The 71686-nt window shown below is 47.7% G+C and overlaps 3 protein-coding genes and 1 pseudogene across 3 annotated transcripts; all 4 read right to left on the bottom strand.

The window, feature by feature from the left end:
* Positions 1–14804: 14804 nt before the first annotated feature.
* On the bottom strand, positions 14805–22340 carry EMB2730 (Ribonuclease II/R family protein). Its single transcript, XM_048709201.2, has 14 exons — positions 22042–22340; positions 20924–21083; positions 20283–20396; positions 20131–20208; positions 19924–20052; positions 19028–19246; positions 18698–18880; positions 18564–18626; positions 18352–18458; positions 18111–18260; positions 17833–17992; positions 17174–17569; positions 16178–16402; positions 14805–15402 (listed from the first exon to the last, which is right to left on the bottom strand). The coding sequence occupies exons 1-14, from the start codon at positions 22248–22250 to the stop codon at positions 15271–15273; spliced, it is 2325 nt and encodes a 774-aa protein (XP_048565158.1). The 5' UTR covers positions 22251–22340; the 3' UTR covers positions 14805–15270.
* Positions 22341–40191: 17851 nt separating this feature from the next.
* Positions 40192–43166, bottom strand: LOC125550249 (uncharacterized). The gene is made up of 2 exons (XM_048713239.2): positions 42963–43166; positions 40192–42878 (listed from the first exon to the last, which is right to left on the bottom strand). Exons 1-2 carry the CDS (start codon positions 43067–43069, stop codon positions 42065–42067), a joined length of 921 nt encoding a protein of 306 aa, XP_048569196.1. The 5' UTR covers positions 43070–43166; the 3' UTR covers positions 40192–42064.
* A 4654-nt stretch (positions 43167–47820) lies between these two features.
* On the bottom strand, positions 47821–50261 carry LOC147989860 (uncharacterized). The gene has a single exon (XM_087536348.1). The coding sequence runs from the start codon at positions 50259–50261 to the stop codon at positions 48210–48212; it is 2052 nt and encodes a 683-aa protein (XP_087392474.1). The 3' UTR covers positions 47821–48209.
* A 16600-nt stretch (positions 50262–66861) lies between these two features.
* LOC147989859 (uncharacterized) lies at positions 66862–67815 on the bottom strand (annotated as a pseudogene).
* Between the last annotated feature and the right edge of the window lie 3871 nt (positions 67816–71686).

Below are 71686 nucleotides of genomic sequence, written 5' to 3'. Positions count from 1 at the left end.
TTGTTGTTTTTGCCTATTTCAGTGTTTCGAAGAAACGGAATATCAAATGGAGTCCAAACAGAATAAAACCTTCGGGAACGTGATTTTCTCACCGAACATGATCTAGGAGACTTGGACCCTGCTCCAAGGAACAAAAGAGGCGGTCACGAGGGTGGGGGCCCCCCTAGGGCGCGCCCCCTGCCTCGTGGGACCCTCGGAGCTCCACCGACGTACTCCTTCCTCCTATATATACCCACGTACCCCAAACGAACAGATACGGAGCCAAAAACCTAATTCCACCGCCGCAACTTTCTGTATCCACGAGATCCTATCTTGGGGCCTGTTCCGGAGCTCCGTCGAAAGAGGGTCGTCATCACGGAGGGCTTCTACATCATCATAGCCTCTCCGATGAAGTGTGAGTAGTTTACCTCACACCTTCGGGTTCATAGTTAGTAGCTGGATGGCTTCTTCTCTCTCTTTGAATCTCAATACAAAGTTCTCACCCTCTCTTGTGGAGATCTATTCGATGGAATCTTCTTTTTGCGGTGTGTTTGTTGAGACCGATGAATTGTGGGTTTATGATCAAGTCTATCTATGAATAATATTTGAATCTTTTCTGAATTCTTTTATGTATGATTGGTTATCTTTGCAAGTCTCTTCGAATTATCCGTTTGGTTTGGCCGGCTAGATTGGTAGTTCTTGCCATGGGAGAAGTGCTTAGCTTTGGGTTCGATCTTGCGGTGTCCTTTCCCAGTGACAGAAGGGGCAGGAAGGCACGTATTGCATCGTTGCCATCGAGGATAACAAGATGGGGTTTATTTCATATTGCATGAATTTATCTCTCTACATCATGTCATCTTGCTTAAAGCGTTACTCTGTTTTAACTTAATACTCTAGATGCATGCTGGATAGCGGTCGATGAGTGGAGTAATAGTAGTAGATGCAGAATCGTTTCAGTCTACTTGTCACGGACGTGATGCCTATATACATGATCATGCCTAGATATTCTCATAACTATGCTCAATTCTGTCAATTGCTCAACAGTAATTTGTTCACCCACCGTAGAATACTTATGCTCTTGAGAGAAGCCACTAGTGAAACCTATGGCCCCCGGGTCTATTCTCATCATATTAATCTCCATCACTTTAATCTTGCTTTGCTTTTTTACTTTGCCTTTTACTTTTACTTTGCATATTTATACCAAAAATATCAAAAATATTATATCTATCAGATCTCACTCTCGTAAGTGACCGTGAAGGGATTGACAACCCCTAATCGCGTTGGTTGCAAGTAGCTATCGTTTTGTGCAGGAACGAGGGACTTGAGCGTGGCCTCCTACTAGATTGATACCTTGGTTCTCAAAAACTGAGGGAAATACTTACGCTACTCTGCTGCATCATCCCTTCCTCTTCGGGGAAAACCAACGCAAGCTCAAGACGTAGCAGGACTCAACCTTACGTCCATCTGACAAGAGTCACATCACATTTGCTGATACTGGTAAAAGCAAGGTATTGGGTCTAGGTAGAGTTGCAATCTCAAGGGATCAGCACATGGATAAAGTGATGCTTGTTGAATCCCTTGGTTTTAACTTAATATCTGTCTCAATGCTTTGCGATTTGAATATGATTGTGATGTTTGGAAAATATCGTTGCCTTGTTCTAATGGAATCTGACAAGTCTCTAGTCTTTGAAGGGTATCGGAAAGATGATTTGTACATGGTAGATTTCTCAGCAGGACCACAGCTCGCCGTATGTCTTCTTGCAAAAGGTTCAGAATGCTGGCTCTGGCATCGGAGGCTAGGGCATGCTAGCATGAGGAACTTGCATACTCTTGCAAAGAAGAAGCACGTCATAGGCATCGAGGGCGTCAAGTTCAAGAAGGATCATTTATGCGGTGCCTGCGAAGCAGGAAAGATGACGAGGGCCAAGCATCCCTCGAAGACAATCATGACAACGACTCAACCCTTCGAACTGCTACACATGGACCTCTTCGGTCCCACTCACTACTCAACTCTTACTACTACTGCTTGTCTCTATGGCTTCGTCATTGTTGATGATTATTCAAGATATACATGGGTGCATATAATCCTCTCCAAGACTGAATTGCAGGATGTCTTCAGACGCTTCGCCAATCGAGCCATGAACAACTATGGTGTCAAGATCAAGCACATCAGAAGTGACAATGGCACTAAATTCAAGAACATCGGCCTCGACACTTATCTTGATACTTTGGGCATCACTCATGAGTTCTCAGCTCCGTACACGTTGCAGTAGAATGGCATCGTGGAACGCAAGAACAGAACACTCATTGAGATGGCCCGGACGATGCTCGATGAATACAAGACTCCAAGAAAGTTCTGGCCTGAAGCCATTGATACTGCATGCCATGTCATCAACCGTGTTTATCTTCACAAGCTTCTGAACCAAACATCCTATGAGCTCCTCACTGGTAAGAAGCCAAATGTCAGTTACTTCAGAGTATTTGGTGCCAGGTGCTGGATCAAGGATCCATATCACACTTCAAAATTTGCACCGAAAGCACATGAAGGTTTTATACTTGGTTACGGAAAGGATTCACACTCCTACAGAGTCTTCAACCTCTTTCACTATAAAGTGGTTGAAACTGTGGATGTGCGGTTCGATGAGACTAACGGCTCGCAAAGAGAGCACCCGTCAAATGTGCTAGATGAAGTTCCATCCAGTGAATCCATCAAGCTTATGGGAACTGGAGAAATCATACCGTCTGAAACACAGCCTGAAGAGGAACTTATCATCTTTGCACCTGATCAACCTGAAGACAATGCTCAGCCTGAAGACAATCCTTCAAATGATGACAATGATCAGCAAGAGCAAAATCTTTGTCCTGTTCATCCTCGTGTTGCAAATGAAGTACAGATTGAGAAAATAATTGATAGCATCAATGCACCTGGTCCACTCACTCGTTCAAGGGCAACACAACTAGCAAATTTCTGTGGGCACTTTGCATTCATCTCAATATCTGAACCCAAGAAAGTTGATGAAGCCTTCATGGAATCTGAATGGATTCAAGCTATGCAAAAAGAGCTTCAACAGTTTGAGATGAATAATGTATGGGAACTGGTCAAGCGTCCTGATCCTCGTAAACACAATATCATAGGCACTAAATGGATATATCGCAACAAGCAAGATGAGCATGGTCAAGTTGTCAGAAACAAGGCTCGTCTCATTTCTCAAGGATATACTCAAGTTGAAGGAATTGACTTCGATGAAACATTTGCTCCTGTGGCTAGGCTTGAAGCCATACGCATACTGCTAGCCTATGCAAATCATCATAACATCCTTTTGTATCAAATGGATGTGAAGAGTGCTTTTCTCAATGGCAAGATTGAAGAAGAAGTGTATGTTGCACAACCGCCTGGCTTTGAAGATCCAAAACATCCTGACATGGTTTACAAGCTCAACAAGGCACTGTATGGCCTCAAACAAGCCCCTCGTGCTTGGTATGACACACTCAAGGACTTTCTGAAGAGCAAAGGCTTCAAACCTGGTTCCCTGGATCCCACGCTCTTCACGAAGACATATGATGGTGAACTGTTTGTGTGCCAAATATATGTGGATGACATTATCTTCGGCTGCACTAATCAGAAATATAGTGATGAGTTTGGATACATGATGCAAGAGCAATATCAGATGTCCATGATGGGTGAGCTGAAGTTCTTCCTTGGTCTTCAAATATGACAGCAACGCAACGACATCTTCATATCTCAAGAGAAATACCTCAAGGATTGCCCGGAGAAGTTTGGAATGCAAGACTGCAAAGGTTACACGATGCCAATGCCTACCAAGAGTCATCTAGATTCTGACGCCAATGATAAAGAGTTCGATCAAAAGGTATACCACTCCATGGTTGGTTCCTTGCTTTACTTATGTGCATCTAGGCCAGATATCATGCTTAGTGTTTGCATGTGTGCCCGATTCCAAGCGGCACCAAAGGAATCGCATCACTTAACTATGAAGCGAATTCTTTGATATTTGGCTCACACCCCAACACTAGGATTATGGTATCCAAAGGGCTCAGAGTTTGATCTAGTTGGATTCTCGGATGCTGATTATGCTGGTGACAAGGTGGATCGCAAGTCTAAATCAGGCACATGTCACTTTCTGGGACGATCACTTGTGTGTTGGTCTTCAAAGAAGCAGAACTGTGTATATCTCTCCACTGCTGAATCTGAATACATTGTTGCTGGATCTTGCTGTGCTCAACTTCTATGGATGAAGCAAACACTCAAAGACTATGGCATTTATCTGAAGCAAGTGCCACTCTATAGCGACAATGAAAGCGCCATCAAGATCGCCAACAACCCAGTTCAGCACTCAAAGACAAAGCACATTCAGATCCGTCATCACTTTCTCAGAGATCATGTAATGAAGGAAGATATTGATATCATTCACGTCAGCACTGAAGAGCAACTGGCAGATATCTTCACAAAGCCATTGGATGAGAAAAGGTTTGCAAGTTGCCGTGTGAGCTAAATATCTTGGAATCCTCAAATGTCCTGTGATCATGCACACATCCTAACACTTATGCATGTTGATGACTTAGATGTGCAAACACACGAAGTAACGTATATCTTCAATAAATGAAGACTTACACTCTAAGTGTGAATACATTAACGCGGAATTTGACTTCGGAGCGCCATGATAATTGTGCGCCGTGTCTGGGTCTAATACTTCCTATACGGTGGGTAACGCCACCATCAAACTTTTGTTTGCAATAATTTCTGTTGGCGTTGCATTTGCAAAGTCTTCACATTTGGTTTGTCTTCATTGTTAACATGGCTTCATGTTTATCTTCAATATACTGATTTGGTTTCTGTCCTCTACAACATTCACTTGTAGCTATGTCTTCTAGTTGAATCTTTTGAACTAAGTGAATGTGATCGGACCCTGACCTTTCTATGCTCCCATCTTAAGTCTATCTATCCAAATCATATGCATTCTATTGAAACTGTCGAATGTCTTCGCCGCGTCCTTGTCAGCAGAAGATACAGAGACAAACATTAAATCTGTTTTAAATGCTCAATCCTTTTTACCTGAAACCTGGAGAAGCGGGAACGACCACCCGACAATCCAGGCATGCGTGGGAACGTGGAACAACCTCCAATGTGTTGCATGATCGCCACGTGTCCTTCAGATGTGAACCGCCAGGGGCACCTGTGTAATAACATTGTGCCGTCCCTGTCCCTATAAATACACGCCTCACCCCAGTCATTATCTCTTCTTCCACTCTCGCACAAACCCTAGCACCACCGCTAGCCCTCGACGACGCCGGCGACGAAGCGCTTAGCTGTCGTGACCTCACCGACGCCGTCATCACGCCGGCCGCGGACATCTTCTTCTCCGACGTCGCTGTAGGTGTCCTCCGTCACCAAGTTAGGGCACGAAAGATCGAACTGCTCGGCCTCCTCTCCCGCTCCATCTAGTAGTTCCTCGTGTGGTAAATAAAACCTCTTTTTACAGTCTTTTTGATCCGATAGATTCATCCTTTCCAACCACAAGTGGTTTCTGTTGCTACAAAATTGGATCTATCCTGTTCTGCATCTCATAGCATGCCTAGTATGTTCACTTATGCTTCACAAAGTAGTTAGATTCCTCACTTGTACTTATTTGTGGGTTCGTACAAATCTGGAACCAACTCACTACATATGAGTGAATGTCTTCGCACTATGAGGTCAATGTCTTCTAAACTGATTTATCTTTAAAATCTTCTAAGAGTGCATATGACCTCTTCCCCTTCCCTCGCATCTCTAATGTTGTCATAGGTACATGTCCGTGGGAGAATCCATTGGTTCTCATAGTCTGCATTCATTTGCAGAGTTCTTATAGCATCACATAAATTCTCCTGAAGCCAGTTCCTGTTTGACCAGTAGACGGAAGACTTCGACAGTGTTGAAGCCTTTCAGTCTAAACTTCATGACAACTCAAAAATCAGTCAGGAAGGGCGGCAGACAACGCCGTGGAAACACTGCTAAGGACCTGCCACCGGATCTCTATGAGTTATACAAGTCAGATCCAGAAGAAACCTATGGAGAACGCAAGAACCGAATCCAATGGATTCAAAGACATTGGGCAGAGGAATGGTTCAAGTACAGATTCGTCACCAAGGAGTATGCTGAGAAGAATGCCTTAAAGGGCCCCTGGGGAGATATAATATACAAAGGTCTTCAGCCCAAGTCAAAGTCCGAAGCTATTGCTCAAGGCTTTTACCCCTACATGATTCGTGGACCTCAGCCTGCTAATGCCGACCCATCCTCTCTGTTATGGTGTCGTGAAGATAATCTGTTCAAGCGCAACTATCAGGCTGCAAAGAACTCGGCCAAGGAAAACAAGAAGTCTTTGGGATTAGACTTCAACCCAGGCCCCTCTGCACCACGAGCTGACGGCACACGCGAAGCTAAACCCAATCTTATTGGGCCCTTCTACAACTTAGAAGGTCTCATCACTCACATTCAGGTTCAAGGAGCAGCCGTGGACCACTCTGCAGATGACACTGATTCTGACGAAGCACCTGCACCACCGAAGCCTGTGAAGCAAAAAAAACCAAAGGCTTCAAAGCCCTCTTCTGCACCAAAGGTCTCACGGGCGAAGCCTCTGGCCACTGCACCTCCTGAGGTCAGTGTGCAGTCTGAAGATCTCTCACGCATCTCCAAGTCTGACAAGTTGAAAAAGCCCATGCAACCCACTGGTCAAGCACCGACTCCTGCTGCTGTTTTGAGAAACGAGAATGACTCCATTGATCTGTCAAGCGATGACGATCTTGGCGATGATGCTCTAGAGCAATTGATAAAGAGCAAGCAAGAGGCGGAAATCTTCAATGATCTTCCTCTCTTTGATGTGGAGATCCTGTACAAGTTTATTGATGAGTGGTTTGACATCCCAGATGTTAGTTTTGATGATCTTTAGCTTCCAATTGGCCTCAGCGTCTCCTTCCACGGAGCCATTGCTCCTGAGTTGGCTCTTGCTCAGAAAATTGTTGAGCTGAAGCATAAGATCGATTATGAAAAGGCTCAGTTCAAGAAGCACATGGCCAAGCTCAATGTTGAAGACATTCAGAACTTCAAGGTCATGATGCATGAGCTCAAGGAGGCATTCCACAAGAAACGAGAAGAAGCAAAAGGTTCTCATGACCGCATGAAGAATCTTACTGCCAAATGTGTTCAAGACTACAATGAAGCTGAAAAGCGCAAGGCTTTGGGGCGACCAGACATCGACCCCAGAATGGTTGCCAAGAAGAAGAAGAAGCCAGCTGTGGCCGAACCAGAAGCATCAAGGCCGGAAGAACCTCGCATTGTCTTCCAGCCAGTATGACAGGCTCGAAGCCTAAGGTCCCCATAGTGGCTTCAGAATTCAAGAAAACTAGAGCAGCTGAAGCCGAAGCCAGAAAGCGCAAGACCAAAGCCACCACTGATGATGCTCCCCAACCAAGAAAAGAAAAACAAAGAAGAGAGACCGGGCTGCTTCCACAGAGCCCCTTGTTGTCGAGCCAATTTATGTTGCTCATCCTTCCTCTGCACATCGAGAACGTCGTTTGGTAGTTCAAGAGCCTGCTTTCACAGAGGCTCCTGAAGCTGAAGAGAATCCAGCTGTTGACCCCACCAAAGCTGAAGACATTGGTCCTCACGACAATGTTGAAGATGATGAAGTCCTTTCTCAGATCGAGCACAATTTGATATCATCGCCTGTTCTCACAAATAGCGAACTCATCAGCATTGGTCGTCCATTGACGCCAATTGCTCAGGATGACTCATGGGCTGATCACCCTCAAGAATCCCCTCGTGCTGAAGAAACATCAACCACTCCCCCACCACAGGTCACCACTCCTGTGATTGACAGTGAAGACTTTGAGGCCCAACCAACTCCATCTCCACAGGCGTCGTCAGCATTTCGCAGGCTTCGCAAAGGACCTAGGCCACAGGTCACATTGTCAAGTGTTCCCGAAGGAGAAGAGCGCCAATCCATCTCACGCGAAGTCTTTCCTGAAGCCTCTCCTACTGTGAACATTCCTGAATCTAAAGCCAAAGCGGCTGAAGATATTCCGGCTGCATCAGCCGATGAAGAAGAAGAACCACGTGATGAAGAAAGAGTTGCTACACCCCCGCCCAACCCTGAAGTTGTTCTCGAGGAGAACGTGTCTGACCCTCCAGCTCCTGAAGTGGAGGTTACCAATACTGAGGCGGGCACCAACATCAACACTGAAGCCAATGACGTTGTCATGGCTGAAGCTAATGTGGCGCCTGAAGCTAATGTGGTGCCAGATGATGCTGCACCTGAAGCCAATGCAGCACCAGAAGCAAATCCGCTGCCTGAAGCCAATGCCTCTGCTCCTGTACCTCCTCCAAGGCCACACACCATCGAGCAAGCATATGATCATGGACAGCTTGTTACCGTCCGCTGGCCAATCCTGGTTCCTCCGCCTGCTCCCGGACCTCAGTTTGCCTATCATGTGGAGCACAGGCCTCGGGTCCAGAAGCCAAAGCCAAGGCTACCATGGTTTCCAGGTACTGTAACTTCACCAGGATCATTTAATCTGAATGGATTCAAGGCACACAACACATTCTTCAACAATGTCAAGAACCCCTACACAAGGCCAAGAATCTCTTCGGGCCGATTCTGGAGTTATCAGCAGCGAAGCTATTATTCATGCATCTTGTACAATCAGGGACGCATCTTCCCTCACATGCATCTTGACTGTGAAGCCATTGCTGGACTGCCATGCCTTAAAGAAGCCCTTGACTGCTTCCGTGATGCAGGTCTGCTTAATTTTATTACTGCAAAGGAACACTAGAATGAAGAACTTCTAATTCAATTCTATGCTACCCTCCACATTCATGGATACAACAGGGATCCGAAGACTTGGATCCTTGAGTGGATGACAGGAGATGTTCATCATGAAGCTAAAGCTCAAGACATCATTGAGCTCACAGCCCTGCCCACTCCTGGTGAATACTATGAACCAGGTTGTCAACAACATCAGAATGCTTTGGAGAGCATTTTCCAGAAGCCAGAACCTAGCATGAGTCAAATGCTGAGCATGATGAAGCCTTTGCCACGCGACACTGAATACCCAACCGAATTCTTTGTTGAAGACCTAGAGTATCTGCCCTACACCATTTATCATATCATCAGAAAGACTCTATGGCATGTCAAAGGACATTCATCTACAGCAAAGCTTGAAGGAGCAATGAAGACTTTGGTTTTCTATATCTTCAATGGCATAAGCTTCAATGCTCAAGACTTCTTCATCAGGCAGTTGGCTGCATCTGGCTCCTACATTTTTGGTCTGAAGTTCTATGCTCCGTGGGTAATGCGCCTTATCAAGCTTCACTTTGCTTTCAACTATCAGCCATCTGCGCGTAATCATCTTGTATTCTTGCCAGAGGTTGATCTATCTATTGAAGCTATTTACCCAGAGCCTGCTAAGGATCCAATCTATCTTCACAATGTTGATCGTCAAAGCTTCACACAGCCCATTGAAGGAGTTCAGGCAGTCTCTCGTGTTTATCCCTTGGCTGGTAACACACGTGCCCCTCGCGCCCAAACTGACGCCACTGGAAGCACCATTGCCCAAAGGCCTCGGAAGCGATCTCATTTTCTCAATGACCGAGAGCTTCTCGTCGCGCTACATCAGAAACAGGATAAGCATCATGACTGGCTTAAGCGTCAGATGCAAAGCCTCTTGGTGGACGTCAATCGCATTCGCAATCTTGCCACCAAGAATGCCTTTGTTACACATGAAACCTATCGAAGGTCCTGGAAGAGTTTGACTTTGCTCACTGCTGAAGAAGATCTTCAAGATGATGGCTTCACAGAAAGATTCAAGTTTGACTCCACTCCTCCAAGGAATGCTCACTTGCGTCGGACTCCCTCCCTTGAAGACTCTGACTATTCTTTCTCAGCTGTCACGGTGAATGCCAGAGTTATCGATGATCAAGATGATGCCACTTCACCACCTCCACCTTCAGCGCGTCTCGACACTGCACCAAGTTCTTCTGCACCACCGGACCTCAACGAAGACCCAGCTGCTTCGCCTGCACCTCATGGGAACGAGTAGAAGCTCTATGTCTTTAAACCTTTTTGGTCATTACTGACAAAAGGGGGAGAAGCATATGAGTTGATAGTCTTCAAGCGGGTCCATATGGGTGGTTGCTTTACTTTTTGCTACTTTTGCCAAGTGCTTACAACTCTCGCTTTTGAAACATTTGGTTCATTTTGAGTTGTAACACTTAAACTTGATGGTCGTCTGCTACCTTTTTCGACACTATGTGATGCGATGATAAATTCCACATGTGCGACGATAAATTCCGCACGAAGTCATTTTGCAGATGTCCATTTTTCATTATGCATGTCATTATCTTCATTATATCATTTCATGCATGATGAATTGTCTTCATAAGTAGAAGAGGAGTTCCGCAAGTACAACCTGCCATGTGCATTTGCATTCAAAAGCAAAATACTTATATGCACATCTTCAGGGGGAGCCTATCTGCTACTTACGAAGACAATACTTAAAACCTTTACAATTTCACATATTTCTATCCCCGTTGAAAACTTCAACCAGTTTGTCATCAATCACCAAAAAGGGGGAGATTGTAAGTGCATCTAGTGCCACCCCTAGTTGGTTTTGGAGTATTGACGACAAACCTGATTGAGGGACTAATGTGTTTGTGAGAATTGCAGGATAACACAGGTAGAAGTCCCTCATTGATTCGGTTTTCCTACCGGAGATGACCCCTAAAAATGTATGAAGACATTGAAGTCAAAGGTGGTATGTGAAGACATTCACATTGAAGACTATGACAAGAGAAGATATCGTGTGAAGACTATGGAGCGCGAAGACTTAGTTGTTTCGTCGTTCTTTTTCTTCTTTGTTGAGTCATAGGAACCACCGTACTGTTAAGTGGGGTCCAAGTGAACCAGTCAGAATGACTGAAGTGATGCTTAACCAAAATCCTATGTCTTCGAGCGAAGACAATGAGAGCAAATCTTATCCAAAGCTGGATAAGTCAGCTTTGCTTGTAGCTCAAGTAAAGTTGTCGTGTGTATTTGAAATTTGACCGTTGAAACATGTGTCAGTTCCTTAGTGACTCAGGGTCATTTCGAACAAATCAGATCGGGTTGTCTAGTGGCTATAAATAGCACACCCCCTACACCATAAATTGGTTGGCTGCTCAGAGTCAGTGCACGGCTTTTGTCGTTTGAGAACAACCCACCTCGAAGCCTTTGAGAGAGAAATCCTTACGAGGGCAAAGCTCTAAACACTCAGAGCCAAAGAGTGTTAGGCATCACTTAAGTCTTCTTGTCTGTGTGATCTGAAGACTTATTACACTTGAGGACTGTGAATCCTCCAGCCGGTTAGGCGTTGCATTCTGAGCATCCAAGGGCCAGTTCTTTTCGGCGATTCTCCCAGAATCGCCCCCCTCTCCAGCTTCTCCCAGAATCGTCACTCCATATTTTTTTACAATCCTATCTAGTTAAGGTCTAATTAGCTAGGATTGTAAAAAAAATATATGGAGTGGTGATTCTGGGAGAAGTTGGGGAGGGGGGCGATTCTGGTAGAATCGCCCAAAAGAACTGGCCCCAAGAGTCATTATGGATCGCCGGTGAACAAAGTCTGTGAAGATTTGGAAGTCTACCTTGAAGACTTATCAGAGTAATTGGGCGAGGACTGGGTGTCCTTAGCTCAAGGGAATAAAGTGAAGACGCGGTCTTCTGAGTTGAATCTCAGTCTCCCTAACCAGACGTACGGTTGTCACAGCAACTGAAACTGGTCCAACAAATCATTTTCTTCAACGAGCCACTGGTTCTATCCTTTCCATCTCTTTATTTACTGTTAGTCCTTGTGAAGTCATTGCCTGTTTGCATTATCTTTTGTCTTCATTGAGTGACTGCTTGTTCTGATTGGCTTCATACTATATTCCATCCTGATCTATACTGCCTAGCTGCTATTAGTCTTTGTGCCTTCATTTCATTGAATACTTGACTATAGCTTGCTTAGTGTAGTCTACCTTCCGCTGCATGGTAATAGATTTATTTCTATCGTTTGTCTTCGAAACTTCCATGTTTTGAAGACTTTCATAAAAATCGCCTATTCACCCCCCCTCTAATCGATCACTAGCACTTTCAATAATGTCTACTTTTTTGTGCATAAGATTTAAAAAAAATAGATATGGCAAAATTTTGTACAAACATACCCCACAGACCCCCAATAGCTGGTTGCCTGGTTGTTTGTATTCTTAAGGGATTGCAACAAAAAAAGGCATGTTTTGATCTGGTTTGTTTGAACATGATGGCAGTCTTTATATATATCATGGTAATTTGTTTTATTTTGTTTAGACATTCAAAGTCATGTCTAAATATCAGTTTATTAAGCTTGGTAGTAGTCACTAAGAAACCCTCAGGCAAGCTTACATTTCATGCATATCTCCGGCGCGAGTAGCCGCATAAAGAATCTCGCCAACCAAACGCTCCACAGCGAGATCATCCGAGACAACACCGAGGTGAGATGTATTGGCAATCTTGACGGAATCATAGTACTCCAGTCTCGGGTCTCCACCGATCACTGTGTCAAGCGCAAGTTTGCTCGCCAAGTTCACGACCCGTCGCCGTCACCATAAACCACCTCTGAGGCCGTCACGGGCACCACCGGTGGTCCGATGCTCAGGGCCGCGTCGAGACCGCCGCCAGGGTAGATGAGCTTCTCGGTGGTCGGCACGCCCACGCCGTTGACACACGTCACGGGCACCACCGGCGGTCCGATGCTTAGGGCTGCTGGGAGGGCCCGTGACTCGTAGAGCCGCACACGGCGCGTGGCGGCAGCCCTGCCGCCGCTAGAAACGCTGGCATGTCATGCACAATGCAGCTCTTATTTCCCATGACCGCCAGCGGCGTGTCATCAACGAAAGCGACGGGAGAAGGCACCGTGGTGAATACGGAGCAACCTGTGGAGGCGAATTGCTGCATAGAAACCACGAAGCCGCCGACGCCCATGGAGGCCATGACGAAGTGGTTTTCTAAGTTTTGTTAAGGTTTGTGCTATGTTTAAAAAGACGAGGCGGCAGTGGTTTATTGAAGACGGTATAAGGTCCTCCCCGCCTAGCCACATCCCGGTAATGTTTCAAGCGTTGTCAGAAGGCATGTGGAGGTTTGTCTCGAACGGATCTTGTGGGATCTGATCGGCGTTTGTCTTTGGTGGATCCGGCTGGATCATGTTCATCTACATCTGTGTGTCTGCAGATTGGATCATTTCGATCTATGCTTCTCTTCATCGACGGCGGTTGTTGTTCTGGTGCGCTGGTCATATGGGCCTTAGCACGACAATTTCCCGACTATCTACTACGACAATGTTTGCACACCTCCGTCAAGGGAGGGACGATGACAACGGCGCGCCTTCAGCTTGCTATAGGGCTTGTATTCGTCATTAGATGGCCTACGGATCTGAATGTAAATTTTACTTCTAGTGTTTTTTGTACTACCTTGACAATTAATGAATAGATAGGAAGTTTTCTTGAAAAAAAAGAGAAACTTAATCAAGGAGGGCCTTCCTGCATGGCCTAAAACAGTACACTAGGACATTGTTGGTGTGTCCAAAAGACGACAAGAGACACGTGAGACACGAGAAGCACGCACGTGTCCAACGTTTGTGAGGCAATGAGTAACCCCATTGACGAGTGGGCACGTCCTGAACGCAGGGGCATCTGCACCCACTTTTAGAAAAAATGCATTTTAAGCATGTTTTAAAATGTCAAAAAATATAAAAAAAATTTGCATGCATACATGTTCACAAATGAGTGTGCGCGACACAAAGTTTTGTGAAAAAATGTCTTTTTGGTTTGCCTCCGCAAGAAAAATCAAATTTCAATGCTTTTAAATAGCGTTTGACGATACAATTTGTCTTTCTTGCATAGGCCACAAAAAAAGTTATTTTTTCCGTAAAACTTTATGCATGCACATAGAACATGGATATGTACCTGTGCAACGTTTTAAAAAAAGCATTTAAAATGTGTTTTTTTAAGTGGATTCATATATACCGGGGTTCATCCATGCATTTCCCCCCTATTATCGAGCTAGTTTTATGGGAACAAACTCTCTTAACAGCAGCTAGACTCTGAGTCCCCGAGACCAGCTGACTATATGCTGATTTAGCTAGGCCATTGTCTGCCAAGCAAAGCTAAAGCGACTGAAGAACTTTCACCATAAAACGTTATCTCCACGGTGGTCGTTTCCAGCTGGGTGGGCTCTATGCACAGATAATTAAAACACCATTAAGATGGTGTTGTGTACCATGCCATGCGATTTGAAGCTCCAACACACACACCGAGAAGAAAGATTAAATTCTACACCTTAACCCGTAGAACTGTCACCATAAAATTCAATAATTTTAGATTGAATCTGGCTCGAAATTTCAGGGTTACAAGCATTTCAGACCCCACTGAAATATGTGAAATCTCAAAAATTTCATTGAAATTTTGAACCCTGGCCGTAGCTCACCAACTTCAACGGTCTCAATTTTGGAAGTGTGTGAGCGAGATGAGACTTTGGCAGATCTAGCCGACACAATACAAAGACGAGAGTTGTAGATAAATCCCGGGGCAAATAATCTTTTTATGGCATATGCAAAACAGAACTAAAATTTTGTGGGAAAACAGAAATTCCATCTTCATAATGTTTGCACAGGCACAACCAGTCCTCTTTGATTCCATAATCTCAAGTTAACCTTCGGTAATGCCTTCTCAAGAGGGTCAGAGTGACTTCAAATGAAACACATATGGACTAAATCGAAGAAACACATGCCCGAAGTAACTCCGTTATATACATCTGAGATCGAATATACATCGTGCCGGATTGAATGCATAAGATGGCGTGTCCGCAGATCGTCAAACCCCGGATCATATGAGTGTAGCTAGCTATACAAAAAAACTATTACTCCCAGAACACAGCACCCAAACTAAACGCCCAAGGACCCCAAGGAAATTCAACCAAACCAGACCTGTGCTTTCATCAGAACTGCCTCAGCCTCAAAAATGGATTAGCGAGACGGTTAGACGATTGTATCCTGCTCGAACGTTCACAGGGCGACCATACGCGTGTTCTATTCCATAATCCCAAGCATGATACCGAACTCGAGAGCATGGTCCTGAAGGGGAGATCCTCGCCTAAGTGCCAAGGTAATGAATCACCTCCATCATGCGCACCAAAAATGAATATCCATGTCCAGGGAGCGAGGCAATGAGCTTCTATTACCCATTGCAAGCATTTACTCCTCCGTGTCTTGTGCAATTTCCGTAACTGATAAGATGTCGTCGCGGGGATGAACCATTTCCACAACGACACTCGCTTCATCTCCCAGTTTCCCGGCTGCAACCACGGTTGTGACCTGAATCCCGACCTGTCGGTGTCACCAGAAAAAAGGGATTAGAATAAGGAGCTCAAAATATCAAGACAGGGAGAGCGGTTATCTATATATCATAGAAACAGTAACTCAATATGCAATCTTGAAAAAAAATCAAATTGGCAGGCCCCGGTTGACAATAGCAGGAGGTTGGCTTTCCCTTGTTTACATGATTTTGTCAGTTTAGAACTTTGGAGTCGTTTGGCTGCATACCAGGTGTTGTTCTTTTTCTAAAGAATAGCAAGTTCAGTTGTGGTTTTAAATGAGCAGCTAAACAAATTGATTAGCATATATCATCCCATTTACGGGTCTACCCATTCCACAGCATGAAGGATTTGGTTGACTGTAGTCAAAAGTTAGAACCAGAAAGAATAAAGGGAAGAAAGATGGAACCGGGCCAAAATTACTGATCTGCCTGAACTTAGCCAGGAACCTGGTGGTTCTCGGAATCTATGGTGAATCAATGAAGGAAAATTGGTTGATGCCCAGGGGAGCTAGTTCTGACCGGTGAACTTGCACACACGATCTTCAAACTTAACAAGACCAGACTAGTACCCATACCGGGTTTCCTCAGTCGAACTGGCAGACCGATCCAGTTTTTAAACAAGGGGCAGGACAACTAAAGTTCTCGCTCATGATCCCAGCAAAAGTAAAAAAAGTACTCCCTCCGATCCATATTACGAAGTAATATAATATGGATTGGAGGGAGTACTACTATGGAGATACTGCATCAATAAATAGATAAATTATTGGATGAAGCATGTTGACTTACATCCACCAAAAGCAATGTTGCCATGCGATCCTTGATGAACTTAAGTATGAGTGCTCTATACTTCCTCCCCTTTGGCTGCCTCCTTAAGTACTCCAGCAACCAGTAACGTAAGCTGTTGCTATGGAGCTTCCTAGCTACTTTAACATGCATGCTCGCAATAAATGTCATCCCTTCCAGATCACCAGCTGAATATGGTGGAGATTCACCTCTAAGAAAAGCCTTTACCTGCAATTTTTCAATGTATAAAATTAAGTAGACCATATTTATATCATTCAGATAAAGCTACAAGAGCATGGTTAATAATATAGCCAGCTGATGGCTATAAGACTAGTCACAATGGGAGTAACTTAACTAGTAACATCACACATTTCAATACAAGATTGCTTATGTGGCAGCTAATTAATGAGGAGAGAGGGGTTTGTGGTAACTTAGCTAGTTACTGTAACATCACACATTTCAATGCATAATGAGTCTATAGCCTAATAAATGAACTCTTTCATGATATCACTTATATGTTACTACCCACTATGAAGGTAGTAACATAGACTAGTAACATCGGCAAGTTACTACTCTATATTACTCCCCTCTGTGAGCAGACTAAGGAACTGCCAAGTCATCTATAGTCATCATCTATAGGCACTCGTACAATAATGTGGGCTATAAGGTTGGCTATTACATTAATACTTTTTTTCTATCTTCTCTCTATCTCTTTCTTCACATTTATTGTATTTACCTACAAATGCGTATATAGCTAGGCTCTTGAATGAGAGCCCACTTCCCTTTTTCACATCTCTCTCCTCCACATAGGCAAAAGTGCCATGTAAGCTCGCTATAAGCCCACTATTGTACTTGCTCCAATGGTGTGGATAAAACTACACTCCATTCATAACACAAGAAAAAAAATCGGCAATTCAAAAGGACAGTTATTTAACTACCAAAGTTCCTCCAAACTGTATCATGTCCCTGTTCATATGATTAATAGGTGCATAAAAATACCTGATAATGAGCAAGCAGGTCGACATATCTTCGAATAGGGGAGGTGAACTGTACATAGCCAGGAATTCCGAGGACACCGTGTGCTACAGGTTTCCGAAAATCCATTTCTGCAGCACGAAGCACACTGATATTGGCAACGCTCCTGGCAGGCCCTTCAGGTAGATAGGCAAATGCTGACACAGCTGTATTAGACTGGGGATGCCCTCTGTATGGCAAAGGAATGTTGTTGTCAGAACCAAACGCAGCCACCGCCTCCCCACACAGTATCATCATCTCAGATACAAGCTGCATTGCTGGGTTGGTTTGATCTTCAACATATAAATTAATGTTTGGTTCAGGATCATCAGGATTTGCCACCTTGATACGAGGTTCTATCATAGCAGTGTCGATTGAACCCTGCAAACTTCAGAGTGTCAATGGTATCAAGTAAAAGTAACAAATGCATCTAAAATATTCAGTTGGTTAGGTACACGCTTAAATTTTCAGAAAATCTCCAGAGATACAGACTTGTTCTAAGTGGTATCAGGACTGCAAGATGTCCAGCCAACGGTTCAACATTAAATTTGTAGTCTATCTTATTATCTAAAAAGTGTAATCTCGGTTACTAATGAAAGGATGATGTATAGACCAGCAACCGCAAAGGCCTGCATAGCTCTTACCTGGCTACGACGCCATTGTGCACGAATTGAAGCAGCTTCTTGAAGAATCCTCAGGTCTTCCTCTTCTTCCAGATTCATGTACAGCAATTCAGTTGCACCCTCATATGTTAACATGTAGGTAGGTTTGATTACTGAGTTCTCTATCGAATATTCTGCAATACTATCACACACAAATGGATGCATTCATTACACTTATTATAAAAGAAACATACAGTATCTCCCAAAGACAGAAAAAATACAGCTTGCTAGAGAATATTAAAGGAGTTGTAGAAAGTTACCTTCCATCTGGATGCAAAATCACAGATACGCTTACAGATCTACAATCTGTACCCTGTTGCAAACTCATAGCATTCATGGCAAGCCTCTCTGGGAACATCGGAAAGGTGGCAGTTGGTAAAAATATGGAGGTTCCTCTGTGCATTGCTTCCCTGTAGGCAAAATGTCATTTTTTTCAAATAATAATATAAGATGCTATTGACAGAAAAGCTAGACCCGCTGAGCAGGAGAAGCAAAAATAACCTGTCAAGGATGCTCCGGGGTTGAAGAAAGCATGTTGGGTCAGCTACATGTATCCAGACCTTTATCCTACCATCAGGTAGTCTAGTTGCACTTAATGCATCATCAAGCTGAGTTACCAAAAAATAGTATTCAACAGATTTGTCCGTGAGCAGCGAATTTATATAATTCAGTTTCTTACGAAAGATGTGTGGGCAGCAATAATAGAAACATACTTCATCAGCCTCATCCACATCAATGGCATACACTCTCAAATTTGAAAGATCCTTCCTGACATGCTGAAAGAGAACCCAAGGTATTTTAAACTATATAGATATTAGTCATTCGGAATTCGACAGTAACTACATACCTTATCTGAATCAGGACAATCCACCAGAAGCTCCTCAGCAACAGACAAAACTTTCTCGGTATACGTGGTTTGAACATCATACCTGAAAAGATCAAGATTGACATGCACGGGGAAGTAACCCACATTTATAAGGAGCTTTAGGGCAGCTGATGACGTCCGTGCAAAACCCATAGCCTTCAGAATCTGTCATTACATTCAGTCATATAGGCAAGGATCAGCAAGATGGGGAAGTCAAACATTTTCCTCAATAAAGCATGATATAAGGCTAAAGAATATCTTTTAGCACAGAAATATTAGACAAAAGATTGGTAGTGGAATAGGATATGTTACATTTCCCGCCATTCTTCTTTGTTCATCATTACACGCATCAACTGCATATGCCTGAAGAGACTCGATTTTTTGTTTCACTTTCTCTTCCATCAACCATGAATTTTTTGGAGGCTTAGAGCCTAGAGGCAATGCTTTAGCGGACTTGAGTAGGTGGACAAATTCTTCCAGTTCCTTATCGGCGGCCTCTTTAGCAAGCTTCCGTCGTAAAAGTTCATCCACCTACTACCAGATGATAAACATAAGTCTACCAATGAACACCACAAAGCAGAAACAATTTTGCAGAGAATGAAGCAACTAGAGCAATTTAGGGAATCACACACTTGATAAATACACTCAAATCAAACATCTGGCTGACTAATCATGTCAGATTAGCAGTCAAATTTCTATAACATCCATTAAAACCCTATAGCAGTAGCAGTAGGGTTTTGCTTGCTCTCTTTCTGTTTTGTTTTGGCTTTGTTCCCTGTGTAGGATAGTTTATAGGTTTGGCTAGCCTTGGTTTCCTTTCTTTTTTTTCCTGCGCCTTCTCGGTGTTCTTCTAATACAAAATGACACAGTTTCATCGGTGTTAAAAAAACACCCATTTGGCATATCAGAGGAAAAAGGTAAACATGATGATTTGTATGGCCTCCCGCCATGCAAAACTATGCTCTTCAATAGACTAAAACCATGGGCACACCGGCACAAAGACAACTGCTAGGCTTACAAGAGGCAAAATGGAACTGAATTGTGATTACAGTTGAAGGATTAGTCAGTTCAGGCTAGCGTTCTAAAGGAAATATCATGACCTTACATTCTTCTCAAAAGGAATTGTTGCAACATTAATGAGTTTGCCAAACTAATTCAGGGTGTGTAACACACGATATATATATCACACATATATTTAGAAAATATACCTGAGCAGATGGGCGAGGCTGGTATATGGAAGAACCTCTGCTCTCCACCTTCACAAAATACACAATATCCCGTGACAACAAAAAGTGTGCACAGTAGCTTTCCAGAGACTCCTTGCTGCCATAAACTATCTGAGAAAATCACAAGTGTCACATTTGATGATTTGAACAGAGAAAGACACAGAATAACAAATCTAATGAACCTCTTACATCAGCAAACTCCTCAACAGTTACTGATTTGTCCTTCTCAGAAAGCTCCATCCAGGCACATTCCAAGATAGTAGGGTCCTGTAGCAACTCATATTATCAGTCATGATGCACATTATATGTAGTACACTTACAAATCATGCAACGTTTCTCACCAAGAGATCTTGCGCTTTCTCGAGAAATTCAGCTATTCTTGAACAATCAAAATCCATGGTACCAGGTACAACATATGTCACCTGCTGGGGCTTTATAGAAGATAAGATACCATTCTGCACAACAAATCAGCAGCTAAATCACAAGAGAATCTTGGGAGCGGCGATTTGGTGCCGGGGCTCTACTGTGATTTGAAATAGAAAAAAGTTCAAAAAATTCCCTTTTTTTTGTGGTGCAAGATGCTCCTGTGCGTGAACTCTGTGCAAAGTTTGGACATTCTAGGAGCTCATGGCAAAAAAGACAAATTTCGGATGTCTGAGAAACTTTTGAAAATCGCACTGTTCATGCCTGATTTTGTCTTTTTTGCCACAAAGCTTCTCGAATGTCCAAACTTCACAAAATTTTGCACGAAGTTCACGCACAGAAGCATCTTGCACCACAAAAAAATTGGAATTTTTTGAACTTTTTTTCTGTTTCAAATCGAGGTACTGTTCACTGGGCTCATCTGAGCCCGGGTTCTAGGTTGAATTATCGATCCGTAATGTCTTTTCATCTGTGAAAAGTGTACAAATATATCCATGGAAATGAATTCACCAGGCACCGAGTATTCTATTGGACAGGCTAGTTATCCCTCTTTAAATACCTGGTCAGTGACTACCCAGTTTTTCTTCCCATCAGGCCTTTCGACAACAGCGAGCAAGGATCTCTCAGAATCTTTGTGAAATTCAAGCAGCAATCCTTTTTGTATTGTTCTCTTCTCTATCTTACTATCCGACAGTTCCTTTGTGCCCTGCAATCCTATCCTGAAGAACAACAAGACAGAATCCCAACTGTAAGCTTAATTGCTGTCTTTTTTTTAATCCAGCATATATTAATCATGGACGTAAGTAATCACAATCATGTTTGATCGACTCCAATACACAGGAGGGAGCCGACCCAATACAGTACACCCACAACCTCTGTCTCTCTTAAAGGACTGGGCAAGACTATCTGAAGCCCAGTAGTAAGCTTCATTGCATTGACCTATGCAATTATCATCAAAACAACAAAGCCTTTTGTCCCAAGCAAGTTGGGGTAGGCTAGAGATGAAACCCAACATAAACCTGTGAGAACCTAAAATTGAAAGGTGCGTGCAAATTCCTTGGCTTCATCAAGCCTACAGTGATTTCCCGCTCTGTCGCTGTGGCGCGAGATGGGAACTGTTGGGTGAGAGACCTGTGTGGCCGCCTTGCTGTTCAGGCGGTGCTACAATTGCTGCGTGGCCGCCTTGACCATTTCCATCAGACAGCATGACAGTGCATTTCCCACACGAAATGGTTTTGGAGACCACTACACTGTCCTACTACAATTCCACGACTAAATCTCCTTATGTAATGTACTGCAGAACAAATTGCATGAAGCAAATGTACCTAGAATTGCTGCAAACCGGGTTCATCTTACTCACAAGCCATCATTACCGTCCGCACTAGGGTGCAGCCGTTGTTCGAACTATGATCACGAGAGCGAGATTAAATTTCGTTACATTGATTCTATGTTCGATTTGCTGCAGGCAGGGAACACGCAAAACTGCAGCGGGCAGTGGCAGCATAGCACAGGCATCGGCACACGAGCGGCTCGCAGCGGCTGGGCGGGACGGAGCAGCGTGGAGGAGGCGCAAAGGTAGGCGTACGTACGTCCGCGGAGGGATTGCTAGGAACGGGCGACGGCGGCGAGGCAGGAGGGCAGACAGCTGAGCTCTTACAATGCGTAAGGGGGCATTACCTTGCGGAGACCCGGACCCGCCTGCGGGACCGGAGCTCCTGGAGGACGGAGTCGACGAGGCGGCCCCGGCAGGCGGCAGTGGCGCCGAACGCGGAGCGGCCCGCGGGGGCCAGGCGGGCGGCGCGGGCGAGCGGGCGGAGGCGGAAGAAGGCCAGCGCCGCCGAGGAGCACCCGCTCGCCGCCCTCGCCGCCATGGGCGATGGCCGCATATGCGCGCGCGCCCGCGGTCGAGGGAGGGAGGGAGGGAGGGGGGCGCCGGTGAGCCTCGCTCGCCGCTGCCGCTGCTCCGGCCGGGGATTTTGGCGATAAGAGAGGAGAGAGCGGTTCCGCACGCGAGTGGAGGGAGGAAGGCGAGGGCGAGGCTGCTGCTGTGGCGGACTGGGCCTGGGCCTCTCGTGGCGGGGATGCATGGGCCGGCACTGGTTAGTGGGTGATGATTTCGAGCGCAGCGCAGCGTTTCGGCCCGATCCGTCAAGGCTGGTGACCAAGCGATTATTAAGGCCGAGAGTACTCACTTTGAAATTTTGTTACTGGGAGAGAAAAAAAATCCGTCGTAGTCTAGGTGGTTAGGATACTCGGGCGACGGAATTTTTTGGCCTTTTTGTCACCCACCCTGTTTGCTTCCTGTCTCTGAAATTGCACGTCACTGCAAACTTTTTTTTTGAAGTTACGTCACTGCAAACTTAACGATCGATCAATGAATTAAGGGGGGAAGACACCACAGATTCAGTTCTCCTTTTCTATTACAACGGGGCCTCGAAGTGATTTATAATCTTGCGATGCTCTCCGGTGATTGTTGAGCCAAGACTCGTTTAAGCATGTGATGGTATAGTCGGGATCTAGAGTCGATTCGCGGTGATTCTAGCCGACTGTTTCACAAGACATTTAGAGTCGGTTTGGTTTCATTTTAAAATTGTAGCCGACTGCTTCCATAAGGCCTTCAGATCTGGTTGGTTTCATTCCAACACTGCCCACGTGATGCTAATATAGTAGCGCACACTTTGCATCGACAAGCTTATGATTCGAATTCTTATTTGCGTTAGGAGGGCAGCCCTTCTCAAAATGCCAACAAGCTTATGATTCGAATCTCCGAGCACGGATGGCGTGGCACTCTCAGGCAAGAAGCATTCATCCAGGTGCATGTTACGCGTGCCGCGATCTGACCCATTCATCTCGCACATGCTCACGTCATCCATTCCTTTTCTATTACAACGGGGCCTCGAAGTGATTTATAATCTTGGGATGCTCTCCGGTGATTGTTGAGCCAAGACTCGGTTGAGCATGCGATGGTATAGTGGGGATCTAGAGTCGATTCGCGGTGATTCTAGCCGACTGTTTCACAAGACATTTAGAGTTGGTTTGGTTTCATTTTAAATTTGTAGCCGACTGCTTTCATAAGGCCTTCAGATCTGGTTGGTTTCATTCCAACACTGCCCACGTGATGCTAATATAGTAGCGCACACTTTGCATCGACAAGCTTATGATTCGAATTCTTATTTGCGTTAGGAGGGCAGCCCTTCTCAAAAATGCCAACAAGCTTATGATTCGAATCTCCGAGCACGGATGGCGTGGCACTCTCAGGCAAGAAGCATTCATCCAGGTGCATGTTACGCGTGCCGCGATATGACCCACTCATCTCGCACGTGCTCACGTCATCCATTCCTTTTCTCCTTACCCCAATAGACCAAAAGAAAGATGCAGAGCGAAGCGACAACTACACATATCCATTTCTACCCTTCTTCTATGCCGCTGAGCTCCTCCTTCTAAGACCTCCGGATCCGCCGTGATGTAGGGATCAAAGATGCCCGAGATGTTGACTAGAGGGTGAGTTCATTTATTTTTCTTAGTTGTTTTTAGAGACTACCGCAAATACGCAGCCGACGTTGCCCTTTTTTGGGATGCCCAAAAACGTTTTGCAAAATTTTGCAGCAAGGGCAGTTGTTGGAGCGGATCCAAAAGCCCAATAAATGGTTATGCCCTAAAATAGGGTTGATGTTGGAGATGCTCTTATCATCTACCAACTTATTTTCTACAACAATTGATCTCCCTTTTTTGTGCCTTCTTGTTCAAATCATGTAAAATGGCGGAGGTTTTTAATTGGTTGTGCTCTTCTTTTTTGTGGGAGCAGTAGGTTGTTCCATTGTTGTCCACTGTTAGTTTTGTGCAGGTTTTGCCATACCTGAAATTTTATGAAATACTTCCTCCGTCCCATAATATAAGAACGACCGTTTTTTACACTACACTAGTGTAAAAAAAACACTTTTATCTACTACCCCTATAAAAGCACGAGAGGGCGGAGAACCAATACATCTCAACCGTCTAATGGAGAGATCTGACGATCAAAATCATCTCAATGTTTAATGTTTAGCATCAACCACGCGGTTAGTGTACGGTTAAACCACTAAACTTTCCTCCACGCAGCAACCCACGCCCTCCGCTTAATCCTCCTCTGTCGGAGTAAATAGCCATGGGTAGCCTAGCCGGCCTCCCCTGGCACTTTTGAAAAAATTACGAGCCCGCCTGGCTCTCAAGAATCCAAGACACGGAGCCGCCTTCCCCTAGCTGGCTGCGATCAAGGCCGGCTTTCGGAAGGCGGTCCGGCTCTAGCCCTCATAAGAAGGCCGACTCCAAGAAGCCGGCTATGAGAAGGCCGACTCCAAGAAGCCGGCTCCTCGTAAAGCAGTCAAGACCGTACCCACAAAGTTTGCACCCACCTAACGGCGGTGCGACGGGGCGTGGCTACAGAAGAGCCTGCCACCCTCGAATCCCGGGGCACGCCTGGCACAGTGCGCCGTATGGGGTAGGCATGACCCGTCCGGCGCAGCACTGTTGCCATGTTGACCCTGGCCTCACCCACGACGGGCTGCCAGCGCGGCCCACAGGCGGTGGGCCCCTTTGCGCAGAGAGACGGCCGAAGGCGGCCACGCTTCCAACCAGCCGACCCAAGACAGAGCCGGCTCCCCGCAGCCGGCTTGCTGCCTCCCTCGAAGAAGACGCCCCATTAAGGAGACAAGACGCGGTAAGGCTACAGCGATCGTCCGACAGACGGCGGTACTGTAGCCGCGCTTACCACGATGAAGCTCACGTCAACAAGATGAAGCCACAGTGACCAGCCGCTGACCTGGCCCCGGACAGTGGGGCCTGCCTGTCGACCAAGGAGTTGGCAGCCGGCGGGACCCATCAGTCGGCGGGCCCCAGCAGCCGGCGCAGAAGCCGGCGAGCGCAGTCACAGACGGCTGGGCCCCGCGCCCAGCCGGATTACCATTGTACCCCCGGGGGGTAGGCCTATATAAACCCCCCGGAGCACCCATGCAAAGGGTTGGACCCCCTGCTAGTTCTAGACTCCACACAAGGAGAAGAAGCAGGCTAGCCGTGCCCTTTCTTCCTCCTCCCCCCAAAAACAGCTCAAGGAGCGTTGTGTAGCTACTTGATTCATCGAGTGAGCATGCGGAGACCCCGCAGAGCAGCAGTAGGGGTGTTATCTCCTCGGAGAGCCCCGAAGCTGGGTAAGATCCGCCGGCGTGCATGTCTTCGCCTCATCCCGCTTCCAGGCACCGGCGATGTCTTACTGGTTCCCACAAAGATAAGCCACCCGTTGGCATATGTCGCACCCACCACCCGACATTTGGCGCCCACCGTGGGGCCAGGCGCACCGTCGTCCAGAGACCTGTTCTGGACGGGAACCCTCTTCCTCCCCAGCGAGCGTAGCCAGCCCGGCACGCCCGATGGCGCTTGCCACGACGCGCTGCAAGGCGTCACCAGCATCTGCGCGGCAAGCGGCCTCGCCGATCTCCCCGAAGAGACCTTCATCTCCGACGAGCTCGCCTCTGATGCGGGCACTGACCGCCTCGCCAACCTTCTCGGCCAGCTCCATGTCTCCAGCGAGCCCGCTGCGGACCTGGAGTCGGTTGGCTCCACCGACCCGATGCCTGTCGACTCCGACACGGCCTCCTACGACGCCTTCCCCACCAACATCGCGATCTACAACGACCCGCTTCCTCGAGCCGACGGCTGCGATGCTGTCACCGCCGAAGTGATGGTTGTCGGCCACGGCGGCCTGGCCGACGAGAGCGCCCGCGACACCCCGCGCGCGGCGGCCCACGACTTGTCCGCTCCTCTCCCGGCCGACGCCGACGATGAAGCACTGGAGGCACGCCGCCTCGCTCTCCTCGCAGAGGGCCGGAGGCTGGCCTCCGTAAGACGCCTCACTGAGGCCTACCAGCGCGAGGCTGACCGCGCCGCCTTCGGCACGCCGGCCCCAGGCGGGCCAAGCCGGGCCGGCCTTGTCAAGCAACGCGGCGCCGTCATCGCCGACACGCTGGGAGTCGACCGCCCGGTCTATGCCACTTCGCTCGAGAACTTGCGTGCCACCTAGGCGGCCGTAGACGAGCTGGACGGCCTGGAGGCCGAAGACCTTCCCCACATGACCCGGCGCATCCAGCAATTGATTGACGCCGCCGCGAAGCGGCACGAAGCCGACGCTCGCGCGGAAAGCCTTCCCCCGCGCCGAGGACACGGCGCGACGTCCCGGACGCCGACTACGAGCAATACCCGCGCGCGAGGCGAGAAGGAGCCGGCTACCAGCCGCAGCCGGACCCGGATCTCCATCGAGCGGGACGCGGACGGTCATCCCCGAGCCATGGAGTGGCGGGGCGACCCGCCTCCGCCTCCGCCCCGTGGAGAGAGATATCCCGCCTCACCGCCAGTGGCGCACCCGACTCTCAGCGGCCGGCTGGGCCGCCGCGAAGGAATCGGCGAGAACGACGCCCGTCATCGGATCGACCGCCTGGCGCGATCCCTGGCATTGGAAGAAGAAGACGATGTCGGCCCGCCTTGCTTTGGCCCCCACATCCGCGACGAGCCCTTTCCCAAAGGGTTCTCGCTCCCAAGAGACACGCCCAAGTACAACGGCTCCGTGAAGCCGGAAGATTGGTTGATCGAATACTCCACCGCAGTTAGCATAGCCAACGGCAATCGGCGCGTCGCCATGAAGTACGTGCCCCTCATGCTGTAGGGCACGGCGCGGACCTGGCTCAACAGCCTCAAGCCGCGTAGCATCAACAGCTGGCTAGACTTCACAGAAGCCTTCATCCGCAACTTCACCAGCACCTACAAGCGGGCTCCCAAGCCCAGACAGCTCTCCTTGTGCGTACAAGGCCCCACCGAGTCCACTCGCGATTACCTCACGCGTTGGGCTGAGCTCCGCAACTCCTGTGAAGGGGTGCACGAGGTGTAAGCCATAGAATACTTCACAGCCGGATGCCGAGAAGGCACCCTCCTCAAGCACAAGCTCCTCTGCGATGAGCCGGCTACCCTCGACAAGCTTCTGGACATAGCGGACAAGTACGCCACCGCCGACTCCTCAATGAAGACCGAGCTTCGGGTAGACGCGTCCGGAAAGGTGCTCAACCCGGCGCCCAAGATGCCGGCTGGAGAACCCGGCCGACACCCCAACTCGAACGACAACAAGCGCAAGGGCCCCGCGCCGCCTCCCGCCAGCCGGCAGGTGGCCACAGTCGAAGATGCACCGCCTGAAGAACGACCGGCGCCCAAGAAGCCCAAGGGCGGTAGGCCGGCTTGGCAGCCCGCCTTCTCCTACGAGCAAACCCTCGACGCCCCTTGCAAGTTCCACAGCGGCGCGAAGCCGTCCAACCACACGACCCGGAAGTGCAACTGGCTCACCCGAATCTCTAAGGGCGAGGGGCTCTTGCCACCTCCGCCTGCCGGCCCGCCGCCTCCGCCTCCGCCGCCTCCGGCCGCTCGGCCCGCAGTCGGAGCCATGCATGACGAGTTCCCTGATGAGCAAGCAACCTACATCGTCTTTACAAGCCAGCCCGAAGACCGGCGCAGCAAACGCCAAGAGCGCCACGAAGTTGGCGTGGTCGCTGCCAACCCCGCTGGACACATGCATTGGTCAGAAAAGCCCATCAGCTGGAGCCGGGCCGACCATCCGGAGGTGATGCCGTCTCCCGGCTCTTATGCTCTAGTCCTGGAAGCCACCCTTGCGACGGACAGACGCGCCGCCCGCTTCTCCCATGTGTTGATAGACGGCAGGAGCAGCATCAACATCCTGTATCGTGACACCCTGGAGAAGCTGAACGTCAAGACAAAACAGCTCACGCCTACTCGGACAGTGTTCCACGGCATCGTACCCGGCCTGTCCTGCGCCCCCATTGGCAAAATCAAGATTGATGTACTTTTTGGGGACAAGGAGCATTTCCGCCGGGAGGCGATCTGGTTTGAAGTGGTGGACCTGGAGAGCCCTTACCATGCATTGCTGGGCCGACGTGCCTTGGCCAAATTCATGGCGGTCCCCCACTATGCATACCTCAAGATGAAGATACCAAGCACCAAAGGCGTCATCACCGTAGCCGGTGACTACAAGAAGTCCTCTGAGTGCGCAGCAGCCAGCAGCCGGCTGGCCGAGTCCCTTGTGATCGCCGAAGAGAAGAAGATGCTGGACCGAGTCGTGGCCATAGCCAGCAAGCAGTCGGCCGTGTCCCCCGACCCCAAGGAGCATGATGCTCAAGGATCTTTCTAGCCGGCCAAGGAGACGAAGAAGATACCCCTTGACCCCGAGCATCCAGAGAGGTTTGCCGTCATCGAGGCAAACCTGGACAACAAATAGGAAGGCGAGCTCGCCGATTTCCTCCGTGAGAATCAGGACATCTTTGCGTGGTCCCCCAAGGACATGCCGGGTGTTCCGAGGAAATTCGCCGAGCACAAACTACATGTTTGAGAAGGCGCAAAGCCAGTCAGACAACCCCTTCGCCGACTGTCGGAGGAGAAACGCAGGATTGTAGGGGAGGAGATAGCCCGGCTCTTGGCGGCCGGCTTTATCATGAAAGTTTTCTTTCCAGAGTGGCTCGCCAACCCGGTCCTTGTGCTAAAGAAGAATAACAAGTGGCGCATGTGTATAGACTACACAAGTCTCAACAAGGCTTGCCCCAAAGATACTTTTGCCCTGCCAAGGATTGACCAAGTGATAGACTCCACGACCGGATGCGAGCTGTTGAGTTTTTTGGATGCTTACTCCGGATATCACCAGATAAAGCTAGACCCGGACGACCGCCTGAAGACCGCCTTCATCACGCCGTTCGGAGCCTTCTGTTACCTGACTATGACATTCGGCTTGAGAAATGCTGGTGCCACCTTTCAGCGTTGCATGCAGAAGTGCCTCCTCAAGTAGCTCGGCAGGAATGCTCACGTTTACGTGGACGACATCGTGGTGAAGACGGAGAAGCGTGGCACCTGCTGGAAGACCTTAAGGAAACATTTGAGAACCTGCGCCGGTTCCAAATCAAGCTTAACCCCGAGAAATGCGTGTTCGGGGTGCCAGCCGGCCAGCTCCTAGGCTTCCTGGTCTCCGAACGCGGCATCGATGCAACCCGGCGAAGATCAAGGCCATCGAGAGAATGGCGATCCCTACCAAGCTTCGAGACATTCAGAAGTTCACCGGGTGCTTGGCCTCCTTGAACCGCTTCATGAGCCGGCTCGGAGAGAAAGCTCTCCCCCTCTACCGCCTCATGAAGAAGAGCACTCACTTCGAGTGGAACGACCAGGCCGACCAAGCTTTTCACGAGCTGAAGAAGATGCTGGCCACGCCGCCTGTCCTCGCGGCGCTGACCGAGAAAGAGCCCATGCTCCTTTACATCGCTGCAACCAGCCGGGTGGTCAGCACCGTCATCGTAGTCCAGCGCCCGGAAGAAGGCCGAGCCCAGCCGGTCCAGAGGCCGGTGTATTATTTGAGCGAGGTGCTGTCCGCCTCAAAGCAGAACTACCCGCACTACCAAAAGATGTGTTACGGCGTGTACTTCACCGCCAAGAAGCTGAAGCCCTACTTTGAAGAGCATCCCGTCACGGTCGTATGCACTGCCCCGCTAGCCAAGATCATAGGCAGCCGGGATGCATCCGGCCGGGTGGCGAAATGGGCCATCGAGCTGGCCCCGTACACGATCTTCTACCAGCCCCGCACTGCCATCAAGTCCCAAGCACTGGCCGACTTCCTCGTCGACTGGGCCGAGACCCAGTACCTGCCGCCGGCTCCCGACTCCACCCATTGGCGCATGCACTTCGACGGGTCCAAGATGCGCACCGGCTTGGGAGCCGGCATCGTCCTTACCTCTCCCAAAGGCGACAAGCTCAGATACACGCTACAAATCCACTTTGCCGCCTCCAACAATGTGGCCGAGTATGAGGCGCTCATACATGGGCTCCGGCTTGCCAAAGAACTTGGCATTCGCCGGATCCTATGTTATGGTGACTCGGACCTGGTAGTCCAGCAATCATCCGGTGACTGGGACGCCAAGGACGCGAATATGGCGAGCTACCGTTTCCTGGTCCAACAACTCAGCGGATACTTTGAAGGATGCGAGTTCCTCCACGTACCACGAGCCGACAACGAGCCAGCCGATGCCCTGGCTCGAATAGGCTCCACTCGGCAAGCAATTCCAACCGGTGTCGCTCTACAACGCCTCCTCAAGCCGTCTATCAAGCCGTCTCCGGAATCCGATTCCATCTTCGTGCCGCCTGACCCCGATGCGGCCGGGTCCGGCTCGAAGAATCAAGTAGCCGACCCCAAGACCCCCGTAGCCGGCTCGGGGACTTTGGCAGCCGGCTTGGGGACTGCGGCAGCCGGCCCGGGGACTGCACCAGCACTACAGCCGGCGGCTGACTCCAGCACCTCACCGCCCAGCCCGCCCACCCGGGTGGCGGTAGCCACTTTGGCAGTAGAAGAAGTCGCGGCTCCATCATGGGCTCAGTCCATCCTCAATTCCTAGTAAACCAAGACCTGCCGGCTGACGAAACAGAAGCAAGACAAGTCCAGCGTCGGGCCGGAGCGTACACAATCGTCAACAGAGAACTACTCAAGCGCAGCGTCACTGGAATCCTCCAACGGTGCGTCGAGCAAGAGAAGGGCATTGCAATCCTCGCAGACATTCACCAAGGAGAATGCGGCCACCATGCGGCCTCAAGATCACTTGTCGCCAAAGCCTTCCGTCATGGTTTCTTTTGGCCGACTGCTTTGGACGACGCCAAAGAATTAGTCAAGCATTACAAGGGATGCCAACTCTTCAGCTCCAAGCAACACATGACGGCTTCGGCACTCAAGACAATTCCCCTCACTTGGCCCTTTGCCGTTTGGGGACCGGACATGGTGGGCCCATTCAAGACGGCGCGCGGCGGCATGACGCATTTGCTCGTCGCCGTGGACAAATTCACCAAGTGGGTTGAGGCGAAGCCGATCAAGAAGCTGAATGGGCCGACTGCCGTGATGTTCATCGCGGACATAACAACTCGGTACGGCGTGCCGCACAGCATCATCACCGACAATGGCACGAATTTCGCCAAAGGAGCCTTGGCACGTTTCTGCGCAGCCCAAGGTATCCGGCTGGACTTAGCATCCGTCGCCCACCCGCAGTCAAACGGCCAGGTCGAGCGAGCCAACGGCCTCATCCTCTCCGGCATCAAGCCCCGACTGGTTGTACCTCTAGAGTGCTCAGCCGGCTGTTGGCTCGATGAGCTGCCGGCTGTCCTCTGGAGTCTGCGCACTACACCAAACAAGTCAACCGGCTTCACCCCTTTCTTCCTTGTGTATGGTTCCGAGGCGGTCATCCCAACTGACATCGAATTCGACTCACCTCGAATAACCATGTACACGGAAGCGGAGGCCAAGGAAGCACGAGAAGACGGCATCGACCTGCTGGAAGAAAGCCGGCTGTTAGCTCTCAGCCGGTCTGCAATTTACCAGCAGGGTTTGCGCCGCTACCACAGCCGGAAGGTCAGGCCAAGATCTTTCCAAGAGGGCGACCTTGTGCTCCGGCTGATTCAGCGAACAGCCGGCCAGCACAAGCTCTCAGCCCCTTGGGAAGGCCCTTTCGTCATCAGCAGAGCTCTAGGCAACGACTCCTACTACCTGATCGACGCACAGAAGCCGAAGGCACGCAAGAGAGACGACTCCGGCAAGGAGTCGGAACGGCCATGGAACGCCAACCTCCTTCAAAGATTTTACAGTTGAAAGGCAGTATGTATCACGCTAACTTTTGTATTAAGTACAAGACAATAGGCTCCCCGAGGAGGGCTCGGGGACTGCCATCCCTTATTTATAAATGAAAAATATCATGCTTATGACCTTGTCGTATCATTTACTTATTCCGTCCGGCACCGAGTTCGACTAGTCGGCTCGGGGACTGGCCGACTGAAGTTATGTTAGAAGTCCTACCCGCAGTCAGACAAGTAGTGTGCCGGCTCTCAAGCCTTCTCTTGCCAAAGTCGCAGTTCGAAGAATCGGCTGTCCGGCCGGCAAGAGTTAAAGGTAGGAACGACCGCCCACACGAAAAACGGCTAGGGACTAATGGACTAACATAACAAAAGCCGGTTTTTCTCACACCGCCGACTGGCTACCAGAGTAGCCGGCCGGCCGGTTTCCATTCACTTTACTTTAATCCAAGAAAGCTCAAGTACTTGCCTCCCCAAAGAGGGAAGGCGGCAAAGGAAAAAGCCTAAGGATAAACAAGCATACGCGAATGGAAACCAAACATGCACATGATAATATTTACATAAAAAGACCTCCAAGAGGCCAGCATTCAACATAGTTTGGATACACCCCCAGTGGGTGGAACTGCGAAAACTTAACAAAAGATTGTTCAAAGACAACAAAGCAGGAAAGATAAAGACGGCAGGTCAAGCTGGCGGAGCGGCCGACAAGCCAGACTGGTTGGCGGAGACGGTCGTGCCGGCTGAAGGAGCGGCCGGCTGACGAACTTCGGCTTGGTCGCCGCCTCCCGCAGAGGGCGCGTTTCCACGCGCCTCGTTGCTGGAGGCACGGTCGGCCTGAGGTCGGCTGGTTGTTCCACCAGCCGGCTCGACGTCTCCGCCGTCCTCGTCTTCGTCATCTTCGCCCTCGTCGCTGGAGGCAATCTCCTCCTCCGAGTCCTCGCCCACCGCCGGGTTCAGCCCGAACCACTCCTCCGGCTGAGCGACACCGTCATCATCGATTTCGGGTGCGAAAACGCTGATGTCGGTGTACTCAGCGATCGTTGAAGCCCGCTGGGCGATAGCCGGCCTCACCGCCTCCAGCTCCGCGTCGGCCTCCATCCGCCAAGTGCGCAGCTGGTCCAGGCTCAGCCCTGGGTACCAAGCCCGAACGAATTCCAACGCCCGCCCGGCTCCGAGGCGGGCCGCTGATGCTTTCCAAGCCTCGAAGCGACCAACTACGACTTCCAGCCAGTCGGCAGTTCGGCTTGGAGTGCGAGGGATCGTCTCGCCGGGCCAGAGGGCGGCCAGCACTTGCGCCCCGGCACGTTGGAGCCGGTGAAGCATCCGATGAGCCGGCTGCAACCGTGCCTGGACAGCCAGGAGCTGCTCCTCAAGGGTCCGGTTTGCATCCGGCGCGATGTCGGCCCCCGCTTGCCGGCGCGCCTCACGATGGGCCTCAATGCTTTGGGCGGCGAAGGCGGAGTAGCCCGGGAAGTAATCTGCAAGAAACAACAAGCAACAGCTCAAGATTAGTCAAAAGACCCAGGCGGCAAGGGGCAGGAGAAGGGCCGAGGAAGGCAACTTACCGTCGATCAAGTCCTCGATCCGGCCGAAGCCTTCGTCCAGGGCTCGCCGGGTCGAGGACCAGTTCGCCGCCTCCATCTCATACTCCGCCAGCAAGGTGGCTTCACTTTCCCGCGCCGCCTGCAGGGCCGCTTTATGGCTTTCCTCTTGGTCGGCCAGCTTCTTGGCCAGGCGATCCCGTTCCTGGACCAAGGCAGCGCACTCGGCCTCTTTGGTGTAAAGGGCGGCTTTCGCTTCGCCAAGCTCCTTCCTCAAGTCGGCGTTGGCCCCTGAAGACAAAGAAAAAGAAAATCAATAAGAAAAGAGTCGTCAAGAAAGGTTCGACCCGACTGCGCAGCAGTCGGCCCGAATCTCGGGGACTACACCCAGTGGGTGCGCTGACGCGCCCCCACAGGAGACAGACAAAACCAAGTACTTACTTCGGCTGTCGGCCAGGTCGTCGGTCCGCCGGCTCAACTCTCGAGCCTGGGAGTCGAAGGCGGCAGCACGAAGGTTGTGGTATTCCTGAAAGTTTAGAAAGAAAGCAAAGTAAGGTGGCCGTCGAGAAAGATCCGACCCGACTGCGCAGCAGTCGGCCCGAATCTCGGGGACTACACCCAGTGGGTGCGCTGACGCGCCCCCACGGAAGAAATCAAGAAAGCAAAGCAGCCAAGAGCGAAGGACTCACCCGGATAGTGGTTCGCGTTGACAAGAACTCTTGGTTGAGCTGTTGCAGCAGGGCGGCTTGAGCTCGTAGCCGGCTCCGGACCCCTTGAGCTGCCGCATCCAGCTCGCCAGTCCCCCCGCTGGGAGTCCACTCGGACACGGCGGTGCTGGTCGCCTCCAGATCTTCCGCCGGCTGGCCTGCGCCCGCGGCTCGGCGCAACTCCGGCGGAGCGGCGCCTCTCCCAGCGCGCCGACCCGTCGCCAGCTGCACCTCGAGGCCGGCTCTGCTCTCCGGTTCACCGCCGGCCGGCTCCTCTGGCGCTGCTGACGATTGACCGCCTTGGCCCGCTCCGGTTAGCGCCACAGGCGGCGCTCTCCCCGCCAAGGCCACGGGGTCCTCCTCCCTCTCCAACGGCGGCGGGTCTTGGATGATCTCCTCCGCCAAGGGCAACGGGGTGTCGGGGGCTACGGCTCGGAGAGGAACGGCGAGCAGTGGAGGCTGGCTGCGCGAGCTTTCCGCCTCCGTCTCCGCGGTAGCCGCCTCCCTCTGGGCCTTGGCTACCACTCCGGCCTGCTCCTGCGCCGCCTGGGCGGCCGCCTTCTCCGCCGCCTCGCGCTCCTCCTGCGCTTCGCGGGTGTTCCGCTCTGTGGCCTCCCTAAGATCGGCGCAGGGGTCCACGCGGCGGGAGCTTGAAGACCCTCCAGTCGGCCCCACGACGGAGCCGCGCGGGCCCCGCTCAAGGGAAAGCGGCGCCCTGTCCAGCAAGCGAGGAAAAGTTAAGAAGAAATTCGAAGAAAAGAGAACAACGACGAATGCGGCAAAGCAATTGAAGACTTACGCCGAGACCGCCTGGGGCTGTTTCACAGCCTTGCGGAAGCGGGCCGCCTTCGCGGCCGCCTCATCTCGCTTTGTCGCCGCGGCGGAAGGCTTGGACTTCTTCGGCCGACTGCCGAAGAGGCCTAGAGCGGCCTGGCGCTTCTGCGCGCCGCCGGCAGCCGGCGCGACAGACAAGCCCGCGCCCTGTTGGTCGGCCGTCGGCTGGCGACGCGGAGCGACTTCGGCTTCGAAATCGTCCGGCCAGTCCTCGAAGCTCGCGGTGAACCTTGAGCCTCCGGGCTCGGCACTGTCCCCCACGACGGCGTCTTCCATGGCAGCCGCCCCCAAGTCCGGGTCGTCAATGTCATCCACCGTGCGGTCGGGGGCGTACTGGCGTTCAATCCCTGCCACCCCGGCCGGCGGCGCAAGAAGAGGGTTCTGCTCAAAGAACCGACTGGTCAGAAGCCGGCCGTCACGAAGCCGGCTGACGACGAAAAAGAAGATAAATAGAGAAACTTACCACGGGTGGAGGATTTGCGTGAGAATACGGCGCCTTGCCGTATTGCCAGTCCCCGCCGAGCTTGCAGTTGGCAATGTAATTGACCATGAGCGCCACCTCCGCATGGGGCATCTCCCATGTGCTCAGCCGGCTTGGGTCGAAGCGGCCGCTCATCTGACACATCATATGGGGCCGGCTTTGGAGAGGAAGGATCCGGCGCTCCACGAAGGCGGCCACCAAGTCGGCCCCGCGCAAGCCTTCCGACTGAATCAGCACTCGAAGCCGGGAGATGGCGGCGTTCCCGGCCGGAGACAACGACCGGGACCGGAAGCTCCACGAGGGCTGCCTCCCAGCCGGCGGGCCGGCTACGTAAGCCGGCAGGTTGATGTAGTCTTCTTGCTCGGCGACGTTCTTCACATAGAAATAAGATCTCTGTCAGACCTTTACCGACTGGATCAGGGGGATGGGCGGGAACGGATTGTTCTCGCTCGCCCTCCTCATGGCGATGAAGGCTCCGCAGGGGGCGGGCACGCCGGCGACGACTGTGCCGAGCTTGCTCTGGAAGAACTCTCCCCAGAGCTCCAGCGTGGGGAGCAGCCCCAAGAAGCCTTCGCAGAGGGAGACGAAGGCCGACAGCAGCATCACCGCATTGGGCGTGAGGTGATGCGGCTGGAGGTTGTAGAAGTCGAGGAAGGAGCGCAGAAACCCGCTCGCCGGGAGGCCGAAGCCGCGCAGGCAGTGCGAGCGGAAGACGACCCACTCGCCCTCCTCCGGCGCCGGCGAGATCTCCCTCGCGGGCGCCAGGCGGACCTGTACGCGGTCGGCGCCGGGTAGGCGCCGGGTCTGGCGAAGGAACTCCACGTGGTCTTCATGCACGTTGGAGCCGTCCCAGGAGCTTGACAACGCCATGGGAGCGAGGTGGCGTGGAGACGCGACGGCGCTGAGACGGGAGGCTGCGGCGGCGGCGAAAGGAAGAAGACGAGGGTTAGGAGGGACGGAGTGGGAGGGAGCGCGCGAACCTCTGTCGCTCCCCCTCCTCCCCCTACTTATAGGCTCACGTGGCGGAGCCGAGGAGGCGTGGCGTGGGGAAGCGTGGGGATCGATCGTGCCCACTCCCCACGCCCCGCGATTATCGATCCTTAATGGCGAGACGAAAACTGCCTTGAGAAGGCGAGCGGCCCTGTGGGCCATGGGAGATCCGCGCCCGGACCGAGGCTCGCGAGTGGCAGGCCCGGGCCTGCGGCGGCGTCCCGTCGCGCGCGTGCGCTCGCAGGATCCTGCCGCCACGTGGCCGTGAGAGGGCCCATGGTCAGCACACAGGTCCCCTCTCCTCCCGCCTACGCGGGGCTATCTGAAGTCGGCGTACGCCCGCGAAGCCGGCTCTTCAGGATAGGAAGCTGACCAAGCTTCTCGTCCCCACTGCTCACCTCGGAGCTCAATCAGCTTCGGGGACTACTGTCGGAGTAAATAGCCATGGGTAGCCTAGCCGGCCTCCCTTGGCACTTTTGAAAAAATTACGAGCCCGCCTGGCTCTCAAGAATCCAAGACGCGGGGCCGCCTTCCCCTAGCTGGCTGCGATCAAGGCCGGCTTTCGGAAGGTGGTCCGGCTCTAGCCCTCATAAGAAGGCCGACTCCAAGAAGCCGGCTATGAGAAGGCCGACTCCAAGAAGCCGGCTCCTCGTAAAGCAGTCAAGACCGTACCCACAAAGTTTGCACCCACCTAACGGCGGTGCGACGGGGCGTGGCTACAGAAGAGCCTGCCACCCTCGAATCCCGGGGCACGCCTGGCACAGTGCGCCGTACGGGGTAGGCATGACCCGTCCGGCGCAGCACTGTTGCCATGTTGACCCTGGCCTCACCCACGATGGGCTGCCAGCGCGGCCCACAGGCGGTGGGCCCCTTTGCGCAGAGAGACGGCCGAAGGCGGCCACGCTTCCAACCAGCCGGCCCAAGACAGAGCCGGCTCCCCGCAGCCGGCTTGCCGCCTCCCTCGAAGAAGACGCCCCATTAAGGAGACAAGACGCGGTAAGGCTACAGCGATCGTCCGACAGACGGCGGTACTGTAGCCGCGCTTACCACGATGAAGCTCACGTCAACAAGATGAAGCCACAGTGACCAGCCGCTGACCTGGCCCCGGACAGTGGGGCCTGCCTGTCGACCAAGGAGTTGGCAGCCAGCGGGACCCACCCGTCGGCGGGCCCCAGCAGCCGGCGCAGAAGCCGGCGAGCGCAGTCACAGACGGCTGGGCCCCGCGCCCAGCCGGATTACCATTGTACCCCCGGGGGGTAGGCCTATATAAACCCCCCGGAGCACCCATGCAAAGGGTTGGACCCCCTGCTAGTTCTAGACTCCACACAAGGAGAAGAAGCAGGCTAGCCGTGCCCTTTCTTCCTCCTCCCCCCAAAAACAGCTCAAGGAGTGTTGTGTAGCTACTTGATTCATCGAGTGAGCATGCGGAGACCCCGCAGAGCAGCCGTAGGGGTGTTATCTCCTCGGAGAGCCCCGAAGCTGGGTAAGATCCGCCGGCGTGCATGTCTTCGCCTCATCCCGCTTCCAGGCACCGGCGATGTCTTACTGGTTCCCACAAAGATAAGCCACCCGTTGGCATATGTCGCACCCACCACCCGACATCCTCTGCCCCGCTGCATCCGACGCGCCCAGCCGCCCCTCCGCCCCACTCCTGGCTCCGCGCTCGGTCGCCCCTGCTCCCCGTCCGCCCTTGCTCCTCTACCACAGCCAACACTCCTCCACCAGTGCCCGCCGCGCCCGGCCTCCCCCGGCGTCCGCGCCCGTCCGGCCGCCCCTACTCCCCCGCCAGTCCCCGTCCCAGACGCCGCCTTGCGCGCCCCCGCGCCCGGCCGCCCCCAGCGCGCGTCCGCTCCACGCCTACCCGCGCACGTCGCCGACGGCCCTCCATGCCTCCCACGACATGCCCATGGAGCTCTTTCTGCAAAAAATCCCTCACCAATTGGAGCGCCAAGGAAACCCATATACTTTCTCGTAAGTAATCATCATCAATAAGGAGCGAGTATTTATGCTCAATTATGTGCATGTACTGATTTCTTCACTTCCCCATGGATTTACCTTCACACAGATGAATAATCATCATCCACCTGCATCTCCATTACGATCAGAAGAATGTTCTCCATTTAAGGACCTGACAATCACGCCTAATCATGGGAATGCAAATGCCCTAGGTGAAAAATCTGCGAGAACAACTGAATTGGGGTCAAAATTGGGATGCCCAAGTGTCTGATGAGAAGATAATGGAATACAACAGGAAGCGACCTACAACCCTCTCCATTGCCCAAAGTAATGTAAGCTAGAGGAATTCTTATTAATGCTTTAGTCCATTTTAGAATCTGGTAAGGGAAAGGATACAATGTGCATGCATGTGAGTTGTATACATTGCATTCCACATGACAATTTCATTTGGCCTACTTACATGCCGTCAGAAGCTGGACATGGACTCCATGCAAATATATAGGCCTGCAAATAATTAACAAAACGATATACTAAGACATATCCATATCACTAACAAAGAGTGTAACTGATTTTCCCTTGATCTATTCAACCCATGTCTTGTTAGCTCGAATCTTTATTTTGGGCATATGTTTCGTGTTCTACAGAGCATTCACCATTTTCTTTTTCTTTGTGGCCGTATATATTTTTGAAAAAAAATTATGATCTTGTTCTGGATTGATGGTACTACCAATAGCATACATGTATTTTTTACTTTCTCATGTTTTTAATTTTAGCTCGGCCATCGTTTGTAATGCGGCGATGCCGTATTTGTTAGAAGGTTGGTTTTAGTTTCTTGTTCATAGTTAATAATCATGACATATGGTAAGATGTCTTTATGGGCTCATACTCTATGAAAATGTTACATGAAAAGCATTGCTAGGAATTTGAAATTGGGATGTGTACTGCTTATTATTTCCAATTTTGCACTATAAACTCACAATCCTATGATTAATCTTTTTGGTTGACTAGCACAACATTTTTTGATTGTGACCTCATTTTTAAATAGTTAAATTTGGCAGGTTGCAGAAATTCAAATTCACTATCTCTTCAGAATCAATGCAAATTCACTGAATGCTTCATAGCTTCGTGGAATGTTGCCGCTTACATTGCAAATACTTGATCCTTGATAGCTATGCTATGTTGATCATGCCAATAAATGTTTGGAGATAGGAAACATCATGTACAAGTTATAATATATAGAAAATATTTTTTACGCACCACTAGCTCCAAGGAATTGTTTCCTCTACTTGAAACATAGAGGTGAGTGTTTGATACTCCTTTAATCATGTATCTCCTTACTGAAACTGAATGCAGTTTTTGTTGGCTTGGAGGAATGTCTGCACCAATCCACCACACTCGAATTAGGGGATCACATACAACGTGGTGGCAAAAATTGAGGTGATGATCCATCAGGTTCGCCTCATATTTGTTTTTGGGAATGACTTAATTGGTCCCAGACACTTTTTGTGGCCTAGAAAATATCGTAAATGTTCACCGGTCAGCCGCCTCCTCCGGATTGACTCCCTGCAGTTATTGACCCAACACGTTGATTGCTCTACCCCACATACCCACTTCATTCTTGCCCTAATATATTAACCTACTGTCACGTTGATCCATTTATCTATTTTGAGCATATGTGGCATGGTCTACAAGGTATTCAGTTTAGATTTTTCTTATCATGGATTCAGTTTTTTATTGTAGTTTGTGGGGTTATTTTAGTTACTAGCTTGCAACGATTCAGTTTATCCACTGCTGCTCCTAGAGGGTGCATTTGAATGATGAGAAGGTGGAAGTTAATAACTTCATATGGTTATCTGATTTCTCTACGAGTGATTTCCTTCTGTTTTGTTCGGGCAAGCTTGATTTATATGCGCTCACATGGTTAATGCTCTCTTGCAGTATATGCATGCAAGGCACTGTTTGAGTTGGCTTGCATTTATGGGTATGCGATAAATCTGAAAGAAACTTATGCCATGTATATCATGTACTACCTGAAGTTTTTGCAGCCGTTGAATGTAGAACCCTTGAAATTTTTTCTTATGTACTTCTAATTTTCTCCGAGCAAAGACGTTTAACCTACTTAAGGACAAACATACATATATTTCCACAAATTATTTTATGATCCATGTCGTAAGAGTCTTTCTATCTACCAAACTATATACTTGTCATGAACTGGAGTTTTTTGGTTTTCCTTTTGTGTACATATTGTGTATGAAATTGTTCTTTTAGAGAAAGGAAAATTTTAGTATGCTAAATACTTGTCATGAACTGGAGTTTTTTGGTTTTCCTTTTGTGTACATATTGTGTATGAAATTGTTCTTTTAGAGAAAGGAAAATTTAGTATGCTAAATAAGAGGACAGACTTAGAAAATGTTACATTAATTTGTTTACATTATAGCTTTTGTTCAATTGATCGAGTTTCACGGTGCATGTGGATAAACTGAATCGTTGGCAATAGTTGAAGGAAGATTCAGGGGTTGAGCATTAGGTACGCTGCAATCATGTTGATGCTCCTCAAGATCATGCCGCCATTATTGTTATCCTTCAGAGGGAACTTGACCTACTAATCAGCAATGAATTTTATTGGTAATAAACCAACATCCTACAGTTCTACAATCAAATTTTAGTTGACTGTTGTCTTACTATATATTGTAGGTAATTTTTGTTCTTATATTTTTATGGGCCTTAAGATTAACTTATCATTATTCCATTTCACAATCCCAAAGCATGTAAAAATATTACTTCCTCCGTCCCATAATTCTTGTCGTGGATTTAGTTCAGTTGAAAGATTCATTGTGGATTCACTAGATTCATGGTATCATTTTAAGACAGATTTATGGCTATGTCATACAATACGTAGGTAGGCGTGTATGATTCTTTTTCAGTAAAAAGTATTGGTGCAGAGCTAGAAGAAAACCTTGAGATGGTCCAACTTTTTGTAAGTGTGCTATTGTTAGATAGTGATTTGCATGGTATCTCGTATTTTTCTATGATTATACGTGTGTTACACGTGCACGCTTACTAGTATTATGGGACGGAGGGAGTAGTTCTCTTGTGAATTAAATGACCGACACTACATTTCATCCCTACTAGTAGATTATGTTTATTTCCATTAAAGATGTGTTTATTGTTAGAAAAACCATGTTAGCAAATGCCATCCTTCAAATCTCAAAATAAGGTTTCCAACATCAAGACATCAAATACTCCAAAAAAAAAAATCAAGATCGACATCAAACAAAAAGACATGGGAAAAGTTGTAGGCCTAGCTATTTCTTCAACAGAAACTCTTTCAACATAGAGACTAATGGCTAATGAAAACGATATTACAAATCTGCTAAATTTTGAGGTGATTGAGGTACTTGCACCAGCAGCTAGCGCAGCGGGTGGAATCTAGTAAGCAAAACAAAGAATTAATACACTTCTTTCAGCAACAAAATGATGGATGAACGATGAATGAATAAGGCAACTAAAATTAATTAATAGTGCAAGGAAAGCTGGCGCTGGAGCTTCTTGCTGCTGTTCCTTCTCTCAGGCTGAGACAAGCTATTGAAGCCGGACGCCCTCCTGCCACCGCCGGCGCTTCTGGCGCTGCCGCAGCTGACCGGGGAGCCGGACAAGGAGGCCGATTCCTCGAGCCAGCTTCCTTGGCTGTGCGGAGTAGGGTAGTCGTCGACCTCCTGGTCGTCGACGAGATCACGCTTGTCGTCGGCGGTGTAGGCGTCGAACTTCTTGTCATGGCGGTAGTCGACGTTGGGGCCGCAGAGGCAGACGAAGGTGGGGCTATCGGAGTAGTGCGGCGAGGAGGAGGCGAAGGACCAGGTGCCGCGGGAGGCCCGGGAGGAGCCCGAGGAGGCGACGGAGGAGGTGGGGCTGCCGGCGCCGCCGTCGTGGGAGAAGGACAGGGAGCGGACCCTCTGGCGCGCGTCCTTGAGGCGGTCGGCGTCGGTGAGGAGGCCGACGACGCTGTCGGCGCGGCGCTGCATGGAGGCGCCCCAGTCGAAGCCCTTGTCGTCGGTGTAGGTGAAGCCGCGGAGGTCGCGCAGGGCCTGCATGTCCGGGAGGAAGTCCCCGGGGAGCTCCTCGGGGCCGTGGGTGAGGAGGAACTCGAGGACGACGAGCGCCTTGTAGACCGGCCGCCACTCCTTCCAGTCGTGGACGCAGCCGAGGCGGCGGTGGAGCACGTTGGCGATCCGCCAGTAGTCGTCGATGTCGAAGGCCGCCTCCGCGATGGACGCCAGCGTCTTGGCGTCCGGGACGCACGCGTCGTCGTTGGTCGCCTCCTGCACAGCCCTACGGCCGAATTCATGCATTCACCATGAGTTGAGTTATACATAGATGCAAATGCAATTATGCAATGCGAATGAATAAACTTACAGCTCTGCCGGAGTTACGTCGCCGAGGGCCAGCCTCGCCTGCTTGTACTTGTCCTGCAGGTACCCGGACGCCTGACGCCCTAGCTTCGCCGTGAACAACGCGGCCATCGCCTTCGCCGGACTGCTGCCTAGCTCGGTCACCTAGCAGACCACTCCTTGATTGATTGTACAAGAGAGAGAGGGAAATGGCGGAAGAATGAGAGGTGGAGAGGATTGTACTGGTGAATGGTTGGCGGAGAGGAACAAGCGGAGAGAGGAGGCGTGGCTCGTCGTTCTCGCGGCCGGGGTTTTTGCACAGCCCTCCATCTCCACCTCAATCCTACCGTCTGCATGCATGCTTACCAAACTGCAGAATGTACTGGATCGATTACCCAAGGGAAAAGCTGTGGTCAAATTCTGCGTGCTTGCCAACAATAGCCATATTTAGTACTGTACCTCACTTTAATCGGTTCAGCCGGCATATTTTTGTTTCTTCAGTGCACTGTGCCTGAGAAAAACATTTGTTCCGTTTCCTACAGTTTAGGCGAATTCATGACTCAGATAGCGAATTCAAGTAAGCGTCGCTTTTTTTTCAAAAAAGAATTGAATACCACCTCATATATTAATTAACCAATTGAGTTATCACAATCGTTCATTACCAAATTCACCAAGCCGGGCGGAACATGGTTAGCTTTTTTTTTTTTGAGATTTGGCAACCTTTATTAAACAATAATCATATCAGTTACAAGGAAGGGGAGCAAGAAATCAGGAGGTTTATCTCGCCACTCTTCAGAAAAATTTCCTCTGTAACTAGCCCGAGCAAGCCCATGTGCTGCCGCATTACCTTCCCGAGCATAATGAACAACAGTCGCCCTGGCGAACGCAGTCAATAACTTTCGACAGTCATCAGTAACAACCGCTGCTGAAGCACGGTAATCTGATGGGTCAAGGATAGCTTGGACAATCTCTAGTGAGTCAGACTCTACTACCAGAGTTGAAATGCCCAGATTGTCAGCTAGGCGTAAGCCATCAAGTAGAGCAAGAGCCTCCATGGATGGTGCATGTTTATAATAACAACATCCTGCAATAAAAGCGCCCGTACAATCCCGAATTACTGCTCCCGTTGCTCCTGATCCTTCATCAGCATGGTAACTTGCATCCACATTAAGCTTTAAGGCCCCCATAGTAGGCCTCTCCCACCTCACTTTTCTGTCCTTTACCCCTGGTTTCATAGCGAGAGCATTAGCAACGATGCCCCGTATACTCATTGATGTACGGACCGGGGTGCCACACTTCTCGTCGTGGCTAATTTTCCGACGATCCCACCAAAGATACCAAGCTGCTACCATAATCATCTCAACTCCATTTGCAATCGGGATCCTTGCTTCTCCCTCGAGGTCCGAACAGAGAAGCTTTTCTAAAATAACTGAACCTGACCTCTCTTGTGCTACAACATTTTCAATGGTAGGTTTCAAACCGAGTTCCTCCCACACCTTCTTGGATCTGTCACATGTAAACAACATATGGCGGAGATCCTCAGGGGTAGTTCGACAAACTGGGCATATTACAGGGGACTTCATATGACGATCTGTTAATGTGCAGTAGCACGGAACGATCCCATGTAACACCCGCCAGTTGAACACATGTACTTTAGGAGGGACAGTTCTTCCCCAAAGAGACTTCCACACAGGATGTGGATCAATTCTGCCTCCTCCCGAGTCCAACCGAGCTCGTGTCCTATATTCATTTTTCCATGTAATATGATACGCTGAGCGGACAGTAAAGCAACCTGACTTCGTAAAAATGCCATGAGATGAAGTCTGATTGTCCATGAGATGACAACGGAATTTGCAATATCCTCTCTGCATCAACCGGCCAGAAGTTTTCACGCACGAGCTGCTCATCCCAATTTCCAGAAATTGGATCAATCAAGTCCTGGACTTTCTGTAACAAACATAGCTTCCTAGGGGTCATTACCTTGCGGTCATGGCTTGTGGTATCCACTGGTCAGACCAAATATCAATTGAAGCACCATTCCCTGGTCGCCAAATCGCCCCTAGCTTGAAGGTTTTCATACACGCCATGATACTCTGCCAAGTATACGATGAACCTTTTTTTTCAAAGATGCATTCATCAAGTCCCCATCCGGATAATATTTCGTCCGTAGTACTTGGGCACATAGAGAGACTGGATCGGATAGTAGCCTCCAACACTGCTTCGCTAGCATAGCTTTGTTAAAACAATGTAAATCACGAAAGCCCATACCTCCCTCTTTCTTAGGAATGCACATCTTCCACCACGCCTTCCAGTGGATCTTCTTTTTTTCTTGCGTGTTACCCCACCAATATCTAGCAATAGCATCACAGATAGCCTTACAAAAATTCTTCAGGATATTAAAAACCGACATGGCATAAACCGGGGTAGCCTATGCCACCGCCTTCAAAAGAGTTTCTTTCCCGCTGATTGATAACATTTTTGAGATCCACCCATTAATAAGTACACAAACTCTATCAACTAGATGTTGAAAATTGTCACTTCGGTCAATTCCAACTTTTGACGGTAACCCCAAGTACTTATCCGAAATCGCCTCTGAGACAATATTAAGTTGTGAACAGATATCCGCTCGCACTTCCACTGAAGTATTGGGACTGAAGAACACACTGGATTTTGCATCGCTAACCAGTTGTCCTGAGCTAGCACAGTACATGTCTAGAGCATTTCTGAGTGACGTGGCATTCAACGTATCCGCCCTCATCAGAATAAGGGAATCATCAACAAATAACAAGGGTGAAACTGATGGTGCACTACGGCACACCCTAATCCCTTGGATACCACCGATCAACTCTCCGTGCGCTAATAGACTGGATAACCCATCAGCACAGATTAAGAATAAATAAGGAGACAAGGGGTCTCCCTGCCTGAGCCCCCTTGTAGGAGTGAATGCCTCTGTTTCATCTCCATTGAACCACATTATGTAATTAACAGAAGTAACACAAGCCATAATCATCTCCACCCATGAACTATGGAAGCCCAATCTGGTCATCATATCTCGGAGAAAATTCCATTCGACGCGATCATAGGCCATATGCATATCGAGCTTCACCGCACACAAGCCACTCTTTCCTTGTCTCTTTTTCTTAATCACGTGGAAACACTCATAAGCCACTAGTACATTATCTGTAATCAATCTCCCCGGCACAAAGGCACTTTGGGTCGGAGAGATAATATCTGGTAGTAATACTTTCAATCTATTAGATAGCACATTAGAGATTACCTTATAGACGACGTTACAAAGACTTATTGGCCTAAACTGGGAAATAAGTTCAGGGCAATCAACTTTTGGTATCAACACCACTCCTGTATCATTCCACCCCTCCGGTATAACACGGCTATTGAGGGCGTTCAGAACCTCTTCTGTCACCTTATCACCCACGATAGACCAAAACTTTTTATAAAAAACTGCATGCAGCCCGTCAGTACCTGGGGCCTTGAAATCGCCAATACTAAACATAGCCTTTCGAACTTCCTCTGCCGTATATGGTTTGAGCAAAGTATCATTCATCACCTGAGTGACCCGTGGTGTAACTCTTTCTAGCAAGGTTTCATCGGTCCCCAAGACCTCTGATGTGAAGAGTTCGTTAAAATAAGATTGTATCAGAGGCTTGATCTCCTCATTTCCTTCTCTAAGAACGCCAGTTGCATCTTTTAGCTTCACAATTATATTTTTCTTGCGCCTAGTTGATGCACTGTGCTGGAAATACGCTGTATTGCGGTCCCCATACTTAAGGAAATCACTCCTACTCCGCTGCATATAGTACACTTCTTCCTGTTCCAACGCAAGTTCCAACTGCGTTGTTATTTCATGTTGGCGCTGAGTAGTATGCTCATCCATCGGTCCAGCTAATATACGGTCAACCTATTTCGTCAGGTCCCTGATTCTCTTACGAGGAGCCTTGAGTACATTTTTGTCCCACTCATGCAGCTCATCATGTACTGCTGCAAGTCTTGCCAAGATCGGTGTATTTGGGGGTGAGTGTTCCCATGCCGTTGCCACCAAATCACCCACTGTTTCCTCCCTTAGCCATTTGCCTTCAAAGCGTTTTCGCCGTCTGCTAGTGCCGCTAGTAGGCAAAGTATACGTAGATGTGTCGATCATAATCGGCCTGTGATCCGAACCACCCATAGTAAGGTGGTGCACAACTGCATCAGGAAACATACCAGCCCATGCCATGTTCCCCACAGCTCTATCCAGTCTCTCTCTGATTCTCCCCCTCTTCCAAGTGAATTTGTTGCCAATATAACCAAGGTCTTCTAGCGAACAATCAGCCAAACAATCCCTAAACGCGGACATATATGATAAGGATCTCGCATTACCTCCCTCTTTCTCTGATGAATACAAAATCTCATTTAGATCCCCTATCACAACCCAAGGCAGATTACCCTTGGCATGTAGATCACGGAAACGTTTCCATGTACGATGCTTATGTCTCCAAACCGGCTCACCATACATACCCGTTAACCTCCAGTCTGTACTAGGATCCGCTCCTTTGACCACAACATCAATGAAGTTGTCGTGATAATAATTCAGCTGCATATTAACATTGTTCTTGCACATCATGATCAAACCTCCACCCCTTCCATCGCTCGGTGAAACAAACTTACTATCAAAGCCAAGCTTCACACGCAATCTTTCCCCGCTCGAATCATTCAAGTGAGTCTCCGAGAGGAAAAGAACATCAAGACTATGCTGCCGTAGTAATTCCGACAGCTGTTGGAACCAACACGAGGCTACACACGCGAGCTCGGTGGAGAGGAACGAAGGAGGGAGGAAGACGAACACAGGAATTTTCGAGGCCCAACTGCTTGCCTCTTTTCTTGCTTTCTTCTCTCCTTATTCACCTCGGGAGCCAAGCTCACCGTTACATGCATAACAAACCCACCTAGCGCAGCTCGATCTGATCGTGCCATCCCACGATCCGAGTCTGGCGGGTGACCAAAACAACCATCAGAAAAGATGCCTCGACGTGAACTCGCACGTCTCAGGCTACATGCAAACAGACCTCAACATGCATGACTCTACTTGAGCACTATGACCCAACATGCACACGTCCATCCCCATGCGCAGCTAGCCCACTAGTACTTTGCTAGCTTACTTCCATGCTAAACGTAACACCAGGTGCATGACACAACTAAACAAACCACTGACTAAACCTACGACAAGATTAGAACTAACATTCACCTCCCTAATCTTGTTACTCAACTTGCTTTCTTACGCAATGATCTTCATGGCTCGGCGTCGGAGGCGCTGTCTCGTGCTGGATGAGTCTCCACGCCTGGTCTTTGTTTCATCCGCCACCATGGGAGCTCCTTCATGCAGCTTCTCCATATTACACAACAGGCTCATGGATTTCTTCAGATTCAGAGGATAGAGCCGATTCTTGGATCTTGGTGCTCTGGCTACTAGCTCTCGGGAGCCATCAAACACGCTCAAGATCCCTCGGTGTAGTACTGACTTGTACCCTTCTTCATCAAGCTGGCCCAGACTTACTATATTGCTTCTGAGCTTTGGAATGAAATACACATTCTTGAGCACATGTTGCTTGCCAGCACAACAACTGAACAAAACACTTCCACGGCCACAAACTTCAACAATAGACCCATCTCCGAACCGCACAGTCCCCTTAATGCCAGTGTCAAGATAGCTGAACATCTTCACATTACCAGACATGTGATTACTTCCACCTGTGTCAAGATACCAAAGCTCACCGCTGTACTCCTCTCGGGCACCTAGTTTAGGACTGATTTTTTCTTCATTCAGCTCGACGACACCGGTGTGGTTCTCCTTGCAGTTCAATGATGGCAGCTTCACGGCCAGTTTTCCCACATCCGGCGACTTCACGTCTGTCGTCGCAGCTACCGGCGCCGTTGCCGCTGTCACTGCACTGGCTTGCATGGTTCCTGTCGTTGCCTTCTTCATGAGATCACGCAATCCGCTGTTCTCTTCGCGGAGCACACACTGCACCTCCAGCAGCTTTGCATTGTCCTCATGTGCTAGCTTGGCAGCCTCCTCTGACACACGCATATTCTCAAGCAGGAGCACGTCACCACTTGCAGTTGATCTCTCCTCCGCCTCTGTCATGTACTGGCCGGACACGGCACGCAGCTTTCCATTGGCCGCAGCTAGCTCGCTGCGCAGCCGCTCAACCTCCGCCTTTGCAGCTTCAAAGTCAGCCTCGACGGCAAAGGGACGAAGCACCTCCTTCACCTCCATATCTTCTGCGGCGCGCTCCACCATTGGCGGGAGCTCACATGCCACAGCCATCAGCAGCCCCGGCTCGTCGTCAAAATCGGCAGCAGCTAGGAGTGCCTTCTCTTTCTTCAGCACCTCGCACTCGGACTTGAAGTGGCCTTTCTCCCCGCACTTGAAACAGGTAATCTTCGACTTGTCGAACTTGCGACGCTCCTTCTTCTTGCCGTCATCTTGGCCACGGCCAGTGCCATGCCCGTCGCCGTCCTGCTTGCTGCTGCTAGAGCCCTCTCCCTTCTTCTTCTCTTTCAGGATCAGTGCCTCCAGCTGTGCTCGCGAGACCAGCAACAGCTTCTCACCATCATCGCCACGGTCCTGGCGCCGACCAGACTCATTCTCCTCGAACGCACGCAGGCAGCCCACGGCTTCAGCCATGGACATGGTCTTCATGTCCCCCCACTGCTCGATGGTCCCAATTATCTGGGAGAAGCGATCTGGAATAGCGGCGAACAGCCGCTTGACAACCGCCTTCTCCTTCAAGTCTTCACCAAGCGCCCGGATCTCGCCGACAAGTGCTGTCAGCCGGCGAGAGAATCTGGCGATCGTCTCGCTGTCCTCCATGAGCATGCGACCGAACCGCCGCATCAGCTGGTTTATGCGTGCCTCCGTAACACGCGCCTCGCCAACCCACATTGTGCGGATCGCAGACCAAGCCTCCCTCGCCGTGTCGTACTCGACGATGGCCATCATCACATCATCCGGCACAGCTTGCGAGATCGCCATCATGGCGCCTTGGTCTTTCTCTTCGTCGAACTCGGCGTTTCCATCAACCGCCGACCACACACCGAGGGGGCGCATGATGATCTTCATCTTCGCTGCCCAAAGATGATAGTTCGTCTCCGTCAGCTGCGGGTACTGGACAGGGACGACTGCCCTCGACGTGGTCCTCACCACGACGGTGCCCTCGTCAGAGACGCCGGCTCCGAGCCTCTTGCTCGGCGGCGTGTACTTTCTGCCGCCGTTGCCATCGCCCTTGCCCGCATCGCTGCTCTTCGTGGGCGACTTGTCCCCCATCTCGCCGCTTCCAAACGCCTCGCGACCTAGCTCTGTATACCAATTGTTGGAACCAACACGAGGCTACACACGCGAGCTCGGTGGAGAGGAACGAAGGAGGGAGGAAGACGAACACAGGAATTTTCGAGGCCCAACTGCTTGCCTCTTTTCTTGCTTTCTTCTCTCCTTATTCACTTCGGGAGCCAAGCTCACCGTTACATGCATAACAAACCCACCTAGCGCAGCTCGATCTGATCGTGCCATCCCACGATCCGAGTCTGGCGGGTGACCAAAACAACCATCAGAAAAGATGCCTCGACGTGAACTCGCACGTCTCAGGCTACATGCAAACAGACCTCAACATGCATGACTCTACTTGAGCACTATGACCCAACATGCACACGTCCATCCCCATGCGCAGCTAGCCCACTAGTACTTTGCTAACTTACTTCCATGCTAAACGTAACACCAGGTGCATGACACAACTAAACAAACCGCTGACTAAACCTACGACAAGATTAGAACTAACAACAGCGACCGAATTGCCGAGGGCGTCCCCAAACCTCGGCAATTCCAGCTTAAGATTTTCATTGGTCCTGGCGGTCGCCCTCTCGGGCCGCCGCCGATCCAGACAGATCATCTTCCATCTCAACTGTACCATCATCTCTTCTGTGACGTTTTTTCTCTTGGATCTTCAGAGGTGAGCTAGCATCAGTACTAGTAGTAGCCCTGGACTCAAAAGAACCCACTATATCTGAAACCTTCTCTCCTCCCATAAGGAGCAACTGCCCGCCAGGGGCCTTCTCATTTGAAACTGCCAATCTCTTCCTAGCCATTCTCTCCGATGTTTCTCCTAAATTCTCACTGTTTTTTCCTTTGGCACATATACAGCGCCATTCCCCACTTGAGTATTGGGGACTTTTCTATCAGCATCCCCAGCTTGATGTTCTCCTCTGTTACCTTGGCCCACTCCAGTACCATTACGTGCGCCCCTTCCACGCATAGAACTTGCACCAGGGGTGGCCACAAATTCACGGCGTGGTTGGAACCAGAACTCCTCTTGTGGCACCATCATAAAATCCCCATACTGGAACTTCAAGGGATCGTGCAGCCCATCTCCACACTGCTCTACGATATGTCCAATTGTCCCGCATTGAGCACAGAAACGGGGCATTTTTTCATACAACACTCGAAATTTCTGGGCAGGTTTCCTTGCCTCCACATTCCCTGAGACAAACCGCAGCAAAGGCTTCTCAATCTTGATTTTTATTCTCACTCTGACGAATTTCCCATACTCAACACCATTAAATCCTAGTTCAACCTCCAAGACCTCTCCCATCTTTGATGCTAGCATCTTCGCTACAGGCTCATTCCGAAGTAAATCTGGGAGACCCATAATTCTGATCCAAACACGAAGAGAGTCCAGATGGAGACTCTTAGTATTCGTTAGGCCATCATATTCCTCTATTATCACTGCTTGGTTTCGAAATAGCCAAGGACCTCCATGCATCGCCATATTCCAATCTCCAAAGCACTGAAACTCAGTTGTGAACGTGTAATCATCAAGCGGCTTGAACTTCACTTCCTTTGCACACACCCAGGCCACCTGCATAGCTGTGTAGAAAGCAGTATGGCTAAACGGGGTCTTGACGCAAACCCTAAGAATCAGCGCCCATCTCGTCTCCCGAGCTGGGGCACCGATCAAACCCGACAAATCCACAGCGTCGTCTTCCTCCTCCGTAATCTCCAGTCTGTTCAAGAGATCATCCAAATTCCCCACAGGATCAGGTGCCCTTGCTTCCCCTGACGCCTCTGTTGCTGTTGATCCATTGATATTCGTTGCCCCCGCCGCCTGTGAGGTCATGCTTACCCCAAGCTCCGGTGGCCAGATGCCACCCGCTAGGAAACCTTGCCGACGAAGGAGATGGCTAGAGGCCCTCTTCCTAGGTCGGCCACGGTGATTCCTGAGGAGTCGCCGCCGGACGAGAAAACCCTAGAGGTCTAGGGAAAAAAAAACTTGCGATGCTTTGTAATCATATGGGCCACCACATTGGCTGAATACCATCCAATCTATTATCAAAACTAAACTTAGTGATCATATGGGCCACCACATTGGCTGAACCCTTGATCCAGAAATCTTAAGATTAGATATAAGCTTGAAGATACTCATCCCTTCCTTCTTCAAATCCATCAGTGGTGACCTGTCAAATTTTTCATTTGCAAGGGTCGCAACCACAAATGCGCAGTTAGTCTTTAAAATTATATGATTTTGAAGAGTGATACCTATATAAAGACCGGCAAGACAAGCCCGAAGCTCCACCCCCTCCACGCTTTTACAAAGCCCAAGAAATCCCAAGAGGAGATGATGGCCCTCCTAGATGAGTCCCTGGCCACCACCCCCACACTCGCCGCACTAATGCTTCCCACAGAACTTGCATCGACATTGATCTTTATGTAGTTCGAAGGAGAGGGGGGTTGCCATATCGCCTGATCTTCCAAAGGCTTAGGAGTAGTACTTAAACCAGACATCAAACTTTTACCTTTATTTTTCGAGTCCATCTCTGGATAAGAATGATAGGCGACGAAGGATGACCAATAATTTTGTACAAAGTTTGTCGAGGCTGACACGGATTCTTTCCCCTTACCAAAAATCAGGTCATTTCTCAAATGTCAGGCTCCCAGAATATGAATATAATTTGTTCACGCATAGTATAGGTCTTAATTGATCCAAAAGAATAAGAAACCAATCAGCTCGGGTGTACTTAAAAAGCATCCTCCGCAGGGAAAACCCAAATATCTCTCATGGCCATGCACAGCGCAAGCCTATAGGGCACATGACTAGCGCATGAAAAGCGCTTTCATCTTTCACTCCACAAATAGAACATGTACAAAGAGTGGTTTCGTGGTGTAACTCTGTTTACCTGGACAACCAAGCTATTTGTAGCAACACGCCACACAAAAATACGGATTCTCTGAGGAACATTAGCCTTCCAAATAATATTCCAAATTTTCCTTTCCCCAACATTGCACCACTATATTGCCACTCATCTTCTTTACGATCCTTTAGATTAAGTGCAAACTTGTGTGCGCTTTTAACCGAGAACAAGCCATTGTTCTCAAAGTGCCAGGCAACAAAATCATCATCCCCTAGCGACTGAAATCGCAAACTTAGGATCTCCTCCGCATCATGTGGATAAAATAGGTGCCTAATCAAATTCCCAATCCATCTCCTCAGTCCACTCAAAATCAGGTTAGATACCCATTTGATCCTGGTCCTATTCTTCGTTGCAATAACTTCAAGGCCTAAGGCTCTCGGGAGCCAATTATCTCTCCAAATATTAATATTAGCTCCATCACACACTCTCCAAATAACTCCAGCTTTAAGCAGATCCAATCCATGTAAGATACCCTACCAAGTGAGTGACGCCGATTGAGGAAAAGCAATACCAAGAATAAATCCCTGGGGGTAATATTTTGCCTTCATCACCTTGGCGCATAAGGAATCTAGGTTAACCACCAATCTCCATGCCTGCTTAGCGTCGATTCAGCATCCCTACTAGGTAAAATGTATGGCATGCTTGATGAACATGCATATCTATATGCCCTTTTGGACACCGATTTAGTCTTCATAAGGGTTGTTGTTGTGTAAATAGGAGGTTAAACCCTTCGTCAGGTGTTGCTTTTCTCATACACAATTTAAACTCTTTATAAACCCATTACTAACCTGAAGTATGCCAAGTGCAGTTTTTATTCCTTGTCTACTAAAATCTCCAAGAGTGCAACACTTGAATAAGCAGACTCGTGTGGTACTCTACTTGAATAAAGGATTATCATAGATTCTCTATTTTTTGTCGATTAGTATCTTAATTAGATATGTTTACTACACTCATGGGTGGCATTATACAAATGTAATGTGCATATTTACCACCAAAGTAAAAAATGCTTCTTACTCATCCCATTTTGGTTATGTTTGTTATGTTCCGCTATCATTCTGAACATGCCTTGAGTAATAATGGTTGATGATGCATTGGTTTTGCTAAAAAGTCATATGTGATAATAAGTGTTGAACCGGCTCTGCTTGTATGTTTATTTCCAGCATTTGGTCTACTTTTTATAAAGATTTATACCCCAACGCATGCAGTTGTTGGGAACGTGGAAAAGTGATGGCGACAACATATGATTGACTTCATGTTGGTGGTGCTTTAATTTTTTCCATTATTTGCATCTACAATGTTTTTGTCCCCTAAACAATTGCCTATACTATGTAATGGCAATTTCATCTTTGTCATCTATTGTCCCCGGTTTCCTCAAAGAAAGGGCCATTCATGATTTTCTTGGGTGGGCTTTTGAGTACCTTCATCAATGTAAAACCTCAAGGGAGGAAGTGGTGGTTCTTAAGTCCGATTTTGAGAAGGCCTTTGACACGATTGAGCACAAGACCATTTTAGAAATCCTAAGGGCAAAAGGTTTTGGCAAGAAATGGATTGGCTGGATACATGCATAGCTAAGTTATGTTCTTCCTTTGTGATGCTTAATGGGGTGCTTGGGAAAAGGTTTAACTGTAGAAGTAGTGTGAGACAGGGAGATCCTCTTTCTCCTCTGTTGTTTGTGTTAGCTGCTGACATGCTTTAGTCCTTCCTTAATAAGGCCATGACCCAAGCTCTCATTGCTCCAGCTCTTCTTGTACAGTCATGTCCTAATTTGCCTATCGCGCAATATGCTGGTAACACCTTGGTTCTGATGAAGGCTGATGCTAGCCAACTTTTTTTGCCTTAAAGCTCTTTTGAATACTTCTGCTTCTGCAACTGGGCTCAAAGTTAACTACAATAAGTCAAATCGCGTTCCTATTAATATTGTTGAAGAAAGAGTGGAATTGTTCATCAATATCCTAAACTACAAACGAGGTCACTTTCCTCTTACTTACCTGGGGATGTCCCTTGGACTGACCAAACCTACTGTTGAGCAGTGCCTCCCTCTGGTGAATAGAGTGGCCAAGAAACTAGTGGGCACTGCTTCTTTCATGGCTATGGCTGGAAGATTGCTCCTGGTAAAATCAGTTCTTGCTTCATTCACAATATTTTTCATGGGTTGCATTCATGTTCATGTGACAATTAAACATCAGCAGGTTATCAAATATCTGAGGCATTGTCTTTGGAGAGGCCCTGACCTAGAAGACCATAAACCTGTCATGGTGGCTTGGAAAACGGTTTGTGGACCAAAGGATCAGGGGGCTTAGGTGTGTTGGACATGTTTGTACGGAATAAAGCTTTGCTCATGAAGAATCTGCATAAATTCTATAACAGAGATAATATCCCCTGGGTCTACTTAATTTGGGAATCCTATACAGTAATGGAAGGCTCCCTGGAACTCATGTGGAAGGATCTTTTTGGTGGAAGGCAAATTTGGGCCTGGTTGATAACTTTAAATCCCTTGCCAGGTGTCATGTGGGGAATGGAAGGAGTGTGTTCTTTTGGTCTGACCCTTGGCATACTGGGTGTCTTCAAGTTATTTTCCCTCATCTATTTTCTTTTGCCGATGATCGATGGCTCACAGACCATAAGGTGCTTCAACATGAGTATCTGGAAGATCTTTTTCATTTACCACTTTCTACTCAAGTTTTTGGTGAATTTACTCAAATGGAAGACTTGTGTGACTCCCTCTAAAATTCAGAGCTTAGGGAGAACACATATATGTGGAGCTATATCTGGGGCAGTGGGGTGTTTTATGTTGCCCAAGCATATAGAGTGATGTTGCTTTGCAAGTAGTACCTCCTCAATTTAAATTGATTTGGAAGTGCTCCAAACAGTCCAAACATAAGGTTTTCTTTTGGATGCTCCTGGATGATAGATTAAATACCAGGAATTTTCTTTGAAGGAAAACTTTTCACCTAGATTCATATAATTGTGCCACACTTTCTTGTATGCAAGAGGAGACACTACAACATCTGTTTTGGACCTGCCCCTTTCTTGACCAGTGTTTGGATTATGCTTGCCGTACTAGATCTCATAACATGTTTGTCCTTGAAGAAATTGCAGATGTGAAGAAAAATATTCAGGTGACATTTTTCATGGAAGTCGTCATCCCGGCTTCTTGGTCTTTATGGATCACCAGGAGATACTTATCTCTATGAGCTCAATCTCTTAAAACATAGGATTAAGAGGAAATTTGATGTGTTGTTCAATGCTTGGTTTGCACAATTGATGTATTTTTTTTCTTTTCTTTTTCTTTTAGGTGTATCCTTTCTTTTTTGTTTTTTCTTTCTTTCTCTGGCCCAGCTCAACATTTTAGACTTTTTGTGCTGCTTTATTTAATTAATTAATAAAAATTGCTATGGGGGTTTACCCTATTGTGCATAGTCAAAAAATGGCAAATGTGTACCTTCTTGATAAACATTGATGTCAAGTTTTTATTTTCTTGTATTTTATAAAGAGGAACATGACAAGTTATTTTTTTCCCTGAAATTGCCATGTGGTTTCCCCCTCATTGGAAGTCTTGTTTCGTTATGTTCATGTCAAATGTGCCTTGTTGGGGAACGTAGCATGTAATTAGTTTCAAAAATTTCCTACACTCACGCAAGATCTATCTAGGAGATGCATAGCAACGAGAGGGGGAGAGTGTGTCCACGTACCCTCGTAGACCGAAAGAGGAAGCGCTAGCTTAATGCGATTGATGTAGTCGAACGTCTTTTTGATTCAGCCGATCAAGCATCGAACGTACGACACCTCCGAGTTTGGCACACGTTCAGCTCGATGACGTCCCTTGAACTCTTGATCCAGCAAAGTGTTGAGGGAGAGTTTCGTCAGCACGACGGCGTGGTGATGGTGATGGTGAAGTGATCCGCGCAGGGCTTTGCCTAAGCACTACAACGATATGACCGAAGGAGTAAACAGTGGAGGGGGCGCCGCACACGGCTAAGAACAATTGGTGTGTCCTAGAGGCGCCCCCTTCCCCCGTATATAAAGGAGGGAGAGGGGAGGAGGCCGGCCTAGGGGCGCCCTGATACGTCTCCAACGTATCTATAATTTTTGATTGTTCCATGCTATTATATTATACATCTAGGATGTTTTATATGCATTTATATGCCATTTTATATAATTTTGGGACTAACCTATTAACCTAGAACCCAGTGCCAGTTTCTGTTTTTTCCTTGTTTTTGAGTTTTACAGAAAAGGAATACCAAACGGAGTCCAATTGACGTGCCAATTTTTGATGATTTTTATGGACCAAAAGAAGCACCTAGAGTAAAAGAGTAGGGCCAGAAGAGTCCTGAGCCATCCACGAGGGTGGGGGGTGCACCCTACCCCCCTGGGCGCGTTCCCCTATCTCGTGGATGACTCGGTGACCCCCCTGACATGAGACCTACGCCAAAAAATCCTATAAATACAGAAACCTCCAGAAAATAACCTAGATAGGGAGTTCCACCGCAAGCCTCTGTAGCCACCAAAAACCAATCGGGGCCCTGTTGCGGCACCCTGCTGGAGGGGGATCCATCACCGGTGGCCATCTTCATCATCTCGGCACTCTTCATGACGAGGAGGGAGTAGTTCACCCTCGGGGCTGAGGGTATGTACCAGTAGCTATGTGTTTGATCTCTCTCTCTCTCTCTCTCTTTATTGTGTTCTTGTTATGGCACGATCTTGATGTACCGTGAGCTTTACTATTATAGTTGGATCTTATGATGTTTCTCCCCCTCTATCTCCTTGTGATGAATTGGGTTTTTCCCTTTGAAGTTATCTTATCAGATTGAGTCTTTAAGGATTTGAGAACACTTGATGTATGTCTTGCATGTGCTTATCTATGGTGACAATGGGATATTCACGTGATCCACTTGATGTACGTTTTGGTGATCAACTTGCAAGTTCTGTGACCTTGTGAACTCTCCGGTAGAAACTTTGGGGCACTCTTTGAAGTTCTTTGTGTTGGTTGAATAGATGACTGAGATTGTGTGATGCATATCGTATAATCATACCCGCGGATACTTGAGGTGACATTGGAGTATCTAGATGACATTAGGGTTTTGGTTGATTTGTGTCTTAAGGTGTTATTTTACTACGAACTCTAGGGTTGTTTGTGACACTTATAGGAATAGCCCAATAGATTGATCGAAAAGAATAACTTTGAGGTGGTTTCGTACCCTATAATAATCTCTTCGTTTGTTCTCCGCTATTAGTGACTTTGTAGTGACTCTTTGTTGCATGTTGAGGGATTGTTATATGATCCAATTATGTTATTATTGTTGAGAGAACTTGCACTAGTGAAAGTATGAACCCTAGGCCTTGTTTCGAAACATTGCAATACCATTTATGCTCACTTCTATCATTAGTTACCTTGCTGTTTTTATATTTTTCAGATTACAAAAACCTATATCTACCATCCATATTGCACTTGTATCACCATGTCTTCGCCGAACTAGTGCACCTATACAATTTACCATTGTATTGGGTGCGTTGGGGACACAAGAGACTCTTTGCTATTTGGTTGCAGGGTTGTTTGAGAGAGATCATCTTCATCCTACGCCTCCCACGGATTGGTAAACATGAGGTCATCCACTTGAGGAAAATTTGCTACTGTCCTACAAACCTCTCCACTTGGAGGCCCAACAACGTCTACAAGAAGAAGGTTGTGTAGTAGACATCAAGCTCATTTCTAGCGCCATTGTCAGGGAGGTTAGCGCTTGAAGGTATATCTTTAGATCTTGCAATCGAATCTTTTTGTTTCTTGTTTTATCACTAGTTTAGTCTATAAAAGAAAACTACAAAAAATGGAATTGAGGTTGCCTCATATGCTTCATCTTTTTAATATCTTTCATGAAAATAAGGATTCCGATAATTGTGCCAAAGTGCTAGAAGAAGAATGCATTAAAATGCTTGGCACTAAATCTTTGGATGATGAGCATGATTGCAATGTTGTTAGTATAAATTCTTTGAATATCCATGATGCTAATGATATGCAAAGCCACAAGATTGGGGATGCTATGTTTGATGAAGATGATATTTTTTGTCCCCCAAATTTTGATGAGCAAATTTATTATGATGAAAGCATCCCTCCTATCTATGATGATTATTGTGATGACACATATGCTATAAAGAACAATGATATCCATGAAACTTATCATCATGATTTTAACTTTCAATTGGATTATGCCTCACATGATAGTTATTTTGTTGAGTTTGCTCCCACTACTAGAGAAAAATTTTGCTTATGTGGAGAGTAATAAAAATTCTATGCTTGTAGATCATGAAAAGAATGCTTTATGTGATGTTTATATTGTTGAATTCATTCATGATGCTACTGAAAATTATTATGAGAGAGGAACATATGCTTTTACATATTGCAATAATATCAAGTTTCCTCTCTATGTGTTGAAAATCTTGAAGTTATGCTTGCTTTACCTTCCTATGCAAGTTGATTCTTGTTCCCATAAGTTGTTTGCTCACAAAATCCCTATGCATAGGAAGTGTGTTAGACTTAAATGTGCTTGTCATATGATCATGATGCTCCCATTATGTTTCAATTCTTATCTTTTATGTGAGCATCATTGAAATCATCATGCCTAGCTAAAAAGGAAATAAAGAAAAGCGCTTGTTGGGAGACAACCCAACATTTATACCTACTATTTTTGTGTGTGTCACATGATTATGCTACTGTAGTAATCATGTTTTATAGCTTTTGTTTCAATAAAGTGCCAAGTAAGACCTTTGGGATGGCTTACGGTTATAGTTGATTTGATCCTGCTGAAAAACAGAAACTTTTGCACCCAGAAGATTAGTTTTCATTTTTAACACAAGCGCGATAAAATACTGATTATTTTTGCACAGGATTAATAAAAAAATATCTTAGGATTTCCTAATTTATCAGGATTTTTGGAGTTACATAAGTATTCGGGAGTTACATATTACTACAGACTCTTCTGTTTTTGACAGATTCTGTTTTTCGTGTGTTGTTTGCTTATTTTGATGAATCTATGAGTAGTATTGGGGGGTATGAACCATAGAGAAGTTGGAATACAGTAGGTTTTACACCAATATGAATTTAGAATGATTTCACAACAGTACCAAAGGTGGTGATTTATTTTCTTATACTAACGGAGCTTACGGATTTTCTGTTGAGTTTTGTGTTGTGAAGTTTTCAAGTTTTGGGTAAAGATTCGATGGACTATGGAATAAGGAGTGGCAAGAGCCTAAGCTTGGGGATGCCCAAGGCACCCCAAGGTAATATTCAAGGACAACCAAGAGCCTAAGATTGGGGATGCCTCGGAAGGCGAGGCATCCCCTCTTTCGTCTTCGTCTATCAGTAACTTCACTTGAGGCTATATTTTTATTCACCACATGTATGTGTTTTGCTTGGAGCGTCATTTTATTTTATTTTTTTCCTTGCTGTTTGAATAATATCCCAAGATATGAAATTCTTAAATGTTAGAGAGTCTTCACATAGTTACATAATTATTCAACTACTCATTGATCTTCACTTATATCTTTCGAAGTAGTTTGTCGTTTGCTCTAGTGCTTCACTTATATCTTTTTAGAGCACGGCAGTGGTTTTATTTTGAAGAAATAGATGAACTCTCATGCTTCACTTATATTATTTTGAGAGTATTTTAGAACAACATGGTAATTTTCTTTGGTTATAAAATTAGTCCTAATATGATGGGCATCCAAGATGGATATAATAAAAACTTTCATATAAAGTGCATTGAATAGTAGGAGAAGTTTGATACTTGATGATTGTTTTTGAGACATGAGGATGGTGATATTAGAGTCATGCTAGTTGAGTAATTTTGAATTTGAGAAATACTTGTGTTGAGGTTTGCAAGTCTCGTAGCATGCACGTATGGTAACCGTTGTGTAACAAACTTGAAGCATGAGGTATTTCTTTGATTTGTCTTCCTTATGAGTGGCGGTCGGGGACGAGCGATGATCTTTTCCTACCAATCTATCCCCCTAGGAGCATGCACGTAGTGCTTGGTTTTTGATGACTTGTAGATTTTTGCAATAAGTATGTGAGTTCTTTATGACTAATGTTGGGTCCAGGGATTATACGCACTCTCACCCTTCCACCGTTGCTAGCCTCTCTAGTACCTTGCAACTTTCGCCGGTACCATAAACCCACCATTTACCTTCCTCAAAACAGTTCTTTATGACTATTATGGCATTTCCATATCCATTCGGAGATATATTGCCATGCAACTTTCCACCATTCCGTCTATTATGACACGCTCCATCGTTGTCATATTGCCTTGCATGATCATGTAGTTGACATCGTATTTGTGGCAAAGCCACAATTCATAATTTTTTCATACATGTCACTCTTGATTCATTGCACATCCCGGTACACCGCCGGAGGCACACATATAGAGTCATATTTTGTTCTAAGTATTGAGTTGTAATCCTTGAGTTGTAAATAAATAGAAGTGTGATGATCATCATTATTAGAGCATTGTCCTATGTGAGGAAAAAAAGAAAGGCCAAAGAAGCCAATGAAAAAAGAGGCCAAAGAAGCCAAACAATAAAAAGAGAAAAAGAGAGAAGGGAAAATGTTACTATCCTTTTTCCACACTTGTGCTTCAAAGTAGCACCATGATTTTCATGGTAGAGAGTCTCTTATTTTGTCACTTTCATATACTAGTGGGAAATTTTCATTATAGAACTTGGGTTGTATATTCAAACGATGGGCTTCCTCAAATGCCCTAGGTCTTCGTGAGCAAGCAAGTTTGGTGCACACCCACTTAGTTTCTTTTGCCGAGTTTTTCATACATTTATAGCTCTAGTGCATCCGTTGCATGGCAATCCCTACTCACTCACATTGATATCTATTGATGGGCATCTTGATAGGTGGGAACCCGATGAACGAGTTCACACCCGAGGGTGGCCCGATATTCATGTCATAGGATCGAATCGGGAGGGATAACTAGCTGCAAGCAGCCGGGATAACTAGCTTTATACCTGCCAAGGTTGGATGCAACCCGTACGTTGGGGATGGCTGATCGAAGCTACAAGAACTCCAACCCGCTGTCCGAACAATCGCAGAACCATAAACCGGGACTAATCCACATAAAACGGCCGGAACCGTAGAACACGAACTAGGGGGAACTAGAGGCTCCTTCTCGCGAATCCGAATAAACTCACACAAGAGCAAAGGTAGCAAGATCTCTCGGATCTCTCTAGCAGTCTTGCTGCATAAGCTTGTAGCTGAATGGTTTCACCAAAAGCTCATCTAGAGGATGGGGGAGATGGGGTTTTATAGCAGGGACAACCCCCCTTAGCTAGGTGTGAAAATGGTTTCAAAAGTAAGCAGGTTTGCATGGCTTTCTTGGGTGAATAAGCATTCAACTTTGGGATTTGTTGCAGAGCTCCTCGGAAATTCGCGAAGTCTTGACAGCCTAGACACCTTCCACGAGAATGACTAGAACTTTTGACTCACAACTCCAAATGATGTGAGGTTTTTTGCATTGGAAAGATAATTTGATGTAGCTTCTGTTGATGTACCCATATGGCCCCTTCTCTCCATCACATGGGTGTGCCACACCAAAACATCAGAGGTAAAAACTTGACAGCATCAGCTTCACTTGCAACTTGTTTTCTCCAAACTTGTTCCTCCAAAGCAGTTGCTTCAAGATCTCATAGGTTGTTGGATTGCTTCCATGTTATACCTAAGTTCAACCAACAACAATGGAGATGAAAGCATAGTTGTGTCATCAAGGTTACAAGGTAAACTTAAGCTAGCGTTCACTTGGTCACTTATTTGTTTGGCGCGACTTCTTGTGATTGGACCTATAATTGTTGGAGACTTGTCGATGGTTGTGGTGTCCTCATCATCCTCTCCCTCTTGAGGAGGAGTCGTCCTCGACTCTGATGGTCCAAAGTATGGAGAGAGGTCGGACACATTGAAAGTTGGACTAACACCATAATCCATCAGAAGGTCAATCTTGTAGGCATTGTCATTGATCTTCGCAAGAACTTTGAATGGACCATCTCCATGTGGCTGCAACTTGCATTTGCGTTGATCTGGGAAACGATCCTTCCACAGGTGTACCCACACAAGATCACCTTCTTAAGAAAAAACACCTTCTTTCTTCCCTTGTTTGCTCGTTTTGCATATTGTTCAGTCATCTTCTCAATATTTTCCTTGGTCTTCTCATAAACTTTCTTCACGAAGTCAGCACACTTACTTGCATCAAGATTGGTTCGCTCCTGCAATGGTAAAGGCAAAAGATCTATGGGAGCAGCAGGTTTGAAACCATAAACAATTTCAAAAGGACAAAATTTAGTGGTCGAATGTACTGCCCTGTTGTATGCAAACTCCACGTGGGGGAGACATTCTTCCCACATCTTCAAAATTTTCTTTAAAACTGCTCTCAGCATCATGGATAGCGTGCGGTTGACAACTTCAGTTTGTCCATTCGTTTGTGGGTGGCATGTAGTGGAAAAGAGAAGCTTTGTCCCTAGCTTTGCCCACAACGTTTTCCAAAAATAGCTCAAAAACTTGGTGTCACGATCTGAAACAACAGTGTGTGGTACTCCATGTAGCCGCATGATTTCCCTGAAAAACAAATCAGCAATGTGTGAAGCATCATCGCTCTTATGACACGGGATAAAATGAGCCATCTTGCTAAACCTATCAACCACCACAAAAACTGAATCACTCCCCCTCTTAGTGCGTGGTAATCCAAGAACAAAATCCATATAAATATCTTCCCAAGGTGTACTAGGAATGGATAAGGGAGTATAAAGTCCATGAGGGTTTAAACGTGACTTAGCTTTGCGGCAAATCTCACAACGTAGTATGTAGTGCTCAACATCACGCCTCATCCTTGGCCAAAAGAAATGGTCAATCAACACACTCTCAGTTTTCTTTGCTCCAAAATGTCCCATGAGACCACCAGCATGAGCCTCCTGCAAAAGCAACAAACGAATAGAGCAATTTGGGATGCACAATTTGTTAGCTCGAAACAAGAATCCATCATGCAAGTGAAACTTTTCCCAACCTTTCCCCTCACTACACTTCGAGTGTGGTTCAGCAAAATATGGGTCATTGGCATACAATTCTTTGATGCTTTGCAGCCCAAGAATTTTAGTATCAAGTTGTGAGAGTAAAATATGGCGTCTAGACAAAGCATCAGCAACAACATTATCTTTTCCTTTCTTGTACTTGACAATATAGGGAAAAGATTCTACGAATTCACTCCATTTTGCACATCTACGGTTCAGTTTTTGTTGACCCCTAAGGTGCTTTAAAGATTCATGGTCGGAATGTATCACAAATTCTTTAGGCCACAAATAATGTTGCCATGTTTCCAAAGATCTCACAAGTGCATATAATTCTTTGTCATAAACTGAATAATTTAGAGTTGGACCACTTAGCTTCTCACTAAAATATGCAATAGGCCTGCCTTCTTGCATTAGTACGCCTCCAATACCAACACCACTTGCATCACATTCAATTTCAAAAGTCTTACCAAAGCTGGGTAGTGCAAGCAATGGTGCAGATGTCAATTTTTCTTTCAGCTCTTCGAAGGCCTTCTCTTGTGCATTTGCCCACTTGAAGGGAACATCTTTCTTGGTTAGCTCATTCATTGGGGCAGCAATGGTGCTGAAGTCCTTCACAAACCGACGGTAGAAACCAGCAAGGCCAAGAAAGCTTCGTACTTGGCTTACATTTTGTGGAGGCATCCACTCACGGATGTCCTTGACCTTCTCCTCATCTACCTCCACACCTTGACCTGAAACAACAAAGCCAAGAAACACAACTTTTTCTACGCAAAATGTGCACTTTTCCTTGTTAGCATATAATTTCTCCTCTCTTAGGACAGCAAGCACACACCGAATGTGTTCAACATGTTCGTCCAAAGTTTTGCTATAAATCAGGATGTCATCAAAGTAAACAACCACAAACTTGCCAATGAACATTCTAAGCACATGATTCATTAATCTCATGAAAGTACTAGGTGCATTTGTCAATCCAAATGGCATGACTAACCACTCATACAAACCAGATTTTGTTTTGAAAGCAGTTTTCCATTCATCACCCTCTCTCATTCTAATTTGATGGTAGCCACTTCGCAAGTCAATTTTAGAAAAGATGGTGGCGCCACTAAGTTTATCAAGCATATCATCAAGCCTAGGTATGGGGTGCCTATACCTCACGGTGATGTTGTTAATAGGCCTACAATCACAACACATTCGGGAAGATCCATCTTTTTTTGGCACTAAAAGAACGGGTACAGCACAAGGAGAGAGACTTTCCCTTACATAACCTTTGTTTAGTAGGCCTTCAACTTGTCGCTGAATCTCCTTGGTTTCCTCCGGATTTGTGCGGTATGGTGGTCGGTTCGGCAATGGGGCTCCTGGAACCAAATCAATTTGGTGTTCAATGACTCTTTGTGGTGGCAGCCCTGGTGGTATCTCCTCGGGGAACACATCTTCATACCCCTGTGAAATTTCAACAACAACACTAGGAGTGGTGGAGGTTAATTCATTAGTAGAAAGAAAATTTTCCTTGTACAAAAGTACAAAGAACACGGAATTGGGTTCTCTCAACTTTCTCATGTCCCTTTTCCTAGCCATCATAACTAATCCCTGTTTTTCCCATGTCTTGGTCAATTTAAGCTGTGGGGTTTTATTTGGCTTTGGATTCTCTCGCTGACTATGTTGGTGGATGTCACTCAAGTGTTTCTCGCTCACTCTCTCTTTTTTAGATCATCCATCAATATTTCTTCGGGTGTCAAAGGGAGCAAAGATATGTGCTCTCCCTCGTATTGGAATGAGAGACGATTAGTACGGCCGCTGATTTGCACATCATGATCATACAACCAAGGTCTTCCCAACAGCAATTGGCATGCTTGCATTGGCACCATGTCACATTCCACTTGATCCCGGTACTTCCCAATGGAAAACTGAACGGTGGCAATGTTGCTTACTCGAAGTGTACCACAATCATTGAGCCATTGCATCTTATATGGACTTGGGTGCCTTCTTTGTTTCAGTCCCAACTTCTCTACCAAATCTGAACTTGCAATGTTATTGCAACTGCCATTGTCAACATTAATTCTGCAAACCCTGTCGTTGATGGTGCCACGGGTGTGAAAAATATTATGTCGCTGCCCTTTATCTTCTCTAGCTGCATTAACACTAAGCACACGACGAGAAACAAAGCAATCTCCCATGTCGGCCTGAATATCACAACCACTCTTCTCGCCCTCTTCATCCTCATGATCACCCGATGCTCCATTATCTTCATGCTCACTCTCAGATTCCCATTCACCTTGTTCATTCACAAAGAGAACTCTCTTGTTTCGACATTCAGAAGAAATGTGACCATGCCCTTTGCACTTCCAACACTCAATATATCGGCTTTGAGATGATGGTACAGCCGTGGGGTTAGTGGTACTTCCAGCAGCAGAAGGAGCATGCTTGTCCACATTCCTAGGGGATGGTGATGATGCCGATGAAGCCGCTGTTCGTAGGGTGGCAGTAGGGTGTGAAGTATGCTGAAAATGAGAACCACCATGAGAGGCACTTGGCTGCAACCTTTGCCATGGTGTGGTGGTGCGGTCATGAGATATCCGTCCATGACCACTCCGCTGCGCCTTCCTCTCCGTGCGCTTTGCTTGCTCCAAAATATCTTATAGAGTGTTATAGGGAAACATCTCCACAAAATCAGAAATTTCATTGTCGAGACCATGCAAAAATCTTGCCATCTTTGACTCCTCATCTTCATGAATACGAGCACGAACCAACAACAATTCCATCTCTTTATAGTACTCATCCACCATGCGCGTACCTTGGCTGAGACGCTGCAATCTGTTTCGGAGATCTCTTTGATATTGTGAAGGAACAAACCTTCGCCTCATGGCTTGTTTCATCTCTTCCCAAGTGTCAATGTGATCATGGCCTAGCAGCAGTTGATTTTCTTGTAGTTGATTCCACCAGGTGAGTGCATAACCAGAAAACTCAACACAAGCAAGGTTTACTCTCTTCGGATCTGCAAGGTTATGGATACGAAAAATCTGATCACACTGCTCTTCCCAATCAAAATATGCATCGGGGTCTTCCTTTCCTGTGAACTTGGGGATATGCAACTTGATTCTTGCTATGTCATCTCAACCATCTCGATCACGACGTTCTGCACGACGCCCATCTTCAGCAGCACGACGGTATGGGACACCATCATAATCATCAAAATCATCTCCATGACCACGAGCAACACGCTCATGAGGGTCATAGTAGTGCCCACGAGGACCATGCCCTCGCCCTCGAAGTTGTCCTCCTCGCTGCCCTCCATGAGCAGCAACACCACGCCCACGAGCAGCAGCCACATGTCCACCATGGTTGTTGTTATCATCCTCCAAGTCACCATCCACAGCAGCATGCACGGAATTTTCATCCCCAACTTCCTCAAGTGGGTCAATAGGGTGTTGTCGGTGTCGAACCCTATCGCCACCTGCTGGAGGTCGCTCGTGAAACATCCTTCCAAGGTCTCGAACCATGTTCTGTAATTCTTGAAAATCAGCACGTGTGACCGGGGCATCTTCTTCCCCATGGTTTTCTCCATGAACACTCGATCTAGATCCTGCCATGTTAGTAAGGCCAAAAGTGGAATATGATAATTTTGTGGAATCAGACAACCTCACCTCTTACTCACCAAAGTTCTTATGAGTTCACATCAGATTGTGCTTCTCCCGGATGTGTTAAAGTGATTGAAAGACAGGGATCAAAGAACTAGCTTCGGTTTTTGGTGGAGCTCGGTGGGGTAAACAAAAAGGGGCTTGTGCTGAAATCAAGTTGATGCAAACCAAGAAAAATATGTGGATGGATCTGCTGCACCTTTGCACCAAGATTGAAAAACACAACACACAAGCTTCTAAATTTTTTTCTATCAAGCTGAAACTTTTGGATCTTACACAAGACTTTCTTTTTCTCTCTTGACTTTTGTTCCACTCTTTTTTTCTCTCTTTGATTTTTTTGCCACTCTTTTTTTTCTCTCTTTTTCCAAAGCACAACAACCAAATCTGAAAGCAATTATGAAGATGAACTTGATGCAGATCTAAAAGCTGAAGAACATGCAAGGTATGCAACAACAAGATCTCAGCACTATCAAGGCTTGGATTTATTTTTGGTGGGGCTTTGGACTTCTAGGACAGAAAATATAGCATGAAAAACACTCGATCTAAATGGATGATAGCAAGATAAAGTTGGATAACATATCCTACCGTGTCAACGAAAGCTTTGATACCAGATGATAGGTGGGAACCCGATGAACGAGTTCACGCCCGAGGGTGGCCCGATCTTCACGTCGTAGGATCGAATCGGGAGGGATAACTAGCTGCAAGCAGCCGGGATAACTAGCTTTATACCTGCCAAGGTTGGATGCAACCCGTACATTGGGGATGGCTGACCGAAGCTACAAGAACTCCAACCCGCTGTCCGAACAATCGCAGAACCACAAACCGGGACTAATCCACACAAAACGGCCGGAACCGTAGAGCACGAACTAGGGGGAACCAGAGGCTCCTTCTCGCGAATCAGAATGAACTCACAAGAGCAAAGGTAGCAAGATCTCTCGGATCTCTCTAGCAGTCTTGCTGCATAAGCTTGTAGCTGAATGGTTTTACCAAAAGGTCCTCTAGAGGATGGGGGAGATGGGGTTTTATAGCAGGGACAACCCCCTTATCTAGGTGTGAAAATGGTTTTAAAAGTAAGCAGGTTTTCATGGCTTTCTTGGGTGAATAAGCATTCAACTTTGGGAGTTGTTGCAGAGCTCCTCGGAAATTCGCGAAGTCTTGACAGCCTGGACACCTTCCACGAGAATGACTAGAACTTTTGACTCACAACTCCAAATGATGTGAGGTTTTTTGCATTGGAAATATAATTTGATGTAGCTGATGTTGATGTACCCCTATGGCCCCGTCTCTCCATCACATGGGTGTGCCACACCAAAACATCAGAGGTAAAAACTTGACAGCATCAGCTTCACTTGCAACTTTTTTTCTCCAAACTTGTTCCTCCAAAGCGGTTGCTTCAAGAGCTCATAGGTTGTTGGATTGCTTCCATGTTATACCTAAGTTCAAACAACAACAATGGAGATGAAAGCATAGTTGTGTCATCAAGGTTACAAGGTAAATTTAAGTTAGCGTTTACCTGGTCACTTATTTGTTTGGCGCGACTTCTTGTGATTGGACCTATAATTGTTGGAGACTTGTCAATGGTTGTGGTGTCCTCATCACATCTCCATAGCCCTTCAATACGCCTAGTTGATGTGATACCAACTTCCTCCTTTTTGTCTTCTCCACAACCACCACTCTATTCCACCTATAGTGCTATGTCCATGGCTCACGCTCATGTATTGCGTGAAAGTTGAAAAAGTTTGAGAATACTAAAGTATGAAACAATTGCTTGGCTTGTCATCAGGGTTGTGCATGATTTGAATATTTTGTGTGACGAAGATGGAGCATAACGAAACTATATGATTTTGTAGGGATGAACTTTCTTTAGCCATGTTATTTTGAGAAGACATAATTACTTTGTTATTATGCTTGAAGTATTATTATTTTTATGTCAATATTAAACTTTTGTCTTGAATCATTCGGATCTGAACATTCATGCCACAATAAAGAAAATTATATTGATAATTATGTTAGGTAGCATGCCACTGTTTTTATCATTTACCTACTCGAGGACGAGCGGGAATTAAACTTGGGGATGCTTGATACGTCTCCAACGAATCTATAATTTTTGATTGTTCCATGCTATTATATTATCCATCTAGGATGTTTTATATGCATTTATATGCCATTTTATATGATTTTTGGGACTAACCTATTAACCTAGAGCCCAGTGCCAGTTTCTGTTTTTTCCTTGTTTTTGAGTTCTACAGAAAAGGAAGACCAAACGGAGTCCAATTGACGTGCCAATTTTTGATGATTTTTTATGGACCAAAATAAGCCCCCGGAGTAAAAGAGTTGGGCCAGAAGAGTCTTGAGACATCCACGAGGGTGGGGCGCGTGCCCTACCCCCTGGGCGCGTCCCCCTATCTCGTGGAATACTCAGAGACCCCCCTAACGTGAGGCCTACACCAAAAATTCCTATAAATACAGAAACCTCCAGAGAATAACCTAGATCAGGAGTTCCGCCGCCGCAAGCCTCTGTAGCCATGAAAAACCAATCGGGACCCTATTTCGGCACCGTGCCAGAGGGGGGATCCATCATCGGTGGCCATCTTCATCATCCCAGCGGTCTCCATGATGAGGAGGGAGTGGTTCACCCTCGGGGCTGAGGGTATGTACCAGTAGCTATGTGTTTGATATCTCTCTCTCTCATGTTCTTGATATGGCACGATCTTGATGTACCATGAGCTTTTCTATTATAGTTGGATCTTATGATGTTTCTCCCCCTCTATATCCTTGTGATGAATTGAGTTTCCCCTTTGAAGTTATCTTATCAGATTGAGTCTTTAAGGATTTGAGAACACTTGATGTATGTCTTGCATGTGCTTATCTGTGGTGACAATGGGATATTCATGTGATCCACTTGATGTATGTTTTGGTGATTGATACGTCCATTTTGCATCATGCTTTTATATCGATATTTATTGCATTATGGGCTGTTATTACACATTATGTCACAATACTTATGCCTATTCTCTCTTATTTACAAGGTTTACATGAAGAGGGGGAATGCCGGCAGCTGGAATTTTGGGCTAGAAAAGGAGAAAATATTACAGGCCTATTTTGCACAACTCCAAAAGTCCCAAAACTCCACGAAAGCCAGTTTTGGAATATATAAAAAATATTGGGCGAAGTAAGCACCGGAGGGGGGCCGGCCACCATCCACGAGGGTGGGGGGCGTGCCCTACCCCCGTGGGCGCACCCCCTGCCTCGTGGCCCCCCTGGCAGGCCTCCGGTGCCCATCTTTGGCTATATGAAGTCTTTTGCCCAGGAAAAAGTCATAAGCAAGCTCTCGGGACGAAACTCTGCCACCACGAGGCTGAACCAATCTAGGGCTCCGACGGAGCTGTTCTACCGGGGAAACATCACACCGGGAGGGGGAAATCATCACCATCGTCATCACCATCGATCCTCTCATCGGGAGGGGGTCAATCTCCATCAACATCTTCACTAGCACCATCTCATCTCAAACCCTAGTTCCTCTCTTGTATCCAATCTTTGTCCCAAAACCTTAGATTGGTACCAGTGGGTTGCTAGTAGTGTTGATTACTCCTTGTAGTTGATGCTAGTTGGTTTACTTGGTGGAAGATCATATGTTCAGATCCTTTATGCATATTAATACCCCTCTTATTATGAACATGAATATGACTTGTGAGTAGTTACATTTGTTCCTGAGGACATGGGAGAAGTCTTGCTATAAGTAGTCATGTGAATTTGGTATTCGTTCGATATTTTGATGAGATGTATGTTGTCTTTCCTCTAGTGGTGTCATGTGAACGACGAC

This window comes from Triticum urartu, chromosome 1A (genome assembly GCF_056163025.1).
Source record: "Triticum urartu cultivar PI428250 chromosome 1A, HENAU_Tu73, whole genome shotgun sequence".
In the NCBI taxonomy this organism is placed as follows: Eukaryota; Viridiplantae; Streptophyta; class Magnoliopsida; order Poales; family Poaceae; genus Triticum; species Triticum urartu.
The sequence above is the reverse complement of the archived record's forward strand: the minus strand, read 5'-3'. Positions and strand labels throughout refer to the sequence as shown.

Excerpts from the sequence above, each read along its gene's own strand:
- LOC125550249 (XM_048713239.2), bottom strand. The coding sequence starts at position 43,069 with ATGGCCGCGTTGTTCACGGCGAAGCTAGGGCGTCAGGCGTCCGGGTAC. Across the intron at positions 42,879-42,962 it reads GACGTAACTCCGGCAGAGCT|GGCTGTGCAGGAGGCGACCA; the intron begins GTAAGTTTATTC and ends ATTCGGCCGTAG.
- LOC147989860 (XM_087536348.1), bottom strand. The coding sequence starts at position 50,261 with ATGGGGGACAAGTCGCCCACGAAGAGCAGCGATGCGGGCAAGGGCGAT.
- EMB2730 (XM_048709201.2), bottom strand. The coding sequence starts at position 22,250 with ATGCGGCCATCGCCCATGGCGGCGAGGGCGGCGAGCGGGTGCTCCTCG. Across the intron at positions 20,053-20,130 it reads CTGTTGAGGAGTTTGCTGAT|ATAGTTTATGGCAGCAAGGA; the intron begins GTAAGAGGTTCA and ends TGATTTTCTCAG. Across the intron at positions 17,570-17,832 it reads CACAATGGCGTCGTAGCCAG|GGTTCAATCGACACTGCTAT; the intron begins GTAAGAGCTATG and ends TGAAGTTTGCAG.